Source organism: Talpa occidentalis, unplaced genomic scaffold (assembly GCF_014898055.3).
Source record: "Talpa occidentalis isolate TD23 unplaced genomic scaffold, MPIMG_talOcc4v2.1 talOcc4.7, whole genome shotgun sequence".
NCBI classification, from domain to species: domain Eukaryota; kingdom Metazoa; phylum Chordata; class Mammalia; order Eulipotyphla; family Talpidae; genus Talpa; species Talpa occidentalis.
Genome location: NW_023605083.1, coordinates 55485976 through 55558064, shown reverse-complemented (window position 1 = coordinate 55558064; position 72089 = coordinate 55485976). Strand labels below are relative to the sequence as shown.

General features: G+C 38.1%; 1 pseudogene; it reads left to right on the top strand.

Annotated features, from left to right (window-relative positions):
• The first annotated feature begins 36092 nt into the window (after positions 1–36092).
• On the top strand, positions 36093–36822 carry LOC119232346 (60S ribosomal protein L7-like; annotated as a pseudogene).
• The last annotated feature ends 35267 nt before the right edge of the window (positions 36823–72089 follow it).

The following is a 72089-nucleotide window of genomic DNA, read 5'->3' as shown; positions in this document are numbered from 1 at the left end:
TATTAAATTTGCGAGGTCTCAAAAGTTTCCTCACAGGAAGTTATTTCATAGAAATTTGATATCAATACCGCATTGTTCTGCATTTATCATTCCTAAGGAGAATTCTGAACTAGAAAATATTTGTTCCTTTGAAGGTAAACATAATATGCATTGAGATTTTCTTCCTTCATCTAGGAGCCTTTTGCCAGTAAATAGCCAGATGTGAGTCTCTCTTATTTTTTAATTCTCTTTTTCATTTTTATAGATTATTTTCAGGAAACTTTTCTGCTTTCATGTTTGTAATACTGCTTCTGTTTCCATTTCCCTGTCTAGTCTTTCCTTGTGTTATTCTTTCCTTTTTAAAGACAACTATAACTCTGATTAACAATCAGTTCTCTAATATGTGGCATGTTGTGTGTGTGTGTGCGTGTGCACACATCTTTTTTAGCCTCAGCCTTTGAATCAAGACATGTTCTTTTTTCCTTTCCCTGGTTCTGCCGTAATTTTTTCATTAGCTTCATGTTTTTGTGGCGGATGTTGAGGTGGTGGCTGCTCTTCATCATCAAATGAGAAGCAGTCTGTCCCGACACCACGTTTGTCAACACACTGGGCTTTTTATTTCTTTCGCTTGTTCTCTATTTGACTTTGGTCAAATCTCCTCTCTGAAATCTTAAATTAAAAGCAGGTTAATGTATCCAGAAGATAGATTTGGAATTAGAACACAGTTCTTTTGAGTCCTTTTTCCCTACGCTATACTATATAACATTGTGATTAATCAATAAGGCTGATATTTGCAAAGGCATAACTATATAACATGTCTAAGTGACATGAGTACATTTTTAAATAGAGATACATTATTTAAAATAGCAGTCTATAACTCCAATAACAGAGGATGATTCAATATAACACTAAATCCAAGGGCAATATAGTAAAATAAATTGTTACCAGGATTATATAAGCAAAGAGCTCAGCATAGCTTATCCAAAGAGCACTGTATATTCAAAGAAATTGAAAGAATTTTTTGATAGTCATAACAAAGGCTTGATAATTTCCCTTCCTTTCAGATTTTCTATTCTTCCTAAAAGAGCTTGTGGAGTTGTGTAACTGCAAAATTAAATGCAGCATGAAGAGTGATTTTCCATTTTATGCCATCCACTGATTAAGTGATCCAGTTTACAGCAATGTCAACAGTCATTAAGAAAAGTCAGAGATTAGATGCTGTATAAAAACAAACAGACTCGGCAAGTGAATAAATAGCTTTTAGAACTTGCTAATATTTAATAATAGAATTTTACAATAAAATTCAAACTAATTCACCTGTAATGTAATGATACTAGTAACACACCAAACTATGGCACTGCACTGCATTTCCTATATGCTGTCTATGGTCCTTCAGTAGCAGTTATCCATATTACTCATGCTTACAACTTTGACTCTTTGGGGGGCCATTGTCACAAAGAATCACCTTGAACTTTTCAACTATATGGAGAGAAGTTGGAAAGCTATCCATGTGATACCATATCCCTGCTCTCCAGAATCCAGCTAAATATTTAATAAGCAATAAATTGTCCAAATGCCAATTAGCATAATCTCACAGTCCCTTTAGAAGTTTAAATACAAGTTTTCTGTCATTTATTGTAGAAAGACAGCTGGATTTTTGCATATGATTTCATCACCTAACAACCTATCAATTTACTTCTCAATTCTAGGCAGAATATTTAGCTTAGGCTTTTTCAGTTTTAATAAAGACAAAATAATTCAAACAAATCCCCCCAAGATTATGTAAGTTAAAAATCCCTTGGAATCAGATCCATTGATTTTTAAATTGTTTGTTATTTTCAGTATGAGATATTGATTTAATAATGTTAAAGAAAATATAGACCACAAAAATTATGACAAATTATCAGTAATATACCTACCACTTTGAAATAATAATGGTTAATACAGATATTAATTCCATCTTCATCCAATAAATTTGTGCTGTGACTTTACCATATACCAAATACTACCCTACAGGCTATAAATACAGTCATGTGCAGGAAGCAATCCTTGCTCTCAGAGAGCTAACAGTCTCATAAAAAGAAAAAGAAAGCACTGAACAAGTAACTGTAAATTTGATCAATAGTTCCAAGGTAGTAGCTCTAGATATTTTGGGAGCATTCTATCAAAGATTTATTGATACATAGTCTATGATTTAGAAAAGTTTTCCCCCAAAGAACTGATGGTTTCTCCTCCCGGTAGAATATTAACTTCACACTGGCAGAAATCTGGCCACTATAATTTGGAGTATGCAAGTAGAAAAATTAGATGAGAGACAACTCTTGAAATAAGTGGGAAGGATGAGAGATAAACATGATAAGTAAATGGCAATTTAACAAATTTACATTTAATGGAGATTCACAGAAGTCTTTTTTGAAAACATCTACTTTCCCTGTAAATCAGAGGTATTTTTTTCAAAAGATTTATTTATACAAGCACTGGGGTACAGGCCAGAGGTGCAGGAGGGTGAGAGACTTCACCAGAGACAGAGTGGGGAGCAGAACAGGCAGATGGACCAAAAACATTGTTGAGGGGAGCAGCAGGTACCATGTGGGAATCTCCCTGGCTGGCCAGGAATAGAACAGGCACAGATTCCCGGCACTGCAGAAGCTGCGGACAGCATCACAGCACGGCGCTCAACCCGCTGCTCCACCAGGGAGCCCCTTAAATCAGAGGTATTTTAATTGGCTAAAAAATGGGAGGAAAGTATAAAACAGTCATGGGAGAGTAGAGTTTGAACTGCTGAGAAAACTGGGGTACAGAGACCAAGTGAGATTGATAACCAAAAATTTATAGAAACAGCTATTTGATCAGATTTTGGTTTCTTGCTAACAAGACTAGAAAGCTGAGTACAAACAAGGAAAAGCAGATACTGGCCACATCCAGGGTTGGGTTTTGCCAAATAGAGATATTAGAAGGACAAGGGGCAGGAGCACATCATGCCTTTAAAGATCATCTCTTCTGTGGCATGTATCAGGAGCTTGTTTCTCTGTGTTAACTCCATGCTACTCCACTGTGTAACAGACTTCTGCATTATTTTCACTTTTGAACTAGTATAAATAACACCATTATTAATATTTGCATACCAGCCTTTCCATGGGTAGATATATAGGAGTGGAACTGTTAGGAAAGCCTATTTTTAAAATGTTGAGAATCTGCTAAACTGCCTTCCCAAATGGTTATACTATTTCCATTCACATCAGTAATACACGAGGGCTGCATTTTCTCCAAATTCTTGTCAGCACTTGATGTTGATCCCATTCTAGTGGGTAATTAGTGATATCTCATTGTGGCTATAATTTGCACTTCTCTAATGACACTAAAAATATGTTTTGCGGACAATTCCCTATATTCTTTTCTTTGCCAGGATGGCTGCATTTTTAACTCAGTTCCTGTTCTGATATCCCATCAATTAACTCTTATTTCAAAAGTCAGTGTTTATCAGGGAGTCCCTTCCCTGACAGCCCGGACAACATTAAGTTTCCCTTAATTCTTAAAATGGAGGGAAGTTCCAAAATCTGGCAACCCAAGAAAGGACCTGGGACTATAGAAAATCTCAGCAGGCGTCATTTACTAACCACTTCTTTGTTGAGAAGGCATAGCCACCTTTCTGTGCCACATTGTACAGTCCCTGTATTCAGCATGACTGAGGGACTGCTTCCTCACATTATTCCCCATCATTTTTTTAATTGACCCCATCTTATTAGTGAGAAGTCAAGCTAAGCAAAACCCTGGTACCTGCTGACTTCCTATTTTGTCTGACCATTTTACTCTTTGAGCCCTATCAGAGCCACTTAGAAATGTTACTAATCTATCCTGGAAAACAGGACCTTCCAGAGGTCTGGCCCTCACTATAGATTCTTTCTTGATTCCTGAAAGTTATTCATCTTTACCAGGATTTCTACGTTCGGCACAGTGAGTCTTTTGACCTACAGACCCCGGTGATTTTCCAGCGAGTAAAAAAATTTTAAACCAACTTATATTCCATTAGCCCTGATTGCTTTCTCTAGTATTTATTTATATTTTAATATCTGCTGTTTTGTACTCTTATCATTTTCTTATCACCTTCACATTTCTGTAACACTTTTTGCATATTCCATGAAAACACTTCAAAATTGTCTTCTGCATATCTTATATAATTTTCTAAAATATATTTCTGCCTGTGTGCTCTAATTCTGATTTGAAAACTGAAATTTTATTTAATTTAACTCTAATCCAGTTATTTATTTCTGCATGTCATTCAAGTTCTTTTGTTCATCTCAATAGTCTGTCTCATATGTAGTTTCTGACCTTTCTTCATAGTGTTGATAAAATACTATAAATTTACTTAATCCCCAAAACAGATGTTATGAAAATACTTTCTAAATCCTATAGCTAATCTTTGTTTTCTCTGAATGTTAAAGTCTTTGCTGTGCATGCCATTTTTTAAAGAACCCCACAGTGGTTTTCTTTACCTGCTCACACAGGAATTAGAACCTAAGGTCTTAGGTTTTTCCTTACTGCCATCTGGTTGTTGTAGGAATTTCTTAAGCCTGAATGCTGCTTTATATAACTTTACATCACAGTTCAGTGAACCAATGGCAGTTGTAGCAAGGAAACTTCATGTGTCATTTCTTCCTTGTACTTAGTTACACAGCTGTGACAGAGATCAGCTTTCTCTTTGAACTTTATGCTTAGCCTGGCCTCTGCACCACTGACATGATTTGGCACTCACAGACCCCCTTCTAAACCTTCTGCTGGGTGCAAAAGCCCTGCTGTGCTGCCCATCTTTTGCTTGATTGAGCTACTACATGAATCCTGGGGCTGCTTTCAAGTGTTTTTGCTCCAAGACACCAAAAGGAATTCCAAGTGATTTGTTCCCTTTCAATATCCCCGCTCACCCTTTCATCGCCAAAAATAAAGTATGTAAGTGAATTTCTACCAGCTGCTATGTTCTCAGAAAGGGTAGTGGTGAGTCAATATTTCATTTTCCCTCACCTTTAATCATTTAACTCCCAAAAGCTGAAACAATTTGTTTATTCTTAATTTATCCAGTCCCCTAATCTTCATTGAAGGTTACTACTTACTCACCTTACCAATCAATCACAGACTCTCAGGGACCCTTTCACATCATGCCATCAAGGCTGACACACACCTATATCACACACACATGCACATACAGAAGCACACGCATACACACAAGCACACACACACACAAGCACACACACACATTCAAAACATACAGTTCCATTAAAGTCAAGAACATAATAAGCTAATATTATCACAATTATCATTGTTCAGGAAAGTTAATGCAATTAGACAGAAAAACAACACCAGTTGTATAAACATTTACAAAAATGAGGTCAAAATATTATTTGTAGGTAACAGGTAGGTCCACCTGACATATGCCAGAAAATCATCTAGTAAGTCAGTGGCAAAATTATAAGACTTGATAAAAGAGTTCATTGAGATCACAATTAATTATTGAGCAGAGTACATTTTAAAAACCAGATGAATATTTAGTTGTTCTTTAATTTGAGTGTGTTAATTAATATGAGTGTGTGTGTTCATGTGCACTTATGTTTTTATGTATATAAAGAGATAAAATAGCAACAGTGTGATTATCTTTTGGGGGAGAAGATACAAATACTTGCTTTTTCCTTATCTATATTTTCCAAATTTTCTACAGCGAACATGCATTGCTTTTATAACAGAAAAATGTCCTAAAATGAAGAAATAACATAATAAATGCTAAATGCCACTCCTTTCCCATAGTGAATATCTGGGAATATATTAAGAAAGCCATGCTTAAAATTATATTTCATATGAAAATGATTATTTTTTATGATAGTGACTTTAACAAAGATACCCAAAGAATAAAACCAGCCAAGCATAAGTAAAACCTAACCTAAAAAATGAAAACAAGAGCAAAGGACCAAAAATCTTTCACAAAGACCTTATTGGTTGGTATATGATGAGATTCAGGTTTTAATAATAGAAAACAATTTCAGTATAAAATGTGTATATTAATGTCAAGTTGAGGTGAAGTGCAAATAAGATTGGCCATTTCAAAGAGTTAACTTCTGTTTTCTAGATTCCCTTTCTCACTTTCCGTGAACAGTCTGGAAAAATGCCACATAGCCTGAGTGTTCAACAAATATTTATAAAGATGAGAACAAAACAACTTTTCAAAGGGCGTTCCGCTATTTCTAAGGACAGAAGTTAATATTAGGATACACACCTAGTGAAAAGTTCCCTAAGTATAGATTCCAATTTTAAGTTAGCAAAATTAGTCAGATTATACCAAGTGCTCTAGGCATTTATGCCGACTTTAACCAATTTAATCTCATAACATTTTAAGAGGTAAATATCTTTTCTCAGGTTAAACAGAAGGATATTTAGGTTCTTTAAAGTGAAGGGTTCTGCTCAAAATAAAGAACAAATAGGTAACATTGCCCAACCTAAAATATGAATAAATAGAGGGAATGGCTGGGGGCTGTGGCTGATACCAGATGAGATGTTTCATTCAATATTAGAAGTGGTATCTTGACTAAACAAGGCTCAAGAAGTATGCTAAATACAAGGGCCACAGTTTTTACAAAGTCAAGTTTTTTTCTTCATAGTGCTTACAGTCTAGCTGGAAGGGGGAAAAAAAGCACTAAATAGAAAATCCCTTAGAACTTTTTTTTTTTTAACTCTTATTTTTCATTGAGGTAAAACTGATTTACAACACTGTACATGGTTCAGAGTTACAGGAGAATTTATTTGAATAGTGAAAAGGACTCTAACAGAGAAGCATAGGTGAACAGATGTTGATTAGGTGAAAAGTGTAGGTATATTCCAGGTAGATGACCCAGAATATTTGAAGATTCTGAGACAGGAGTCCTGACAATTCAAGAGAATGAACAAGAGTTAGCAAGTGTGAGTGGCTAGTGACCAAACAGACAGTAGTAACAGAGGAGGCTAGGATAGGCAGGATGAGATCATTATGGAACCTGGAAGGCATATGAAGGATTATTTTTACCTTGATCAAAGGAGCAAAGTGAAGCCAAAGAGTGGCTTAAAATAAGGGAGCAGATGAAAGTCTGGAGGGGGAGGTCCCCTCTTTGTTCCCAGGATAATATAAATAGATAATCTAAATAATCTAAATAGGGACAAGGGACTCAGAGGATCCCCTGACTTGGGGTAAAAATAGAGCACGTCCTGGACATCAGAGACCAGCATCGAGACTATGGAGGAAATACAGCGATTCGACAAAATGTTGGTGGCAAGAGGTGCCTGGAGATAGTAGCCGGGGTGGAAACTCAACTCAAATCCATGCTCCTGTGATAGGCAGTCCCGGGAAGGACGGCTGCTTAGAGTGGACCTAACAGTGGGGAAATACATGCAAAAGTGCTGGGATTCTAATGCCCAAAAATAGATGACTGAATCAAGAAGACGTGGCATATATACACAATGGAATATTATTCAGCAATCAAAAAGATAAACTCATGTCATTCTCAGCAACATGGATGGAGCTAGAAGGAATTATGCTCAGTGAAATAAGCCAGAAGAAAAAAGAAAAATATCAGGCAGTTTCATTTATAACAGGAATATAGGGGAACCAAGTAAGACAGCAGTGTAAAAAAAAAATAATGACAGGGACCTCCCCTGGTGGCTCAGCGGTTGAGCGCTGGGTTGCGAGGCTGCCCGCAGCCTCTGCAGTGCCAGTTCGATCCCCGGCCACTGGCGAGGGTCCCCGGCCACTGGCGAGGGTTGTGTTTTGTAACAGTACAAAATACAACAAAGCAAAAACAGACAATTACAAATCAGAGACATACTGTAGGGGAGGAGGGGGGAGAGGGATCAGAGGAAGGGAGGGAGAAGAACAGGAGACTGTGGTGATGGTGCACGGATGCCTTGAGGAAGGAAATTCTGTGGGGACTCAATCTAAGGAGGTAGGGGGAAGCAATATTGTTTAAAAAAATAAATATATATATATTATTTTAAAAAGACGTGCGGGGATTAAATAGGTAGACAGGGCCCCCAGTGAGGAAGACAAAGCACAGAAGAGCACAACTCTTTCCCTCACCACCTCAGAGCTCAAGCTGATAGGGGGAAGGTGCGCTGAAGCCCCACACACAGACTGAAGAGACACAGGTCTGAAAGAGAGAGAGGAGGGCTGTCAGGACCACCCCAGAAACAAGGCCCTGCACACTGCCTTCACCAGTGACTAAAATCTCTATGCCTTCCCCCACCCCCAGAAGAGGCAGCTACAGATTAGTTCCCCCTGCCATACAGAGCCATCTACTGGAAAAGTGGAAGTTCTGCAGCTAAACTACTTGGACACGTAACAACCTAGAAAGCTAACAACCAGGAGATGGGAAAATACAGCACATGGCACTCTGAGTCTTCAGGGGAGTATTTCACCTCAGAGAACAAATCTCAGAAACCAGGCACAGAGACATGGCAGATCTTTTCTTTCTATCAGATACAGAATTGAAAATTGCCATAATAAAAAAAAATCAAAGAAATGGAAGAAAATACAGAAAAGCTGATCAAAGATGTACAAGAAAACTCAGAAAAGTAAATGAATGTCCTGAGAAGTAAAATTGTTCAATTCTTGTGTTCACCAATGTAGGTGTTTTCAAGCTCATTAATTCTCATTACTTCTGTTAGTCTGCTATTGACATCCTCATTTGTACATTCTAAATCAACTACAGTGTTTCTTAGTTTCATTATTTCAAATTGGACCTGCCACATATTTTCCTTATCTTTATCCTTATCTGTTGTTTTATATCCTTGTTTTTTGTTTGTTTTTAGTTCCATCAGCATTTCTAGAACTTTTGGACCTGAATTCACCTTCTGTTATGCTCCACAACTTTGCTGAGTCATGGCTCCTTTCAGGGTGTTTTGGGGTTTTTTGATTGGTTTTTTTGGTTTTCTGTCCTAGCATTTTTACAGTGTTCTTCTGTCTCCTCACTTGCAATTTTTAATGTTTTAATAAGTATAAATTTTCAACACCTGTTGAAGTAAGTGGGGGGACTGGGTACCTACAAAAAGGAGTAGGTATAAAAGAGGGTCAAGGCAGTGACCACCAAGGGATCAACTCCAGTAGATTCAAGAATCTGAATTTCCCATTGTGCTGTGGGTGCCAGAGACATGTGCCAGGGGTACACAGCAATCCCCTCCTCCAGGGGAGCTCCTCCATCACAGTGTCCCCAGGCTAGAATCTGTCTCTTCCTCAGTACAGAATCTTATCCTGGGGTAGCTCTCCCACTGTTCGTAGGTGCTTCAATTCTAGTTTGTTCAAGTGTTTCCGTGGGGGCAGGGAATTAGCAGGTGTTTTGGGTATCTCAGCTTGGGGCTCAATGGTAGTAGCCTCTTCTTTGGGAAACTCTAGGTATTCTGATCCCATTCAGACTCTAGCTGTTCTGTGTTAAGAGCCTTAGACTCAAACCAGCAGTCTTGCTCTGTGCCCCCATCTCTTCAGCCCTCCCAGCAGTGCACCCATCCTGGGTTCCTGCTCCTGCACCTCCAATCCAGTGCACAGCCAGGTCTAGGAACCCCAGTGTTTGTGTTTGCCCAAATCAATAACTGCAGGGGGTTCTGTGAAGCAGCTGGTCCTCCCTCTGTGGGTTACTCTGTCCTGTTATCACTCTAAACAAAGTTTACGTAAAGTTTTTCTTGTCCCTTGCCTCTGGACTGCTGCTCCTGTTGTGTGCTGTGATCATCCACTTTTCCCTCAGGTGCTTGTTGGTTTTGTTTTACAGTAGTTTTGTTGTATCTTGAGGAGGCAAGACCATGTCTTCACCCTGTCGCCATCTTGAAGGACTCCACGTTTAAATTTTATGTCAACTTCTGTTTAAAACATTTCAGTGACTCATATTACCTATTTGGACCCACCCACATTCCCTGATATGACCACACTTCTCCTTCCCTCCCCCCTCACACACACACACACACACACACACACTTTATAGCCTTCATTTGCAATTCTTGAAAATTTTCTATTTTCTCATGTTTCAGTACCTTTGCTTCTATGTACCTCTGTTACTCTCAGCCTCCTACTTTATACATGCAAAAGTTGATGTACCCTTTACAACCAAATTGACTTAAGGCTTATATTTTATAGATCTGTATTCCACTAAAATTCTCTGAAATTTTTGAGAGTGATAACTGTATCTAATTTGCTTTTGAATTCTCTCATAGCTATCACAGTTCGTGACACACTTCAAGTCCTTTGTAGAAGATTTTAATATGTTAATTAGCTGATGCAGGCACAATTATTTTATGATCAATGTTTCTGACTTTTCTCAGAGTACAATCAAGCTATGACACTACTAAAATCGCCCATCACTTAAGTTTTAATATCTTCAAATAGAAAAACATATATTACACAGAATTTTCATTTCTAATGCTCTGGATTTACTTGCCATAAATATACAAAACTGATTCTGGGGCCTCCTTGGTGGTGCAAGGGGTTAAGCACCACACTATGAAGCAATTCACAGCCTCTGCAGCATGAGTTCGATCCCCAGCCGGCCAGGAAGCAACCCACGTGGTGCAGCAGACCTCTCCTGACTCACCCGCTGCTCCCCTCAGCAGTGTATTTCAGTCAGTCTGCCTGTTCTGCTCCCCACTCTGTCTCTGGTGAATCCTCTCACTCCCCACACCTCTGGTCTATGCCCCAGCTATTGTATGCATAAATAAATAAATCTTTAAAAAAAAACTGATTCTGACCCAGTCATATAAGATAGTTTAATATTCTTAATACAGTGGCTTTAAGCAACTGCCACAGACTAATGAATAACTTGCTAAAAAAAATGACAAATAAAAGCCAAGAGCGAAATTGGGTTTTACTTGTCTCTGATATTGAGATTTACTTTGTAGGGTTTGCAACTGGGAGTGATAGATATGCTCTTGAAGCCACTCACGCATCATTATCAGACCAAATAATAATTTTCTAAAAGGAGGCGGTGATGGTTGGCCTCAATATAAACGAAAATATAGCAGTAGATTTCCAGCTTTTGAACACAATCTATCAATATCAAAAATAAGATGTATTGGAGATGATTCTAGATTTGGGATGAAACTCTAAGAGCCCTGCTTTCACTCTTATTAGTTATGTGGTCTTGGAAGCAAAACAAACCCTCTGAGCTTCAGTGACATCAATTTTATCTTCCACACAGTATTATTATGAGAATCAAATAAGCAACAAATAATAATGTGCTTTATAAACCATAACATGGTTATAAAATTTAAAGGAATGACCAAAAATGCCCATTGGCAAAGGTATAAAAAATGGAATTTAAGTTCAAAAGTGGCAGGATGGTTGTAGGGTAAATGAATTCATCGGGCTTTTTACCCCGTTAGCTTCTGTGGCCATCACCTGCGGCCTTGAGTGTGTTAATGCAGAAGGCACATGGGCATGGGGCACAAATGTCTGATTGTGGATACCTGGAATATGGATGTGAGCACATGTGCAAGTGTGCACACCTGAGCCTAAAGGAGGGAATAAAAGCAGCACCATGACTACAGAAGAGGCGAGACCAGAGATGACCGTGAGAGAATGCCAGAGGGAACCCAGAAAAAAGCATAGAGATTTGCAGGGGGTCTGGGAGGCTCAGTTGACTGCCTGCCTGCCTGCCTCCCAGTCCCCCTGCCTGGCACATGCCTGCCTCCTTGTCTTCCCAGTTCCCCAACGCCCTCCCTTGCTAACCTGCAGGCTTGCCACGAGAACGGTCATCTTTTAATGCAGGTTCAAAGTTTTCAAGGGGGTTTAAATTTTTATAAGACAGAGATACAGAAGTTTAAATGAGTATTTCTTTCCCATTTGAGACACTGTTACCAAATGTTCACCAAATTCCATTTTTGTCACACAGCACAGGTAGGTAGGAACAGTCACTGCCAGGCATTCTTATAAATAGCACAGCAGAGTGGCAACAAGCATGAGCTTAGATGATCAGAGTTGGGCTCCCCCGTTACTGCATGAACTTTGACAAGCTCTTCCCCTCACTGAGCCTTGGTCTTCTCATCTAAAAAATGGGACTCATCCGCTGTATTAGTTTCCTGTTATTGTAATAAATAACTGCAAATTTAGTGGCTTAAAAGAACATAAATTTGTTATAGTATAGCTCCAAAGTCAGAAGTCCAAAGTGGGTCTCACTGGCTAAAATCAAGAGGTTGGCAGAGTTAGGGATCCTTTTGGAAGCTTGAAAGGAGAATAAATTTCCTGGCATTCCGGATTTCAGTATCTTCTGACATTCTTTGGCTCATGCCCTCCTTACCTTCATCTTCAAAGCCAGTAGCATAATCTCCCTAAGCCTGCTTCTATCCTCACATATCTTTCTCTAATGACAGCAAACAGGTTTCAGATTTTATGGACCCATGAATTAGACTGGGCCTGCCCAGATAATCCAGTATGATCCCCCATCTCAAGGCCTTAATCTAATCCCTTCTGCAAAGTCCCTTTCACCATGTAAAGTAGCATATTCACAGGTTCTAGGGATTAGGACACCAACACCTTTGAGGGTCATTATTCAGTCTACCACAGTTTTCTTTGGAGGGTGACAGTAAACATGAGATATGTTAGCTGTATTTACAAACAGTGTCTGACATATAGAAAACATTCTACGTGTTAGCTACTGTTGTAACTATCATCACTATCATCATCATCATCATCACAGCGTCCAGTCCTATCTAAAGCACATAGGAAATAAAGATGTGGAAGGAGGGAGAGCAGGAGGCAAATGCAGCTCTGAAGTGAGCTACAATGAGTGTTCAATTTTCTCTTAGAAATAAGCAGGTGAGGCCCATTGCTATGCCCTCTCCAGTCACACATGAAGTTGGTAATTTTCTAGGCAGGAAAGGACATTGATTCTTCAGCCAGCCAGACATAAAAGATAATGTCGCACAAAATCAATTTTTAAGAGCCTAACCTCATTTTTTTTTTTACCACTACTATTTAACATGATCACGAGACTCTTCCTCAGGATAAAGTGGAAAGAAATAAGCATTTACTGAGTATCTACTATATTACCCTTCTACACTAGATATTTTAAAACTGTATTTCACAATCCCTGAGAATTAAACAGTGTTGTCCCAGTTTTTTTGTGTTTTTTGTTTTGTTTTGTTTTCACATTTTAAAAGGGCAGGTTTATTAGGAAAAGGAGAAAGAAAGAAAGGCGCCTGTATAGTCACAGGTGAGCCCGAGAGCTGCCTGCCCCCAGTTTTTAGATAAGGAAACTGAAGTTCAGAGAGATTAAGTAATTTGCTCACAGTCACTGTTTAGTAAGTGGCTCAACTGGGTTCCCAAGGCAGGCATGTCTGTTCTGTCCTGTCTATCTAACCCCCATATCCATGCTCTTTTCATGGCCCACTTTGCCTTACAGACCCAGAGTGCATGTGTTATAGATGCATCTTCCTGAGTTCTGCCAGAAAGAACAGCAAGTTAGGGGAAGTCAAAGCAGCTAAGAGTCACCTTAGCACCTGCAAAACAGGAGTTGGACCAAATGACCTCTGTCATCCCTCTGTCATCAGAGTTTCTTAATCTCCACATTATTGACATTTTGGTAAAGGTAACCCTTTGTTGGGAGGGACCATCCTGTGCATTGCACGATGTTTATCAATATCCATAGCCTCCCATATCCTGTAGATGCCAGGAATAACACTCCTGCCCTAGTCAGCACAGCCCACAATGTCTCCAGACATTGTCAAATATTCACTAGAGAACAAAAGCATCCCCAGCTGATGCACTGCTCTAGGGCAACATTCTGCAGTTCTGCAAGTTCCAATACAAGGAACATAATTATTAAATATAAATAACCTAGGTCAACATCACTTTGAAACCAATTAAGAACTGAACACCTAGTGAAAATTAGAAGCTTTGGTTCTGCTCTCCTGGCTTCTCTGAGGGACATTGAGCTGACTGGCCCAAAGCGATTTCATCCCCAATAGTGATTGATTCACACGGCAAAACTATGTTCTATTTATTTTTCTAGTCAAATTACCATTAGTTGAGAAGACTAACTAGAGAGTTACTATATACTTTTGGCTCAGAATTCTTTACTTTTTATAATGCTGTTTCACCACAAGTATTATTTTTATAAATGCTGACAAAAGTACCATCCAAAAATATGTATCACCTGTAATTTTTTTTTTTTTAAATATTAAATTTTATTTTTATATTCCCCCATACAATTGCAAACGCCCCATTCTGACCCCAATCCTTCCCCTCCCGCCCCCCACCCCCAAAAAGTGTCTCTGGTTCATAGTTTTTTGTTGATTTTGATTTTCACTTTCTTATATTCATTTTCCTGGTCCCTTATTTAAGTTTTCTAGATTCCTGCTATGAGTGAGACCATCCGGTATTTTTCTTTTTCTTTTTGGCTTATTTCGCTGAGCATGATCCCTTCCAGTGCCATCCATGTTGCTGCAAATTGCATGTGTTTATCTTTTTTGAATGCTGAGTAATATTCCATGGTATATATGTACCACATCTTCTTGATCCAGTCATCTATTTTTGGGCATTTGGGTTGTTTCCAAAGCTTAGCTATTGTAAACAGTGCTGCTATAAACATAGGAGTGCAGGTGCTCTTTGGAATTGATGTTTCTGTGTCCTTTGGGTAAATACCTAGGAGTGGAATTGCTGGATCATATGGAAGCTCTATGTTTAGTAGGTCCAGAAATCTCCACACAGCTCTCCATAGTGGTTGGACCAGTTTGCACTCCCACCAACAGTGCACAAGAGTTCCTTTTTCTCCACATCCTCGCCAACATTTGTTGTTGCTAGTTTTTTTAATATGTGCCATTCTCACTGGTGTGAGATGGTATCTCATGGTAGTTTTGATTTGCATTTCCCTGATTACAAGTGATGTTGAACATTTTTTCATATGTCTGTTGGCCATTTGCATTTCCTCTTCAGAGAAGTTTCTTTTTAGCTCTTCTGCCCATTTTTTGACTGGATTATTTTCTTTGTTGTTGCTGAGTCTCATCAGCTCTTTGCAGATTTTTGTGATCAGTCCTTTATCATTAGTGTTGGGTGCAAAAATGTTCTCCCAGTTGGTGGGGTTCCTCTTTGTTTTTGTTATTGTCTCTTTTGCTGTGCAGAAGCTCTTTAATTTGATGTAGTCCCAGCTGTTTATCTTTCTCTTCACTATCACTGCTTTGGGTGATGTGTCTGTAAAGATGTCTTTGATGTGCAAATCCCGTAGTGTTTCGCCTATATTTCCTTCTATGTATTTTATGGTTTCAGGTCTTATGTCTAGTTCTTTAATCCATTTTGAGTTGATTTTTGTGTATGGTGTGAGGTAGTGGTCAAGCTTCATTCTTTTGCATGTAGCGACCCAGTTTTCCCAGCACCATTTATTGAACAAACTTTCTTTGCTCCAATGCATAGTCTTCGCTCCTTTGTCAAAGATTAGTTGACCATAAATCTGTGGGTTTATTTCTGGATTTTCTATTCGATTCCATTGGTCTGTATGTCTGTTCTTGTTCCAATACCATGCAGTTTTGATGATTATGGCTTTGTAGTATAGTTTGAAGTCTGGGAGTGTGATGCCTCCTCACCTGTAATTTTAACAAAGGTCTGTAGTCACTTTGGCTTTCAGGGTCTGTCTTTTTTAATCTGTGAAAGCAGTGTTAGTTGTGGTTAACAGTGCAGCTTTGAGTTAAATTTTTCCCCTGTTGAATCTCTGTTCTGCCTACTAACCTTGAGCAAGTTAGGTAAACTTTCTGTGCCTCACTTTCCCTCATCTATAAAATGGGAACAATAGTACCCATAGAGTTTGTTAAGGATCAAATATATGAACAGGTGTAAAGAAACTTGGACAGTGCCTGGCACATAATACACTATCAATAATATTAACTACTATTCTATCTACACCAAATGTACTCTTCAAAAATACATATATATTTTTAACAAAAAAAAGCGATGATTTTGTAGTCTGGTCTCTTTACTAGTAACATTTATAAACTTCTCCATATCTCTAAATCTTTTGTCTACCACATGGTTCTTAATTGCAAGGATGTACCTCTACTAATATAAACAGTCCCCTATTCACTTGAAACAATTCCAGATTTTGGATATTATAGTTATAATTAGGCACACTAGAAAATATCTCTCATATCTTCAGGAAGAAGTCAAGTTTTGGGGATAAAAGGTATATTCACTTTAATCTTTTGGAACATTTTAGTTCCCAGGATTTATATCATTCAGAATTCTTTGGAATATTTTAACATTTAGCTAGTTACAAGAGGGGTCTAGAAGATTGTTTCTGAGCAAAGTTGAATAATGAACTTAAGTCAGAGTATTATGTTCAGTAACCCCTCTGAAAAGCAACATGAGATTGAAACAAAACTATACTCCCAATAAACATTTAAAAAAGAAAGATGTAGGTGATGAGAGCATCCAGTGAAAGTGACATGCTGGCAAACATAAGCTGGCTGCCAGGCCAGCATCTCCAAGCCCAGGCTGCCTGAGGGTTCGGGGCTCCGCTGATCCAGCTAACTCCACATACAAAAAGCATCATCTGGCCCAGAGAGGCAGGGATCCTCACCCTCAAACTGTGTTTAATTTGGGGGAAGTCAGAGCAGCTGCTCTGACACACATTTCACAGGCTTTCTCTCTCAATTTATTCCACTCATGGAGAATTCCTCTTGGCAAGGTGTTATGGTCCTTGTGTCAGCAAAACCTTGTATGATTTAGAAGTGTGTTCCTAAAATAGTGAAGGGGCTGAAATGTCTCAGAGGCAGAAAAATTATCTTAAAAGGATTCCCATGGGAGAAACCTTGCTAATGACATTGAATCAAAGGTAAAGAAGCAGCATGGCACAAGTGTCCAACCCATCAGCCCACCTTATGCCAGCCTGTTAATAACGGCCTTAAAATGAATCATTAATAAATAAGTAATCAGATATTTGTGAGGTCTTCAAGTTCACCTATTCTAGCTCAGTGGTGAGCTATTATTTGAATTTCATTCACATTTTTGTCCAGACAAGTAATCTTCAGTCTCTACTTGGACTTCTCCAGTACAAAAGATTTCTTTGTAACACCTTCAGAAAGCAATTTTGCAAAATATCCAATCTCTTTTAGAGCCTGATAATCCAATTCTTGACATCTATTCTAAAGAATTAAATCAAAAATTCACCATATTAATAGAAGGAAAGACAAAAATTACATGATCACATCAATAGATGCAGAGAAGGTATTTGACATTTAGTATTCATTTATGGTAAAAAAAAAATCTTAGTAAAGTGGGATTAGAATGAATACACCTCAAAATAATAAAAGGCTATGGGAAACTATCACTATTTGCAGATGACATGATGTGTGTGTGTGTGTGTGTGTGTGTGTGTGTGTGTGTATCCATGGATAGTCAGGCAAAACAAAATAAAAAATTCTTTATATGGCAATAGCAATTCTAAATTCATCTCTGGCTCCCAAGGTCTCCTCAGTGTACACATAATCACACACATACTTACACACACCATACACGTGTACACACCTGCTCATACAATACTCATACACACAACTCATACTGTACTCATTGTACAAGTACATACACTATTAAAATGTATCATGAGGCCTCCCCTGGCGGCGCAGGCAGTTGAGTGCCACACTGTTAAGCTGTCCGCAGCCTCTGCAGCCCCAGTTCAATCCTGGCTGGCCGGCGAGGGTCCCACATGGCGTGGAAGACCTCTCCTGTCGCGCCTGCTGCTCCCGTCAGCAGTGTGTTTCAGTTAGTCTGCCTGTTCTGTTCCCCACTCTGTCTCTGGGGAATCCTCTCACCCTCCCTTACATCTGGCCTGTACCCCAGTTGTTTAAAAAAATGTATCATGGACCTTCTGCATATCAATTACTGTGAACTTTTTATATATATTACCATATACTTTTTGTAAGTATGATGAAGTTGCTCTCACTATTCCCATTTTACAGACAGTGAAACTAACTCATGGGCTAAGTAACTCTGCAAGGTCACCAGGCGGGCCAGAAACATAGCCAACTTATAAACCACTGTAATACAACCGTGTGTAGCAGAAACTGTCACTTTTCTACAAAATCATTAATTCCCTGGCATAAAATTGTCATGTAGATAGGCTTAGCTAGAAGCCTCACAAATATCTCAGCATAGAAGAAACCCTCCCCACCCACAGTCCCCCAGCTGGCAGCCTGAGATTCCTTTGCTGGAGTATGTTCCATCCACAGGAAAAGGGAAATCTAAAGACTAAAATGGCAAATGCTTCCTAAGAGAAAAGTTCCTAAAACCTCTGTAGACTTGAGTTTTTTTTTTGGGTAACACATGACAAATGTGACAGGTTGCCTGGGCATCTGCTCATACTTGGCTTTAGCACTCCACAGCCAATTTCAAAGTTGTCATTTCTGGCCCACTGCAGCTTTAAATAGCACCTCCTAAGAGCCAGGCCAGTTTTTATAGCTTTTGCTTTCTATTAAGAGCAAATGAAGATGCACAAATAAATGTCACAAAGTAAATGCTTTTATACATTTGGTTTGTTTAAACTGTTTTGAGGACACTGAGAATGAAGACACATGATTCATAATCAAGTCTTCTAGAATAATGATGCCATATCCCAAATCACCCAAAATATCAATTGCTACCAAAAACAAGATGCTGGAATAGAAATGCACATGCTGCATTAATGCCAGAGCCAAAAAGTGAGAGAAAAAAAGAAAATTTCAAAACACTAATGTTTATTAAGCACCTTCTGTTTACCAAGAGTTTTGGAGACCCAATCTCATTTAATTCGCACAATGACTATAAATAGCCCAATTTTACTGGTGGTGACACAGAACCTTTGAGAGGTTAAGTAACATGTCCAAGGTCACCCTGCTGAGCACAACGACGCTGGGACCCTGCTGAGCGCAACGACGCTGGGACTCTCTGACCATGACAAGAATCCCCTTTACCTTACATCTGCCCGAAGAGGGTAGGCTCAAGGGAGTCAGGCAAGAGGGAGCCCTGCATTATCTGAGCCAGAAAGCATTAAAGCTGACAATAAAAGACAGACAGGTGCAGCTGACTTAGTTGCAGTCATCACCATCTCAACAGGAGTACCTCACAAGAGTGGTGACAGTAATGTCTTGTAATTACATAGGACCCTTTTTGGGGAAGTTTGGAGCTCTTTATGGACACATTTGCATTGGTTTTCCCAACAGCTCTGGAATGGAAAAGATAACACAGTTACCTTCCTTTTACAGAGAGGCAAACTAATGCATTTGCCCAACATCATGGAGGGTCCCAGAGGCCTAAACAGACAACTTCCCTGGGATTCTCATCTAGACTGCAACCACATTGGCTAGAGGAAAACATTTTCAACACCCTGGACCCATCGGCCTGGGGTCAGAGATCCATGGGTGAAACCCAGTTAGCCAGCTTTGGTATGCTCAGTGAAATTGCTGGTTCAAGTTGCCCATAAGACTAGAAACATGTAACAGGAAGGGTCTCTGTACCTTTATCCCTCTATGTATTCATCCCAGTAGAGAGGGAATTTTTATTTCACTAAACCACACACTAGCATTACTAAAAAATAATAATCGGTCTTGACCAGAGGAAGGTTTATTTGTCAAACAGATCTCCCTAAGCCAGGGATGGGTACTAGAATTAGCAATTCTAGCCTTGACTACAAGTTGCTCAGGATAAAGAAAGTAAGACCCCAGGGGAAACATTAGGATAGAGAAAAAGAAAAGAGAGGGAGACCCTGCAGAGAAGGACCCTCAAACAGGACATCCACAGTGTGATTCATGCTCCAGGTCAACCTATGCACAGTATAGTTTCGCACAAGCTCGGTATACCCTTGGTGTCTGCAACTGACTTCTGGTATGACTGTTTTTTGGGAGAGTTGTAGGTGTACATTCTTCCAGATATTTTGGACCCCATCAATAACAAGTATACATAAGATTCAGAATGTGCCTCCTACAGCACAATCCTACAGAGCATAAATGCAGTAGAACTCTATTGGTCTTAAAAGTGAGTCTAATTCCAATTATCAAAGTTAACAAAAGGGTCCTACACATAGCTACATAAAACTCTTCACAGTTAAACAGTCTTCAAGGCACAAGGCTTACCACTTGAGGTATACAATGCCAGCTTCCTCTGCTACCATCTTGAACCAATCCCTGAGATATTCTCACCTCCTAGGGAAGCACTCCAGTGATACTCTCCCCTCCCTGAGGCAAATTTTACCACTATGAAATTTTTGAAAGTTAACATCTGATTTTCAGAAATGCTTCAATCTCAAATGTAAATTTAATGAAAATACTGTGTAATTTCATTTTGCTTATTGCTGCTAGATTTAAAGCATAAAATCAGGGGTTTGGGATTCAAAAAATGGGTTTTGCTACCCCACCCTTTCACAACTCCTGATGAATAAAAGTTAAATGAATATTAAAAAGAAAGGAATAAAGGAACAATGTGAATTAGGAGAAACCATGAGAGAAGATTCAAGAAAATTCGGTTACACAGGCAATAAATGAAGACAAAATAAAGGACAGGAGCACAATCTGACCTGAAAGAAAAGGGACCAGAATGCAGGAAGGAGAGTCACAAACAGTCTCCCCACCGGAGCTCAGACTTGCAACTCTCGGGAACAAGAGTTGGCCATGGAGTAGGCACTCAGAGGCGAATTCTCAGTCTCCTAGGCAATCACAATTCTAACTATAAATACATATATCATTAATAAAACATTAGAAAATCAAATCTGTCAGGATATTTAAAGAATAATACACCATGGCAAAGTAGGATTTATTCCAGGAATGAATACAATTACAGGCCAATATTAGAAAATCTATAATTCATCACATTAATAGATCAAAAGAGAAAAGCCATCTGATGGCTGTAGTAAGTGTTTTCTAAAGCAATTGATAAACTTTTCAATCTGTGACCTAGAATTAGAAGAATATTTCTTAAATGAGATGGAATATAGTAAATAAAATTAATTGGCACATAATACTTACATGTAAAACATTGACATTATATTAACATAAAGAATTAGATAAACAAATTATCATAACTAATATTTTTACATCCTCTGAGAATTCTAGCCAACTAAATAAAAGCACTGGCAATAAAAACATGTATTAATATTAGGAAAGAGGAAGAAATCTTATCTTTATTTGCATATAATAAAATACCTAGTTGAAAAAAGTTGAAGGTAATCCACTGAAATAAATATTGGAACTAAAAATAGAACTAAAACACAAATACATATGTGTATGTATATATGTATTTTTATATATATTTTTGAATGATAAATTCTCTTTTTTAAAGACTTATTTTAATTTATGTATGCATATAAGAACTGGGGTATAGGCCAGAGGTGCTGAGGGTGAGAGGATTCACCAGAGACAGAGTAGGGAGCAGTATAGGCAGAGCTACTGAAATATACCGCTAAGGGGAGCAGCAGGTCAGACAGGAGAGGTCTGTTGTGTCATGTGTGTTATCTCCCTGACTGGGGATTGAACTCATGCTGCAGTGGCTGGCGACAGCTTGACAGTGCTGAGATTTTAATCCCTGCGCCACTAGGGAGGCCACCAAATGATAAATTTTCCATATGCCAGTTATAACCATTTGTCCTCTACCTAGAATCTATTCATGGTGGGAATACCCAAAGAAAAATTTGGATAAAAGAAATCTGGACACATGAACATTCCAGAAAATGTAAAGGTATCAAAAGAATACCAGGTTTCTATCTTTTAATTTCCCAAACTCAAATGACAGGGTTGAGAAATATTTCAAGGACGAATACAGTTGGTATATATAAATTGTAAAAAGCAGCATGCACTTCCTTTTTTGTCAAAATATTCTAAAGTTCACAAAAATTTAAGACTTTTTCACAGTGTCCAATCTGTTAAGAATACGCCATATCTAATCTTGAACTTACAGAAATCATGCCAAAGTCATGTTCTAGACCCCCAGTCATAAACTGCCTTCTGGTACCCTCACCAGCCTTTCACAGCTTCCTCTCCTAGTCTCCTTTACAATTTATTAATGTATAGCAATGGTTATCTTCATGTCTCCCTAGCCCTCTGGGGGTTATTTTTCAAACCCTGGTCTCCCACCAATCCATGAACAATGAAAACTTTGTCTTACTACTTTAAGAATTGAAATACATAAATCTTTAAAAAAAAAATGGAAATACTGCTATCCACTAAGGGTCTGCTCTGTGCATTTATTCATTCATACATTCATCCAACAAATGTCCGTGCAGTGCCAATTAGACAGCATTGCTGGTGGCATAATGATGCGTGAGTTGGAAATCATCCTTACAGAGATTACATTCTAGTGAGAAAATCAAACAAGTTGAAAAGTAATTACAATACAGTCAGTAAATGTGTGCTAGGAGAAGCACAGATGCTAATAGAATAGAAAGTAGAGTCATCCAAACAGATTGAGGAGGGAGATGCAGAGAGGCCTGAAGGATTAGTAAGAGTTGAAAGGCGAAGTTCAGGTGGGAATGGGGAGAGGAAAGAGTGTGCCTTATTTTACTTAATTCTGGCATGAAAAACAGCCACACCGTCAATTAACATTCTTGGACTCAATAGGCAAGTTTCGAAGTGTTAAAAACATTTCAGCTGGTACAGATACTATTGCACGCAGTGTTTTATAGTTCCTTGGAGATCCCTGACAGCTCTCTAAATAATCCTTTTGGAACTAACAGAAGTTTCAAGTAGATACAATGAATTCTGGGCAGTGTGTTTTTAAGAACCTCTTTATCCTCTGGGGCTGAAACCTCTTTCAAGGACTGTTTAAGCAATCCTGGTTGTGAAATGACAACCCCATGGTTACCAAGGATGAGAAACGCATATGAATTAAATGCCGGTTTGGTCTTCAGTAAATGTTTGAACCCTGCTGTGTCAGACAGCAAAACCCCAAGGACAAAGATGAATTTTATGATGTAGGTTTTTCCCATCAAGGCTCATGACTAAGTTTTTCAGGTTCAAATCAGGATCAGATGCCATGGTCAGTATTTAAAGTATGCATCCTAGAAAAGAGACCTTACCGATTGGGAAAATCTTACCATCTTTTGTCCATGAGAATCTGATTGTTATAAGGCAATAAATGTTGCTAATCTCCTAAGGACCAGCACTTCCACCCAACTGTAGCTGCTCCTCAGCTACTACAAATGCACTTTATTAATTTATTGCTACCAGTCTCTTCAACATTCTTTAAATTTTAAATAGGAAAAATGTCTATTAATAGAAAGTTGTAACTATGATGCCTTCCCAATCTTAAATATTTATATGTATTTTGTTACATCCTGGGAGAGGACAAACTCCAACACTCATATAAATTCTAGTAAAATTAGTTTCAAAGCTAATTTTTTATTACACAAAATTTATTGATTGTTTAAAATGTGACATAATTTTTGACCTCCACTAATAAGCAACTTTGGTAAATACCATAACAAGAAAAACATAATTGAGACAGGGCTACAGGGAAGATATAGCCTCCAAAGAGTGGTGCCAGTGGAGAACATGTCGCTATAGGTTCTTCATCCATGCACAATTGCAAGACCACTCAGGCTCAGGGGACAACAACAATGGGTTTATTAAGCCAACAGAGGAAAACAGAGGGTCTCTAAAGCCACAAGTGGCTGACTATCACACCCCAGATTGTGTCCACAGTGTCCAGAAGTTCTAAACAAAAGCCACTCATCCAAGGTGGCACCATCCTGCCAATGAGGGCCTGAAACTTGTGGCATGCTCGCAAGCAGCAGGACAGGATCTAACTCACAGCAGTGGGAGGCACTCATAGGCAGAGCCCCTGAGATGATGCCGCAGCAGCCACAATATGAACGTCAGGATGGACAGCCCCAGAGGCTGGACTAGATAGCAGCAGAGGCAGCAGCACTGGGAGGTGATGCCACCAAATGATTAACAGCTCTCAGAGGTGACCTGGACATGGAATACCTGTCACCCATCAACAGTGCTGAATAGGATGGCCAGTAGTGTCAGTCACTACCAGTCATGAGCATTATATCTCTTTGTAAGTTGTTGGCCCAAACCAACAATAAATGGCTCTTTGAGACACCAGGCCCAAAATATGGAAAATATGAATCATGGTTTTAACTGAATCTGCTCAAGTCATCTACACTTATAACTTCAGTATCCCTGCCTGGGAAGAGATAAGGCCTACCTCCATCATAGTGAAATTAGGAAAGAGGTGTTTGGAAGAGGAGAGTTCTTTGGAAAGGACATATGAAGACTCTCATTACATATTATTAGTCCCATTACTAAACTATTTAGGAAAATTCAATTGGGTATTGGGACTCTGCTATAGAAGATCCATCTGTTTTCTTAATCAAAGGATAATTTTCAAAGGAAAATTACTTTATTCCCACATAATCCTTTCAAGTCCTTCTGTCCTGTTAGATGTCAGATCTCGGCAGCTTTAGGGGTTCTACATAACTCTTTAGAAGCCACTGATGACATGAAGAATTCTTAAAGCATACCCTATTAAAAATATGCTTATGCAGTAGATCACAATCCCACAGAACTGAAAAATTTTTTAACATATGAGGGGGTAAAAAATTTTATACTTTGTAACTGCCTGCCAACTATTTCCTTTTTCCACTCTTATATTGCTATGGCAACAAGAGATATCTAGCAGTTAATAAATAAGTGAAAACAATAGCACCAGGCAGTTATTTATTTCACTGATTGATAGAGCTTTAGCCCATTGGATGTGTTGGCAACACTGGGTACCTCTTGTCTGCTTCAATAAATCCCAAACACTTCTAGCATGCCAGCATGTTAGGGACATGAAGCCACTTCCTGTCACATTCATTTTTCATACCTTTTTCTACTGCCTCAGATAAGGAGACTTTAGGAAAAAAGCATCAGGAAAAGAAGATATTTACCTTGTTCAAATGCTATCAATATATAAAATTATTGGTCAAGCAATGGCAAAGCCATCAACTCTTCTCAATCCATGCTAAATTTTAACCTAGAAAAATTATTTTTCCTAGAAAAATATAAAAACAGAAATCAAATACTTGGAAACACTCAATTTAATTCAAATATAGCAGTGGACAAATACCCTGAAAAGCTTAGAGTTCACATTTTAAAAGCTTTCCAAGAGCAGGAAGAGGCAGGATTCAATTTGACCAAAAAGCAAACTCTTTAAAATTGATTCAGTGTTAGAAGAGAGGATTTTGTCTCTGTAGGGCAAATCTTTCAACCACTCTTTAAACTTCTAGTTTAAGGGAAAACTCTAAGATAGGAGTTTAATGTCAGACTATCTGGTCATAAATATAGTAAGAAAATGAAACATGGTAGGATTTTTCCAGTGTACTAGAAAAATATGAGTAAGAACTAAACTAGTTTTTGACCAATTTCCTTGTTAATTGCTCCATTCTGGGGGAAAATATATATATATATATATATATATATGTGTGTGTGTGAAATTTATTAAATAAGTAACTGATTTTAAGGCTATAGATTCTTCGTTCTCTTATTTTATGTGCACTGATAAGGAATTTGAGTTTATGAGCCGTCTTTACTCATTAATAGGGCAATGAATTTTTTCCCTTTAACTACAGATTAAGGCATTTTTATCAGCACACAGCAAAAGGAATCTTCCTATATCCAGAAATCACAAAGCAGAAGGCTGACAGGCTTGGCTCCAATGTTCCTGAGCAAGGAGATTTCCAGACAGTGTTAAACAACTATGCTGAGTTCATGTCATGCCTGTCTACTCCAGTAACATCCTGAAAATTCACAAAATACCAAATGCTGGGGACTGCAACACATGTGCCAAGAATTTGAAGGCAACTAAATGAATGCGAGCAATCTTCAAAGGCATGAGTATTTCAGTACATCCTACCCTATCGTTTTGGCTAGGAAAGCCTCTCATCAAAGACTCTGTGCTGTACTTTGAGCATCAGTTGGTTATAAATAGACTACCAGTGAATAGAATATGGCAGTAAGAGTGAAGCTCCTGATCAGTGGTGAGATATGATGAAGCAGTTGCTGTATTCCATTGAGTTCATGTGCTAGAAAGTGAACTAGGAGAGTCTATTCTGGGAGAAGTACCCTGGCAAGAGCAAAAACATATGTCGCACATGGAGTATTAAAACAAAATTATGAATTTTATTAATTTTTCTTTATAAATTTTTATAAACAAAATACATATTTTATAAAATATAAACATATTTTTAAAATCCTGCTAATAACACCAAAGAAATAAGAGAATTAGAAAAATCACCCTTTATGTAAACCCTAATGAACAACAGATCTGGGCCACAATTGCCAATGGAAGCTAAACCCATTAAGTGATAAGTTGGCGCTGAACTTTATTAATAGACTGTCTGACTTAAATCACCTGAACCCACTAATCAACCTAAAAATACCATAAAAAGTAGAACAACCAGTCATTCTGTGCTTCACCACCTGTGAATTATTCTTGCCAAGACAACTGAATCTAGATGAGCCTCGAGATCAAGTTACCCAGATATAAGAAACATAAAATTAAGAGTGTTACATGACACTATAAGAATGCAATCAGCCAACTTCAAAATGAGAAAGAAAACTCTACAGGAAAAATATCTCTATTTCTTTACATAATATATAGCATGAAAAGTACATTAGGTGGACTGTTAGAGATCAAAAGAGACTTCAGAAAGGCAGCAAACAAATGCAATATGTGGACCTTATTTGGGTCCTAATTCAAACAAACAACTTCTTTTTAAAAAGAAAAGAAGATTTGGGGGGGGCAAATGTGAAAATTTTCAAAGGTATTGTTTAATCAGATTATGTAGAATCTTTGTTAAAATGTATTAGTGTTTTAAGTTCCTGTCTTAAGAGCTGTTTCTTTAATAAATAAGGATGAGAAGGCCAGATGCAGATAGACAGACCTGATCTTCAACTATTTTGAAACTGGACATTTTGTGGTGAACTCAGTGTAGTATATACACATATTGAGTCTCAGGGATGCCCACCTGAAACTTACATAGTGTACATAGTGTTATAAAGCAACGGTATTTTAATTTAAATGTTAAATTTTACAATAAAAGCAAGTTAAACTGGGCTCAGCACAGCTCAATGTAGACAAAACTAGTGCCACTTTCCTCAGAAATGTCCTATTACCTAAACTTGAAAACCTCTAAATGAGCTGATGTTGGACTGTTGTATTTTGCCATAATTGTCCTTGTGAGAGCCATTGGTCAAGATCACTTACATATGGGTTTTCTCCAAAAGGAGTAGATATTCCAACTGCCAATTGTTCTGAGAAAGAATATATCGTGGGGCAGGCGGGTGGGCGGAGCAACATGGCGGCGAGGAGACGCTGCGAGTAAGATCTCCCATTAAAAAAAGTTAATAGGGAGGAAAAGCGGCAGGTCCCAGTGAGAACTGGGACACGGAAGATAAACGGACGACTCCAGCAAACTGCCCGAAGAAGAAAGTTGCCATAAAAGAGGACGAGAAGGGAGGGAAGCGCAGAACCCTGCTCCCCTCCCCCGCCCACAGAGGCGGCACTCTCCGACCGGCAGAGAAGAGGGAAACAACAAACCAAAACGGCCAACAAGAAAAACGGACACAGCAAGCGGGACTGTGAGTGGAAAGGAACTATTGTAGCCACCACACCCCGTGAACGGGAGCTGAGGCGAACCCTGCAGGATCTGCCGCCGCGGAGGTGAGCTCCAGGCGCCATTAAAGAGAGCCCGGCCCCCCAGGAGGAGACCAGCACCAGCACACAGCCCCGGGCCGCCCGGCTGCTTGAAACTGACAGATGACTCCTGGAAGAACCAGAGGAACAGAGAAGCCCACCCAAGATGCCGGCCAGTCCAACAACACAGTGTCCCAACGCATACGGCAAATTAGAAAACAGACAGTAGGGAGGAGAAGAACCACACGCAACCTAGCAACTCTCCAGAGAAAAAGCACACCACAAAAAGAAAGCCAGCCCCCAGATTGCAAAGACAATAACTTGGAAGAATTTCTGAGCCTTCCAGAAAGAGAATTTAAAATTGCCGTGATTAAAAAACTGACAGAAGTCATAAAGGAAAATAATGATAAGGGAAAAAATAATCAACGATCAGAAGAATGCAATTGAGTCCTAGAGAGGAAAACAATGGTCAGAAGAAAGAAATTGAGTCCCTAAAGAGGGAAGTAAAAGAAATGCAGGAGATCAAGAATAATGGAAGAACTAAAGAATTCTGGGAAAAGCAATGAAAGCAGAATAGATGAAATGGAAGAACGAATAAGTAATCTTGAAGACACAGAAATAAAAAGAACCAAAACAGAAAAGGAAAGAGAAGTACGAAGGAAAAAGAACGAAGAAAGACTTCGGGAACTATCTGACTCCATGAGGAAAGGAAATATAAGAGTTATAGGAATACCAGAAGGAGAGGAGAGAGATGTAGGAACAGAGAAAATATTCAAAGAGATAATTGAAGAGAACTTCCCAAATGTGAAGAAGGAGCTGAAAATTGATATACAAGAAGCAAGAAGAACACCAAACTTCCACGACGAAAGGAAAAATACAGCAAGACACATAATAGTAAAGCTCCCAAGAATCCAGGACAAGGAAAAAATAATGAAGCTGGCAAGAGGGAAGAAACAGATAACATTCAAAGGAAAACCAATCAGGCTGACATCAGACTTCTCCGAAGAAACACTACGGGCAAGGAGAGAGTGGAGGGACATAGTTAACAGACTCCAAGAAAACAGATGCCAACCAAGAATACTCTATCCCGCAAAGCTCTCCTTCCTCTTTGAAGAAAGAATATGGACCTTCCCAGACAAACAGAAACTCCGGAATTTCATTGCAACTAAACCCCCACTCCAAAAAATACTACAAGGAGTCCTAAAGCCAGAACCTCAGAGGACGAATAACAATGAAAGAAGGCCAAAAAAAAAAAAAAGTTATTAAAAGAATAAAAAATAAAATCAAAGGAAGACAAACACAATGGCAAATACAGATGTTAACATATCAATATTAACTCTAAATGTAAATGGACTAAACTCTTCAATAAAAAGACACAGAGTGGCAGCCTGGATTAAGAAACAAAACCCAACTTTTGCTGTCTCCAGGAAACACATTTAGCTACAAAAGATAAAAATAGGCTCAAAGTTAAAGGATGGAAAACAATCCTACAAGCAAATGGACCAAAAAAGAAAGCAGGAACAGCTATACTTATATCAGATAAAACAGATTTCAAACTCAAAAAGATAAAAAGAGACCCCAATGGTCACTACATTATGATCAAGGGGACAATACTTCAAGAAGAAATAACACTCATTAACATATACTCACCAAACGAAGGAGCACCAAAATATATCAGACAACTGTTGTCCTCTCTGAAAACAGACATCAGAGAAAACACATACGTAGTGGGAGACTTCAACACACCACTATCAACAATGGATAGATCAACAAGACAAAAAATAAGTAAAGAAACCAAAGCTCTAAATAAGGACCTAGAGCAATTAGGCTTAACAGACATCTATAGAACACTAAACCCCAAAAAAACGGAGTACACATTTTTCTCAAGCGCACATGGATCATTCTCCAGGATCGATCACATACTGGGGCACAAGACAAACATCAACAGATACACCAAGATTGAAATCATATCAACCATCTTTTCTGACCATGAAGGCATCAAACTAGAAATAAACCATAAAAAGAAGGCAAGGAACTTTCCTACCTCATGGAGATTAAAAACCACACTACTGGAAGACCATTGGACTAATGAGGAGATCAAAGAAGAAATTAAAAAATTTTTTGAATTGAACGACAAGGAGGACACTAATATCCTAAATGTATGGGATGCAGCAAAAGCAGTAATAAGAGGAAAATATATAGCAATAGAAGCTCACATCAAGAAACAAGAAAGAACGCAAAGAAACAACCTCATCTCGAAGCTCAAAGATCTAGAAAAAGAACAACAAAAAACCCCAAAACCAGTAGAAGAAAAGAATAATAAAAACCAAAGCAGAAATAAATGAAATTGAAACTAAAAAAACAATCCAAAAGATCAATGAAACCAAGAGCTGGTTTTTTGAAAAAATCAATAAAATAGACAAACCCCTAGCCAGGCTCACAAAGGAAAAAAGGGAGAAAGCACAAATAAACAGGATCATCAATGAAAGAGGAGAAATCACAACGGACACAGCAGAAATCAAAAGAATAATCAGTAACTACTATGAACAGTTATATGGAAACAAGTTTAACAATCTAGAGGAGATGGACAAATTCCTACAACTCTACAATCACCCAAAGCTAGATAAAGAAGAAATAGAACACCTAAACAGACCAATTACAATAGCGAAATTGAAATGGTAATAAAAAACCTCCCCAAAAACAAAAGCCCAGGACCTGATGGATTTACAAATGAATTCTACCAAACATTCAGAGACGAATTAGTGCCTATCCTTCACAAACTCTTCCAAAAAATTGAGAAGGAAGGGACAATACCAAACACGTTTTATGAAGCCAACATTACACTAATACCAAAACCGAACAAGGACAACACAAAAAAGGAAAACTACAGGCCAATCTCCCTAATGAACACTGATGCAAAAATCCTCAATAAAATTTTAGCTATCAGAATCCAACAATGTATCCATAAGATAATTCACCACGACCAAGTTGGATTCATTCCAGGGGCACAAGGATGGTTTAACATCCGAAAATCAATCAACGTTATCCAACACATCAACAAAAGAAATATAAAACCATATGATAATATCAATAGATGCTGAGAAAGCTTTCGACAAAGTGCAACACCCATTCATGATAAAAGCCCTTGAAATTCTGGGATACAAGGAACATACCTCAACATCATAAAGGCCATCTATGACAAGCCAACAGCCAGTATCATTCTCAATGGTGAAAAGCTGAAAGCAATTCCATTAAGATCTGGAACCAGACAAGGATGTCCACTCTCACCATTGCTTTTCAATATAATACTGGAAGTCCTAGCCAGGGCAATAAGACAAGAGAAAGACATCCAAGGAATCCAAATAGGAAAAGAAGAAGTCAAACTATCACTATTTGCAGACGATATGATATTATACATAGAGAACCCCAAAAACTCCACAGAAAAGCTAATTCAACTCATCAATCAGTTCAGTAAAGTGGCAGGATACAAAATCAACACGCAAAAGTCAGTAGCCTTCCTATACACAAACAATAAATCTGAAGAAGAAGAAATCAAAAAGACCATCCCTTTTGTTATGAAACAAAAAAAATCAAATATTTGGAATAAATCTAACAAAAGAGGTAAAGGACCTATACAAAGAAAACTATAAAACACTGTTAAAAGAAATAGAAGAAGACACAAAGAAATGGAGAGACATCCCCTGCTCATGGATTGGAAGAATAAACATTATTAAAATGGCCATCCTACCAAAAGCAATATACAGATTCAATGCTATTCCAATCAAAATTTCAATGTCATTCTTCAAAGAAATAGAACAATTATTGATGAAATTCATATGGAATCACCAAAAACCCCGAATAGCCAAGCTCTCCTGAAAAAAAAAGAAGGGAATGGAGGCATCACACTCCCAGACTTCAAACTATACTACAAAGCCATAATCATCAAAACTGCATGGTATTGGAACAAGAACAGACATACAGACCAATGGAATCGAATAGAAAATCCAGAAATAAACCCACAGATTTATGGTCAACTAATCTTTGACAAAGGAGCAAAGAATATGCATTGGAGCAAAGAAAGTTTGTTCAATAAATGGTGCTGGGAAAACTGGGTCGCTACATGCAAAAGAATGAAGCTTGACCACCACCTCACACCATACACAAAAATCAACTCAAAATGGATTAAAGAACTAGACATAAGACCTGAAACCATAAAATATATAGAAGGAAATATAGGGGAAACACTACGTGATATGCACATCAAAGACATCTTTACAGACACATCACCCAAAGCAGTGATAGTGAAGGCAAAGATAAACAGCTGGGACTACATCAAATTAAAGAGCTTTTGCACAGCAAAAGAGACAATAACAAAAACAAAGAGAAACCCCACCAACTGGGAGAACATTTTTGCACCCAACACTAATGATAAAGGACTGATCACAAAAATCTGCAAAGAGCTGATGAGACTCAACAACAACAAAGAAAATAATCCAGTCAAAAAATGGGCAGAAGAGCTTAAAAGAAACATCTCTGAAGAGGAAATGCAAATGGCCAACAGGCATATGAAAAAATGTTCAACATCACTTCTCATCAGGGAAATGCAAATCAAAACTACCATGAGATACCATCTTACACCAGTGAGAATGGCACATATTAAAAAAACTAGCAACAACAAATGTTGGCGAGGGTGTGGAGAAAAAGGAACTCTTCTGCACTGTTGGTGGGAGTGCAAACTGGTCCAACCACTGTGGAAAGCTGTATGGAGATTTCTGGACCTACTAAACATAGAGCTTCCATATGATCCAGCAATTCCACTCCTAGGTATTTACCCAAAGGACACAGAAACATCAATTCCAAAGAACACCTGCACCCCTATGTTTATAGCAGCACTGTTTACAATAGCTAAGTTTTGGAAACAACCCAAATGCCCAAAAATAGATGACTGGATCAAGAAGATGTGGTACATATATACCATGGAATATTACTCAGCATTCAAAAAAGATAAACACATGCAATTTGCAGCAACATGGATGGCGCTGGAAGGGATCATGCTCAGCGAAATAAGCCAAAAAGAAAAAGAAAAATACCGGATGGTCTCACTCATAGCAGGAATCTAGAAAACTTAAATAAGGGACCAGGAAAATGAATAACTATAAGAAAGTGAAAATCAAAATCAACAAAAAACTATGAACCAGAGACACTTTTAGGGGGGCAGGGGGGGAGGGGAGGGATTGGGGTCAGAATGGGGGGGCTGCAATTGTATGGGGAATATAACAATAAAATTTATTAAAAAAAAAAAAAATAAAACAGAAAAAAAAAAAAAAAAAAAAAAAAAAAAAAAAAAAAAAAAAAAAAAAAGAATATATCGTGGGGCAGAAAATGAGGATTGACCAGAGGAAGAAATAAATTCTTTTCTCTCTCTAGAAACTGGATCTGGTCTACAAAGTGTCACCAGCCTTGAGCATACCACACAGGACCAATCATCATGGATCCAGGCATATAGGACCTAAGAAGGTCCTAATCTAGAGTGATTTTTAGTTACACTTCATTCTGTATACTGTCCCTCCACCACCACTATTTCTGAATCTTCATTAGAGCTTTGTCAATGTTGCCATCTGGCCTCAGTCATTTCACAGGGACACACTCCAGGAAAGTCCTATGCCTATATTCATGCAAAGAAGTAAAAGAAAAGTCGCCACTAAAAAATCTTATGGTGACTCAAAATGAAGTGAGTAAAGGTTCATGCATAGAGCAACACACAAGCCAAGATTGAAACATTCAGATTTCCAAATGACCTAGTATAGATGGTACACTAGAAGCCAGAATGTAAGTATAAAGGCTTTGTAATATAGGGTATTAAGGCAAATATAGCCTCATAAACTGACGGGCACAAAACCAGATAAAATTATAAAAGGAAATTTTAATTTTAGTTTGCATTTTAAAGAAACAAAGCAAAAATAAGCACATTCAATTGCAAAGAAAAGCGTGCTGCCGTTGAAGCGCTAACAAAAAAAAGCTACAAAAAATTTAATTAGCTGGATTTGTGCATGTGTGTGTGTGTACATACATGTGCACAGGCTTCTGGGTGTTACAGAATCACATCAACCTTCAATACCCACATCTTTGACACCAAGGAAATGAAAAAGAATTCTTTAGACATTAAAATTTGTATCATATTCTGTTTTTGCTGGTAGCCAACTGCTCTGAATATGATCTTTTAATTCAATGTGGAGAAATATAGTGTCCATTAGTTGATGCCTTCAGGCTTCAGTACACATTAACTTATGATAAATAAAAAGCTAAATATTAAGCTCTTCCTAAAAAGACAATGGTGTGGGTACAAGTGACCAAGTGGAATGACCCCAGCACAGATTAGACACTACTTTGACTGTTCAGTCTATATTGTGAGGTTTCCTCTGCATTAGATTCCTCAGCCCCATCTCTAAGATATCAGATGACAATTATTTACTTGATAGATATAAACCTAAAATTGGTAGGTGGAACTCTACTTCTTTCAGTACATAACTCCTCACACACCTACCCTGGCCAGGAGGGAATCCTAAGCCTCTGTCCCTAGTTCATTCCAAGATCTCTACTCTTAGCAACACAGACTCAGACAATGATAAATTATCTTTTATCCTGGGCCTCCCTGGTGGCACAGGTGGTTGAGCGCCACACTGAAGCTGTCCGCAGCCTCTGCAGCCCAGTTCGATGCTGGCTGGAGAGAATCCCACATGGTCAAGCAGACTTCTGTCTCGCCTGCTGCTCCCCTCAGCAGTGTATTTCGTCAGTCTGCCTGTTTTGTTCCCCGCTCTGTCTCTGGTGAACCCTCTCACCCTCCCGCGCATCTGACCTGTACCCCGGTTCTTGTATAAATAAATAAATCTTTAAAAAAAATTATCTTTTATCCTATTACCTTCCAATTAATCTCCAATACGCTTTGTCATGACTCAAATACCTCTACCAAGTGATTGCATCCCTGTTAATTCTATGAAGACCTAACTCTGTGACATTACCACTATATAGATTTAAATAAATCATCAGTTGAGCCTTTACAAAAATGTATCATCCTCTTCTCTATGCCTAACACCATGTTAGATCCTATCTCCAATTCCGAAAATATACCAATTTTAGGATTATAATTTAGTCGATTAATGTAATTCCTTTAATTCTATTTACCACCACATGTTATTATGTTCTAAGAAATTTTCTAAGTGTTACTACACAGATTAACTCATTTAATATAATCAAGTAATATTTATTGATTGTCTACTGTATCCCTATGTATTAAACAATATAAAAAGAACAGAAAAGTATAAATTTCTAAACATCAAGATCTTGAAATGTAGTCAAGAAGACTTAAACACACACACATTTACATATTTATTTACTTAATAGGTATTAATTGCATGACACCTCACAGAGACAAGACCTTTCAGTCTAGTGGGAGAGATAGAAATCAGGACTGTATGACTCACCCATGGTTCTCTAACAGGACAAACACAGGATGGTCACCTAAACCAGCTGGGCACCGGATTAGATTATATGCATAACAAAAGAATCATTCTGCAAATAAATATTTCAGTTGGCACACCAAGGCATGGTGGCAGGCAGCACAGAAGCCAGTGTTGAAAAAAATGTATGGATGAAAAATCTATGGATAAAAACCATAGGAAGGGAGCAAAAGCACCCTCTAGTCTCATTCTTACCTGCAAGTTGGGTAAACTATCAGAACAGTAGATATGCAAACTTTAAAATATTTTATAATATTTAATGATGCAATAATGCTTTTGACCACTTAAGAAAATGTATGACAATGAAAACTTGACTAATGGAAGCTTAAAAATAACCTGATGGTATTGAGAGAAAAGAACAAATATACTTTCTCCCCCTGTCACCTGAAAAAAAATTTCTTGAAATAAAGAATCTTACCAGTTTATTTCCTTTCTAATCCCCTAACATAAGTTATCTTTAATATGTTTTTAGGACTTGATGGTTCTTTAAGTGCCAGTATTTCATGAATAAAAATACTGTAAATGCAGTTTTGTATACTTATGGGCAGCATTAAGTAATTTACATAATAATAATGCCATAATACAGATTCTCTCCCACTGAGGAAGAGCTATGTTAGAATATAGAGCAACGGTTTTATAATTTGTGTTTTCCCAGTAAATCTGATAGATTCCAACAGTTTAACCTAGCATAATATGCGGATTTTCTTTTTTTAATCAATCAGCCTATGATTGCACTGAATAGATTACTAATGCAGTTTGTTAAATGAGCCCTTTGAAGAAAACTGGTGGTTTTTAATGCCACTAACCAAATAGTAAATATGATAAATATCACTAGCATTAAAGCCTTAAGTATGATTGTGGGACAGGAAAAACAAAAGTTCATCAAAGATTGAGCTAGTGGAGAAAGGATGGCTCTCAATCTTTAATTAAATATCATTTGTTGCTCACTTTTCCCAGCTGGAACTAAGGAGGGTGCAGAGGAGAAGAAAAAGAAGGTTTCTACTGTGACAGAAACCATTTAGAAAAAGGGAAGGGATTTCCAAGCTGACGATCAGGCATGTGAGAAAAAAAGTTTGCCCAAAAGATGCTTCAAAAGGCAAGGAGGAACCTTCTCTATGAAAGAGCTAAGCACTATCACAAGGATTACAGGCAGATATACAGAACTGAGATTCGAATGACTAGGGTGGCAAGAAAAGCTGGAAACTTCTATGCACCTGCAGAGCCTAAATGTGCATTTGTCATCAGGACCAGAGGTATCAGAGGCCAAAGGCCTAAAGGTGTTTCAGCATCTTTGCCTTCACCAGATCTTCAATAGCACCTTTGTTAAGCTCAACAAAGCTTCAGTTAACATGCTGAGGACTGTGGAACCATATATTGTACCACGGTATCCAAACCTTAAGTCAGTAAAGTGAATTGATCTACAAGTATGGTTATGGCAAAAATCAAAAATAAGTGAATTGCCCTAACAGATAACACATTGATTACACCCTCTCTTGGTAAATATGTCATCATCTATATGGAGGATCTGATTCATGAACGCTATACTGTTGGAAAACACTTCAAAGAGGGAAATAGCTTCCTCTGGCCCTTCAAATAATCTTCTCCAGGAGGTGGAATGAAGAAGAAAACCACCCATTTTGTAAAAGGTGGAGATGCTGACAGGAGGGAAGACTGGTCAACAGGCTTATTAAAAGGATGAACTAAGGTGTCTACCATGATAGTTTCTGTAATCTGGTCTGTTTCAATTTGAAACAGTAATGTTTTCAAATTGAAAAAAAAATCATTTGTTAATATTACAGAAGAAGAAATGGAAAGTTAACAAGGAAATAAATGAATGCTTAGTGCAATGATGTGCCAAATTTACTAAGAGTGCTAAGGGAGCCGAAAACTCATCTACATTAAGGAAATTATCATAGTTCATATGTGAAGTTATTTCTATAAAATTCAAATATTCCTATTTAACTTTTAAGTACTAGAAAGCCTCATTTTATAGCTGCATGACATTCCTTATTATCAAAATGGTTGCCAAAATATAAAGAAAAATTAAAGAGGAAATAAAGATTACTAGGATTTCCACTTATGACAACATACATAGTGGATGAGAATGGATGGACAGCTCTCAATGTTGAGACAAATCACAAAATATTTTTAATGGAATTCAATGCAAAACTGAGCAAATAATAGAGTAAGATAAACCCAGACCCCAAAATGAAGTAAAAACAGGGATCCATGCAGGTAAACCAGCTCAAAACTGTCTTTTTTACCCATGACTACTTACTAGAGACCTTAAGACCTAGAGACATTAATGGCTGAATGAATTTCAATGGAGACATCATTCCTAGGATCTACTCAATATTTGCTTTGTTGTAATGGTCTGTGTCTAAACTCATGATATCTCTGAGGATGTACATTACAAAGCTGTTTAGAAGAGTGAAAAAAATATATAAAAGGATTCAACTTATTTATGAACACAAGACTGGCTAAATAAATGAGATGGAATAATGGAATATTATACAAATCTTTATATATTGTGATAACAGAAAGATGTCAATATTGATAAATGACTATTATCTTGGGAATTGAATAAAACATGATAAAACCTGGTAGGTGTGATGTGATATCAACATGCTTATTTTAAAAATAAAAACAAGTAAATATACCTACAATATAAAACACCATATTATCTGAATAACTACTGTAACATATTTTTGTCATTGCAGCTGCACCATCAGAAGATACACCTACATAAAACTTAAATTCTAAAACACATTTCTGACAATATAATTATCCACAGTTGTATATATTTTAGAGCTCATTATGTTTGATGGCAACTAAGTCAAAAAAAATATTCAAATTCTCCCTTCATATCACCATGTGCAAATTAAGCATAAATGTAATGAATTTACATGTCACTAAGTTCTGCATAGAAATGGTGTTTAAGTTTTGATCATTACTCATTCAAATGGTTTCGCTGCTTCTTTAGTCAGTATACCTCCTTGAATTATACACTACATAGCTAGCACCCACAAAGTGAAAAGTGAAATGTCTAGAATCTAATCAAAGAGCATCATACCTACAAAAAAAAAAACCCCAGGAATTTATTATAATTTATAAATGAGAAAAATCTACCAGAAATAACACAAATGTCGGCATTAGAAGATAAGAGCATTAATAAAAGTTATAACTGTAATCCATAAATTTAAAAAAACCACCCAGAGACACAGAAGGTGTTAAGACCCAAATTTAATTTCTAAAGATTATAACTATAAAATAGCATAAAAAGGAAAACTACTGATAGGATTAATGACAGAAAAGAAATTGCAAAAGAAAGAATTTCAAAACTTGAAGACACAGCAACAGAAACTATAGTTTCTGACCAAAAAAATGAACGAAACAGAAATTTTTTAATAACATAGTGTAAATAAGCTATAGGACCAGTGGTTTAATAAAATATGTGTTTTCAGGGGCCCTAAAAAAGAGAGATAAAAAGGGAGGAAATATTTGTAACACCTGTTGCTGAAATTTTTCCAAGTTAAATGAAAACTATTAGCCCACAGATAGAAGAAACTCAATGAATTCTAAATAAAAGAAATAAGAATAAAATTACAAGGCACATCATAATAAAAAAAACCATAAATCCTAGGAGTAACCAGTGGGAAAAAAATTGACACATTATATGTACAAAAAGAAACTACGAAGGTATACTCTTGAAGACAATGGACATACTCATTTTCTTGATTGTAGCTACTGTTTCGCAATGTGTATGTGTGTGTGTGTGTGTGTGTGTGTAATCTTATCAAACTGTAACATAAAATGTATGCAGTTTGTTATAGGTCTGTTACATATCAATAAAGCTGTTTTTAAAAATGCAGATCAAAGACGTAAGCATAGGTTTTGATCTTGGTCTAGATCTCAAGATCTTTTTTGTTGCTGTTCTGTTTTGTTTACTTTTGCCTCTAAGTACAACCCCAAATAATACAGCCATCTCTGTAGCATGGTATTATATGAAGAGAATTAGGTTAGAAAACAGAACCAAATTTTAATTTTAACACTAAATGTATGTGTGACACTAAGCACATTATTTAAACCTTGGACTCTGCTTTTTCGTCCAAAAGCTGAGGAGGTGGCACTGAATAATCTATTAAATTTCTTCAGCATCTATGATTTCCTATGAATCAGACTTAGAGTAACACAGAAAGATTTCTCCCATCAAAACTGATTTCCGAGCAGCAGCAGGACTTGCATCTGGGCACAATTAAATTACTCATCATTTAAATGGATACAGGGAACCAACAAAAGCAGAAAGAAAATTCGGCACTCCACAAGTTTCCATCTGTTGTACATTCGAAGGTTATCAGGAAAGAGAAAGTACTGACCTGTACGTTTGATATTAACGCAGAGAAGTCGGTAACAATAACAACAAGGCTATACCCTGTCCTAGGTGAGACATGGACACCTTCCCATATGAGGCCCATTTTGAGTCACAAATGAGGGCTTTGGACTAAATGGTCTGTGAAAGCCCCTCCTACTTGCTCCAACAATCTGTGATTTGCATTTTTATTGCAGAATGAAAATTAAAATGGAAACAGATGAACATTTTTCACACCCAGTTCCAGTTTCATGTGAAATATTTCTGCACAAAAATGTTTAATTGCTTTGTAGAAGTCACAAAGATGATTCAATGCCTCTTCTCCCTCCAAACGTGTATAACTATTAACTATGCTCGTACAATATAGAAAACATGATGTTTTTTGCACAATTTGGAAATGAACATAGACAAAACTCTCCAAAATAGCTGCCACTGGTATCTAAGTCAGCAGGTGCTTCTGAATCTTGCTATGCTCATTTTCTCTTTTTGCCTTGGTCCTTAAGAATATTTATATCTTTTTAAAGTGTATTTAAACAAAAAGCTGAAGCAATTGTTTTGAAATAATCTTTCTGAGGTAGTTAATTGCATTTTTTGGTGGGTAGTGTCATTCCTGCCTACCATTCTTCTTCCACTTGCCTGCCTTTAGTTTAAACATACTCCAGCCTATTTTTGAAGCTAGGAGTAACTGGATGACACAACTTCTGGGACATAAAGTCAGACAGTGATTTCTGGAACTTTTGCTTATCCTGATGATATATCTACATCCCCCTTCACCTATTGCAACCCACCCATAGCACCCTCTTCCTCCCCTGAACACAGGGGTTAAGTCTGGGCCTGCAGCAGCTGCTACAGAGAAACCATGAACTTGAGTTAAGTTGCCACAGGCAGTTGAGGGAAAAGATAGAAAAAGTTGGGTTCCTCATGACATAATTGCATCAAAAGCATAAATAAACAAACACCTATGTGTTAACCAACTTGTTTAGTAGTTACAGCTTGTTGATACAAGGAATCTAAGGAAAAGGAATTCCCCTGAAGGAATTGTCTTTCAATTTGAGAAGATGCATGTTATTTGCAAAACAAATGAAATTGATGCTTGATTGTTTCTTCATATTAAAAACACCAACATTATTTAACAGGGCTAATAATATAGTTTTGGTTTCCATCAACATTCTGAGGAGGAAATATTAGCATAATATCATCATGTAAGATAAACAACATATGAATATATTGCCTATATGTGTCATAATGCAGTTTTTATTACTGCCATAGCCTCTTTCCTATTACCAAAACCATAGCCAAATACTTATCATAAGCATGTTATATGCCTCAAAAGTCATAGACATTTCATTCACATATTTAATAGTTGAAAGACCCACTATGTGTCACATTGCTATCATTTCACATTTTCTCAACTGATAAGTCCTAGGACTTGTTGATCCTTCTCATCCAACGTGCTTCATATTATAAGTATCTGTATTTTTTATATCTAGGAGGGAGTAAATAGTGAAGATTTGTTATGTTATTTCAGCTAGATCAGGGATCAGCAAACCTATTCTTCAAAGAGCTAGACAGTAAATATTTTAGGCCTGAAGGTCTCTATTGTAAGTGCTCAGCCTTTCACTATAGCATGAAAACAGACTTAAACAATATGAAAATTAATTAATGTGTTTTTAATTAATGTGTTAGTGTTTCATTAAAACTTTATTTATAATCATGTGTCACGAAATAGTCTTTATTCCAATTTTTCTCAACCATATAAAAATGTAAAAACTATTCTTAGCTTGTGGGCCATACAAAAACAGGCAGCAAATCAGATTTGGCCTGCAAATGACAACTAAATGCAACCTGATTTTTTGCCCTTAATGCTTCGGTCACCTGATTATGCCTTACAAAAAAAATAGACGGGAACTTCCAAAACCTGCTAAATTTTCCTGTGTAGTTCCTTCTAAAAAAGTATTCAACAGAATCTTCAATATGTACTGCTTTACAAATAAGTAATTGTAGATTCCTTAGTTCCTGCTTTCATTTATATTAGGGAAATCAGCGTTGTTGCATAGCAATAGGCAGCATTACCATGAATGCATTATGATCTGAAAGCACATTCCCACTGACAACTGATAATCCCCATGGAAGCTGCCTCCACAGCAGAGGAGTACCCCATTCATATCTGAGCTCATCCCTGTTATCTTCCCCAAGAGATCACCCCATCATGCACTGTTTTTCTCATGTCACATAGCACATGTGCAGGGTAATAAAGGAACGAACGCCTTCCCTGGCTGGCGCATGATTTCAAGTGACTTCCCTGAGTTTAGTCTGGCAACTGAGTTCACAGTTTCCTCTTTCATGTAGAAGTTAATGGGACATGAGCTTGCTAAATATAATGATAATAGCATTGAACAAAAAATCACATCAGCATTACTAGTGTAAATAACAGTATTATTTACAGGTTGTAAAAAAAAATGATGGTCATTTTTATCATTGAGGGCTCAAAAACATAACACTAAAGAATGACAGTCATTTTTGACAATTACTGTTTTTACTAAGATCATCTCCCATACATATTTGACATTAATAAATCATATGAATTGTCTTTTTATGATCAGATATTCTGATTCCTTCATAGTATGTGCGAGAAGCAGAAGACAGCACATTGTGAAGCCTTAGGCAGCTGCGGCCCACCCACCTTTGTCCCATTTATTCTAAGTTATTATCATTTCCACTGCTGCAGCCCCTCTCTAGGACTGGAGTTCTGCCCACAATTCCATTATTTTTGGCTAGAGTCCTATTAAATGAAGGTGACTTTGATTTCCAGGCTCAATAAAAAGAACGTGAGGAAAGCCAGGCGGTGTGGAGAGTAAATGATTTACTGAAAGCATCCACTATTAGTAAGGTATATGCTAAGCTCTTCATATATTTAACATGTTACTGTATTATTCCTTCAACTCTTCAACATTACCATAAATGAGGTGCTATTATCATCATCTTAAAGATTAAAGGAAAAAAATTGAGGTATAAGAAGTTTAGAAATCTCTCAACTTTACACTACTGGTAAGAGATGGTGTTCTTTCAATCTCACTACACTGCTGTCTGGATTATAGTGTTTTCTGACCTCATCCCCAAGAGTTTGAATTTATATTCAATTTCTCCATAAGGAATGGGATGACTTTCCAAAACAGTCACTTGGTAGTAGATACTCTGCATCGATTTTATTTTTTTAAATATTTATTTATTTATGCATACAAAAACTGAGGTATAGGCCAGAGGTGTGAGATGGTGAGAAGATTCACCAGATTCAGAGTGGGGAGCAGAAAAGGCAGATCCACTGAAATACACTGCTGAGGGGAGCAGTGGGCGAGACAGGAGAGGTCTGCTGTGCCATGTGAGTTATCTCCCTGGCCAGGGATCAAACTAATATTGCAATGGTTGGCAATCAGTTGATAGCACTGTCATTAACCCTTGCACCACCAGGAGGTCCCTCTGCATTGACTTTAAATTACTTGCTACTATGCCCAACTTTTCCTTCCAGAGTTATCTTGAGACAATTGTGTTTGTGCAGCCTAGGTGCTTACTCCAAGCCTCACTGCTATCACTGGACAACTTCTCTCCAGTCCCTATCCTGTGCCTGAGGGAACAGATCCCACTCTTTTCCTAACAGCACAGTATTTTTGGACATGTGGTATGTCCAAACCACATCTACTCAAGTCACATATCCCACTGTAAATCTTCAAATGTCTAATCCTACCAATGAAAAGGTAGGATATTGCCCCACCTTAAATAATATTTCAATAATATATTACTACTAAACAATATGCTACTAAATATGAATTTTTCTATGAAATGAAACATTGCAATGATTTTTTTTTTATTTTTTCAATAATAGTTTCAAGTGCTAGGACCTGGAAGGTATAATGGTATGTGTCAAGAGATACAATGAATTTTCATTTTGTATTTAAATTACTAGATCCTAGTCCAACACAAAAGTTTGAATGAATTAGCTAGTGAATTAATAGCTAGCACATATGTAAAATAGTCCCGATTTATGTTGTATAAAGAGGGCATATGCAGCTAGAACCCAGTTTAGACCTAAGTCAAATACTGAAAGAGCTGAAGTTGTCTTTGATGTCACCTCACCTCTTCTGTGGCACCTCTCTCTAGATACCCTACCACTATCATGTGCCACCCAGCTCTCCCCACAGAGTCTATAAAACTCTAGACCCTTCCTATTCCCCATCTTGGTCCTTATTACAATTTTGTGTCCAGGATCTCATTTTCTCATTCATATTCTCTATTTTTAACCAAAATAAAAAAGCTATGTTATTTTCTTTTTTTTAAAGATTTGTTTATTTATTTATGCAAGAACCAGGGTACAGGCCAGATGCGTGAGAGGGTGACAGGATTCACCAGAGACAGAGCAAGGAACAGAACAGCAGACTGATGAAATACACTGCTGAGGGGAGCAGCGGGTGAGACGGGAGGGGTCTGCTGTGCCATGTGGGACCCTCGCCGGCCAGCTGGGATCGAACTAGTGCTGCAGAGGCTGTGGACAGCTTCACAGTGCTACGCTCAACCACCTGCGCCACCAGGGGAGGCCCAAAAAGCTATGTTATATTCTAAGTATAAGTGATATCTTCCCTCAAAGGTAAATTATCAGTTTGGCTCCCAAGACAGGAAGAAGAGGTCACTGGTCCAAACAAGGAGAGTCAAGGTAAAGGATTTCAGATGACCAGAGATTCAGCTTGGCATATTGCCAAAGGATATGGCAGGTACAGATGGCAACAATCCACTACCCAGGGATTCAGATGGCACCTAATTGACAGGAGAAAATAACCAGGCAGGTGGCTAACAGCTTAGGCCCAGCTATCTAAAGTTAGATCAAGCACAGGGACAGAAAACCAATAACAGTAAATATGAAATATAAGGAATTCATGGAATCTTAATAGTTCTACCTGAGGAGCCTAAATTACTGGACTATTTCCCTTTCCAACTTCATCAAAGTTTTGTTCAGATGTGGCTGATCATAAACTGAGAATGAAAGGGAAATGATACACTCAGAAGAAGAGAAACTGGACAGAGGTTCAAGGACAGATTAATAAGACCACTGACCAAGTGTCATGAACAAATTTTGATTATTCTCTTTCTTCAAGATTTCTCATATAGGGAGAATTATAATGATTGAGTCCATTCTAAATGCAATGCTGAAGGCCACTCCAGAGCAGGGAGAAAAAACTCACAGAGATTAACTCGACCTGGGAGCAGAAAATCAGACAAGAAATTAAGAACAGTCAAGAGAGGTTTTACAAAGGAGCTAACATTTGAACTTTATTTTGGTGCATAAATAGAATAGTATAGTATAAGAAGGCATTCCAAACAGGAACCACAGCATGAACAAAGGCAAGAAGGCTTGAAAACACACATATATGCTTGAGGAATTGTGGGTTATCTAGCATGACTAGCCCACAGGCAACCGTGCAGAAAATAGTAAAAACAAAGCTAGATACGTATCTCTATACATACACATGTGCATATATTATGTATACATAAACACATGTATACATAAACATATATAAACACACATGTATATGTGTATATATTGGTATACGTGTGTGTATAAATGTGCATATATATACCTACATGTGTATTTTGTCCCTGTGATTAAGCTGTATCAAACTGCAAATGTCTTTTACTATGACTCTTAGAGAATTGAACATGACCTTAAGGAAAACCATTCAAAGATTTTAATCAAGCAGAAAGGCAATAACCAGCTTTGTAAAATTGGTGATAAAAAGTCAGAGACTAGAAGAAGAGAATCACAGTATATTGATGCTAGTCAGACTCATCAAAGTTCAGTTAGGATAATCCATGCAAGAGATGAGGGACTAGAGCAAGGCAGTGGTCACAGGGATGGAGACGTATAGGAGGCCACAGGAGTCTTTAAGGGGTAGAATCAACACAACTCAATGACCGATTTGACAAAGAATAAGAGATGTTCCTAACTTACGCAATTGAGGATGGATGACACAGGAATGCCATTAACAAAGACAAAGAAATAAAGGAAGATTTGGGGGGCAAGATATAAATTGGATTTAAATTTGAAAAAACAAAACCATGGAACCAGTGGGAGGCTGCGCTATAGTCAAGAATCAGTGTATCAGTAATATTTGAATACTTAGGAATGCACACAATAACCCCAAGAAAGTATCGAAGAGAAGGGAAGGATGGAAGAGACAAAACCTAGGGAAACTAAATTTGTGTAAACCTGAAAAGCTTGTCATGACTACAAAAGTAACTGTGCAGGTATTTCAGCCAAATGGATGTTACCCAACAGCGTGAGTCTTTTATTTGAAATAGGTAAGGGAGAGGAAGACAGATCCTGATTACGGGAGAAGTACTAAAAAGTTGCAAAGTTTTTCTGTATTGAAATATACCTATGCTGATAGCCAGCTACTCTATTTAAGTCTTCTTGGAAGAATAAGGAAGTAAGAATGGTCTGTGGGGGGCCTCCCTGGTGGCGCAAGAGGTTAAGACGCGGCACTATATGAAGCTATCCACATCCACAGCAGCACCAGTTCAATCCCTGGCCGGGGAAGTGACCCACATGGCTCAGCAGACCTCTCCTGACTTGCCCACCGCTCCCCTCAGCAGTATATTTCAGTACATCTACCTGTTCTGCTCCCCACTCTGTCTCTGGTGAATCTCTCACCCCCCACACCTCTGGCCTGTACCCCAGTTATTGTATGCATAAATAAATAAATCTTTTAAAAAAGAAAAAGAGTGGTCTGTGGGATCCTTTCCTGTCTTTGAATCTGGAGAGCTATAATGCTCTCCTCTCAGAAACATGTTTAATTGGTAACTTATATGTTGTCTACAAAATAGAGGTCTTCCTACAGCCTGCTGCTAGGCTAGCAATTACACCACCACCATATAAAATGTATCTGAAGGGCCTCCCTGGTGGCACAAGGGTTAAGTCTCAGAGCCAGAGCTATCAAGTTACAGTCAGCCACTGCAGCAATGAGTTTGATCCCCAGCCAGGGAGCTGACCCACATGGCGCAGCAGACCTCTTTTCTCTTGCCCACTGCTCCCCTCAACACTGTATTTCAGTAGGTCTGCCTGTTCTGCTCCCCACTCTGTCTCTGATGAATCCTCTCACCCGCCTTTCCCACTCACCTCTAGCGTGCACCCCAATTCTTCTGTGCATAAATTAATAAAATAAATCTTTAAAAAAATAAATGCAACTGAGTTCATGATAACCAAATCCACCACTGAAGTGATGCAGTAAGCCCAAATGACAGCTTTTTGAAAACATTGATCCTATTGTGGCCAAAATACCCCATGTAAATTCTTTATATGCATCCTTATTTTCTGGTACCAAACAATTTAGATGTAATTTTTCAGGTCGTTCAGCAGCACATAATGAATGGCCTCTTCTATTATACTGCTCAGAAAAAGTCCAAGTTAATTAACCTAATTGTGGTAATTCTTTACCCAGTATATATGTAGCAAATCATTGTGTGGTATAGTTTGAGTATATACAATTTTATCTGTCAGTTATAGCTCAACAAAACTGGGGAAAAAACAAACATACAATTTATTACATGATCAGAAACCTGTGTTCTTCTAACTGGGATAGCAAATGTATCTAAGAGAGCGGTGTGAGGATTATTTATTTGTGGAAGTTTTTTCACAAGCTTTCAATTACTATATTCATTAGTTGTTATTAGTAGTATAATACCTGTGGAGTTTAAGATATAGTAAATGATATATACAATTAAATGATAGTGATTTTTATCTCATCTTTACTATGATTCATAAAAATTAGTAAATAATTAAGACATTAACTCAAAGAAATATGTGACATTTTAACAGACAAATTTGTATTCTGATAAGCTAATTGGAAAATAGTCATAAAATTATTCAAAGCATATTCAATGTAGCACCTACATAAATATAAACAGAATCACTTGCCCTTTCTTTATGCATAATGAAATATAGTAAACTAGTCTGCCAACAAGAGGCTAAACGGATGTGTTTCATCTAATCAATAACTTGAATGGTAAGACTATTGAACATCAGTGAATCAAAGAGATGTCAATTTCATTTTACATTCTTGGCAAGATACTATACGGACATTATTTTAGGGGGAAAAAATTGTTCCAAGATGATTAATCACAGCTATATAAATTGCAGAAAAACACTGCTGTTCCAGATACAAGGTTTAATAAAGAATCAGCTCCTCCTGAGGGAATACATTCTAGTTTCCACATTTCTCTGCAATAGTTTACACTTTGCTTGAGAAAAGCCTGGGGTGAAGAAAAAGATATGACTTAATGGTTGATCATTTTAGCAGCAAAACCCTTTAACTCAGAGGAGAATGTTAATGAAATTGGTTGAAGTAACCAAAGCAAATGCAGACTACCACATTTCACAGGAATATACAAGGTTGTAATGGGTAAAAAATATGTTGACAATGAATTCAACCCTGCATTTGATGGCATCAGGAAATGCAATTTCCTAAGAGACTATTTCTGTTCAAGAAATATGAATATCTACAGACAGGGACTATGTCTGAAAATACAGAAAGACAGAGACAAAGAAAGTCATGTAGATCTAATTCTACTGCTCAAAGTACTAAATGTCTTCAGGAATTTCCAATTATTCTCTTCTACAGAGGTCCTGGAATGACAGTATATGCTAAGTGGGATGGCCATTAACAAGAAAATGTGGGCCCAGGTCAAGAATCAATCCCAGGTATCTTCTTATATGATCACAAGGTAATTTTTAAAGCACAAATACCTGGATTTGGTGTTAGAACAACTGAGTTTATTTCCAATAGCTGAAAACCTATTACTATATATTTACCCCTAAACACTTAAAAGGAAACAGAAAACCATATTTCTCAAGGAAAGCAGACTTGGCTTGCCTCCACCATAGATCAAATTAAGCGGGGGCCATGAGGCAAATGAGCCCAGATTTGGGACAACAAATTCTGTTGATAGATTTGGCTCCATTAGACTTGGGTACAAACTACATCCAAATAATGGGATTTGGTTCCCTGTGAAAAAAAAAATTATGGAGCTTAAATAAAAAGAAAAAAACCACCTTCTCATTACAATCAACTGCTAAAAGATTCTGCAAGGAAAATGCTCTCAAATGAATTAGTTGTATAACTGTTAGTTTCATTAAAATGATTTAATAGTTCTCCAAATGTCATGGCATTAGCATTTTACACAAAGCTATAAAACAGTAGCAAAAAAAAAAAAATCAACTGTCTTTAAAAAAAGTCAGCACTTTTGGACGATGTTTATGAGACTACATGGTCACTTTGTGATATGAAATGGCAGCATCACTAAGATAAATATTTCATGCTGGCCAGTTATATTTGGGGCAGGAGGCCATTAAAGGAATGAAGCTGCCGAATTCATCTTTCCTTTGGCTGGGCTTCAACAACACACTGAGCACTGGCTACCTCATCTTAACAAGTCTCTGTGGAGAAGGACAGCTTTTTGGAATATTTCCTTAAGAAATTATTTAATTACATATTTTTACAATGTTTAAGTTGTTCTTTTCAGGGCAAGCTAAAAACATACCAACTGGCAGGTGATAGTCATACTTTAAATGGCAAAACCTTAATAAATGATTTCCAGAAAGACAAAGGGCACACCTGCAGATGCTGACTATCTTGAAAATCCATCCCCAATCCACTTGTCTCTAAATAAACATAAGAAACTTTCCATTCTCAATAGAGTGTAAGTGATGTTCATGTTTTTGTTTGCTGTTTTTTTCCAAAACTATCCCTTAAACAAAATTTTTATAAAAATAAGCAACATACTTAGGCAAAACAGTAATCTACAAAGTTGAAACTGCTAAGGATTAATTGTAACAAGTGCCTAGTGATATAGTTAGCACACAGAACCTTGAAATCTAAGTGCAGAACTGACGCTGCCAGAAGAGAAAGGGGCAGGGGGGTGGGGTGAACAAAGTGGGGGGAGGTGTCTCAATGGACTGTGGGGGAATATTATTGGTGTTTTAGTGGTGAGCATAGTGTGATAACATATATTTGTAGAGGTGTGAACCTACACCCTTAAAACATATATAGTACTGTAAATCAATGTTACTTCAATAAACATCTTTTAAATTAATTTTAAAAAGGGATTAAATTGTCATAAATTTTAGTTTAAATGGATGAGTTAAATGGCTAATAGACTGTTTTTTTATGTTAGATATACCTATTTATTTTCTTTTTCTTTTTTTTTTCATTTTTGCACAATGTATGCATTATCATTTTGGTTATATTCCCCATACAATTGCACCCCCCCCTTATTTTGACCCTATTCCTTTCTATCCCCTTCCCTCTCCTCCCCACCCCCCACCCTGTGGTGTGTCTCTGGTTTATAGTTGCTTGTTGATTTTGACTTTTACTTTGTATTAGTCTTTGTCCTGGTCCCTTATTTAGGTTTTCTAAATTCCTGCTATGAATGAGACCATCCGGTATTTTTCTTTTTCTTTCTGACTTATTTCGCTTAGCATGATCCCTTGGTTAATAGACTGTTAATAGTCCTACAGGAGCTGAAACCACCTAAGAGAATGGTTAGCAAAAGCAAATGGCTCACAGATAAGTCTTTTCTGCATTATTGGCCTTATTCACACATTACCTACGCTATTCTCTGACTCACATATTCAGTAATGTGATGCAAAGGAGACAATATAATATGGTGAGAGAACAATGAATTTGGACTATTAACATCTGGGTTAAAATTCTGACTTGATGTGGGAAAATTACTTAGTTCATCTCTAAAACTAGGAGCCTGGACTGGATGAGGTCCAAGATTGTGGACTGGCTGGTGTAGGCAAGGACAGTACCTTGTCACCATGTGATGGAGCAACTGTCAAGAGAAGTCAGAAGATAGAGGAAAGCTTCAGTGTGGTCTCCCATATCTATTTAATTGAATCGATGTGGAAGTCTTGTTACTATAGAATGGACACAGACTTTTGTGGCCCCCATATGATCTCACTCCAATAATAAGCTAATTTCATATAGTCTTAAATTTCTAAATGGTGTATGAGCCTTATCACTTTTAAAATTCTATATTCTGATTATAATTATTAACTCCCACCAATATCTCTGCTCCTGTATTATTAAAATCTCCTCAACTTTAAAGGCAGGTGAACTGAAGCAGGAAATTAAGAGGTAGTGATCAGTGTCAAAACCTGGAGGAGTATTCATGAGATTGGGTACTGACTACAGGCCCTGTACCTGTAGTTCAAATATTACCAAATGCTTTGATCAGAAGTTCCATAATATTGAATGTACTATTATATGATGACATACGAGCATTATATGAGTACAAATGTACTATTATATGAGTACATCTACATCAAAAATACAAGTACTGAGTACAAATGTTGTAGATGTCTAAATGTCTGACGTAGCCTTTGGGATTTAGAAAATAGAAGATAACTTAATCTCTGACCTGAAAAAGTCTGTATAGCACTTTATTGTCTGTATAGCACTATTTACAATAGTTAGAATATTAGAAGCAACTTAAATGCCCATCAGTAGATTAGATCATGAAGATGTGGTATGTCTACAAAATGGAATACTATTTAATTATAAGGAAAGATGAAATGTTGCTATTTATAGCAAAATGGAGTCTGAGGGAATTAGGTGACATGAAGCAAGTCTGAATGCCAACAAAGACAAACACTGGACATTTACATAGCAAACAATTCGACAAAGTAAAGTATTTATAAAAAACGAGCAATCATTAATAAACAAAGTGAGGTTTCTGAGGTTAAGAGGGAGGAGGCAAGGATAAAAGGTCCAAGGGAATATAAAGGGTGGAAGGGGGTGGGAACTCTGATTAGAGAAGAGAAAAATGAAATTATCAGCAAAGCATGTACAATATCCTCAAAGTTTGGTTTAAGAATCACTCAGAAAATTTGTTAAAGATACAGATTCCTGAGCTCCACACCTACTTTCACGGATTCTAAGACATTACATCTGGGGTGGGTTTAGTAATCTGCATTTTTAGCAGTACCCACTAATACACGTAGTTAGAACACACAGTTGGAAACTCCAGTGGACAAGACTTCAGCTCAGGAGTTTAACAGTCTGGGTTTGACTCCCAGCTTGACCACTGCCCAGAATGTGTCCCTGATTAAGTCACTAGTTCACTGGACTTCAGTGTTCTCATTTATAAAATGAAAATAATAACAGTAATTCCATGTTAGGTAGTTTTAACATTTATACCCAGTAAGCTCTTAGTAAAAGTTGTTGTTCTACTAGAAAACTTAAATAAGGGACCAGGAAAATGAATAATTATAAGAAAGTGAAAATCAAAATCAACAAAAAACTATGAACCAGAGACACACTGGGGGGGGGAGGGGAGGGGAGGGATTGGGGTCAAAATAAGGGGGTTGCAATTGTATGGGGAATATAAAAATAAAATTTATTTTTAAAAAAAAGTTGTTGTTCTTGTTTTTGCTATAATTAATTAATATTATTTAAACACAAGAAACTGACCAAATGCTAACTGGTCTGACATTGTTCCTAGAATGAATAACAAGAGTTTGGATAAAGGTAGAGAAAGCTTTAAGGAGAAAGAAAACATTTGGCTAAACCTTAAAATAAAAAGATCTGTATTATCAGAAAGAAGAAATTCTGGGAGGAAATACACTAAGGAAATCACCAAGGAAGATGAGAATGAGCAGTGTGGGACCTGGTGGAGGGAACAGCCCCTAAAGGAGAGCAGGGTTGGGAGTAGTGGGACATGCACAGTCAGGAGATGGAGGCGCAGCAAACTGGACGACCCTAGCAGTATTTGAAACACCTGCTTTAAAAGGCTACTACATTAGAGGTAGGTCCCATGTTAAGAAACAGGATCTACAGAGGCCAATTTATAGTAACTCTTCTTTATACAAAAATAACCCCTTTATTTACAAAATAATTTATCACACAGAACCTTAATTCATTGCTGCGTTAACTGGCTGAAGAAACATTTCAATTTATTAGAGATAAATAATTCAATCTTTCAATAAAGCTTTTCTGAAATGAAGGGATTATCTTATTTACTTCAGGAACCTCGGGCATGAGGCCAGGAACTTGCTAGTAGCTCTAAACAAATGGTTGCTAGACCGAAGAGTTACAGATATATATCATTATTACAGGAAATGGATGTCCATGAAAAAAAAGTTTTTTTCCTTTGAGAGAACCCAGATCCATTTATTGTTCATACTCCCAGGCGAAGCCACTGTTTTGCAAGATGCAACCAAATTCATTGCTTTTGTTTATACTGAGTGTCCATAACTATGAAAGCAGCCATAAATTAAATTAAATATTGTTCACGTCAATAGTCAAGCTGGATAATTCAATTGAAAATATGCTGAACTCTCATTTGACTTTATAGATATCTGAGTAACTTCATTAAATTCATAATTTAGTGGATGATAAGAACAGCACAGTGTATTGGGAAACTAAAAGCCTGTCTTATTTCTCTTCTCAGGCCTGTGTGTACATGGATCCTCAGAGAGTCACTAAAAGTTGCAACTTAATCCCCCAGGAAACATGCATATCAAACATCTCTATGCCCCCAAAACGGAAGTATCCCCAATTGTGTCTCAGAGCCCATGAACTTCTCTGACTGTGGATATTTCAACTTCTCTTTCTTTATCTTGGGAAAATAACATTGAAGGATCCCATATATGGGATCATTTACTTTTTCTTTGACTCCTCAAGTAAAGTCCTGAAAACTAAGTGGTGATTAAAAAGGTAGTGAAACAAATGGGTCAGAAGTTCGTGGGGATATCCACACTTCACTTTCATAGAGATTACCCATGTCCTGTACACGGGGCAGTTGTGCTGATCACCTATAAGGACTAAGTGTAGATCATGAACTGTGTCACTGAGGAATCAGTGCCAAGGCAAGGGTAAATGTCTGTATTAATTATTAAGATAACCATTACATAGACTTGCCTTAAAAGAACCACAGCAGGAAAAATAGGAAATTATCTAAAATGATACTTTTCTATAACTATGACCACAAAGTCATGACAACAAGGAAAACACTGCACTGATATAATCTGTAATCTTGGATGAGCTAGAAAACGTGTCTTTACTCCTACTGCCATCCACTTACTGTTTTTGTGACCCTGGGAATAAAATGACTAACTTAAGCTTCACGTCACTAATTTGACTCCAGTTAAAGCCCCGAGGGGAGCTATCAGCATGTCTCGTCCAACTGCCTCCAAGGGAACAACAGAGAAATAGTTGGCCTATTAAAAACAATGGACGCATTCACTCTGTACCTTCCTGATGGGTCCCCGTGCTTCTGTGTACAACTGCCCGGCTCTTTCAGCCCCTTGACTACTTTCTATACGTGTGTTTACAACCAATTCAAACCAATATTGGGGAAACAATAAAGTCCATTGAAATAGAAGCAATTTTTATGGTCACACCTGCTAACGTCTATCTTTATGCATACGTGTAACTAATAGTGTTCGGTATCAGTAACTCAAAGTCCCAGCAACACAGAATTTAGTGGTAAGAGCTCTGGGTACTGTCTTGGAGTGAGCCAATCTGGGTTTACATTTCAGCTGATATACCAGATAGTTGTGTGCCCTCAGCACATCATTCAATCTTTCTGAGTCTCTAACTATAAACAAAGAAAATAAAACTTAACTCATGAAGACACTGACATGAGTCTATACACAACATATACTCAACTAGTGTTAGTTCATTTACAAACATTGCTCAAAAATATGTTAAAATAACTACAACTTTGATGGCACAGGAGTTAAAGAATCGAAATAAAAAATAGACAATGATAGGTTCAAAATCACTGGGTTTAGTTTTATACAAATTCATTTTCTCCATAAATTCCAATTCATGGAGAATTTATTGACTCCCACAAAAATATTCCCCAATAGGGAAAAACTGCATTTATATGAGGTAGCTAAAATAACCAAACTCCACGGAATACTACTCAGTCATTTAAAAAAAAAGATGAAAACTTGCCATTTTCAACAACATGGATGGACTGTAAGGAGATTATGCTAAATGAAGTAAATTAGGAGAAAGACAAATACCATGTGATTTCACGCATTTGTGGAATATCAAGAAAATAGCAAAGGAACAAGCTAATCTAAAACAAAAACAAACGCTTAGACTCTGACAACAGAATCATGGTTACCAGGGGTAAGGCGGGGGAGGGACAAGAGGGGACTAATTGGTTGGTGGTAGATGGTGGCACAACATTTGGTAGTGGGTGTGTTGTGATATATATATAGTTGCTGGGGTGAGAAACTGTGGGCCTGAAACCTACACAGCAGTATAAATTAATGTTACCTCAATAAAATAATTAATTAAAATAATCAAACCCATAGAAGTAGAATGGTGTTGCAGAGGCTGAGGGGGGTGGGAAAATGGGCAATTTTTCAATGGGTATAGTTTAGTTATGCAAGATGAATATGCCCTACAGATCTGTTATACAACATAGTCCCTACAGTTAACAATGGAGCATTGTGCACCTAAAACATTTGTTAATAGGTCAGATAACATGTTCAGTGTTAATAGGGAAAAATATGTGACATCTTCACACAAGAGCAATGAGGCATTTCACACTATTACGCAGAGGGAACTAGATGGAAGGCAGGGTCGATCATTCCCCCAACTTGTCTCATGTTGGACATATTTACCTAAGTGGAAGAGAGCTCAGTAGACCCCACTGAGAAGGACAAATAATTGAGGGAGGTGACAGTGATCTGTGGGGGCACCGAGCATCACATTTACTTCCCTCCTGAGCATTAAGGAAAACCTGAATGTTAGAAGCCTTATCAAGCAAGGACTCCCGTAACCACTGCTCTACTTTCCATCTCTTCTAGGTACCTCAGTATGGACTCATACTGTTACAGGGTGGGGAGAGGGGTACCCCAGGCCCTGCAAACCTGCCTGCTCTAAATAGGAACCACCATCCACTGCATCAACACAAAACATTTGAGACTTTAATGAAAAGGAACTTTAATACAATTAGTAAACAATACAGGAAAGGCAAAGAATCTAGTTTCTAAATCAAGCACCCAATGTTACCCGTCCCCTCGTGGGTAAAAGTCCACCCAAATGGGATTGGCCCAGAGCAAGGCCCCAAAACCTGCCCCAAGTCTAAAGCATCCTCCAGTGGGGACCCACAGAAAAGGATCAGAAACAACCAGACAAGTCTGGAAGGAAAAGAGCAAAATCAAAATCAAGACAAAACCACCATTGTCACCTCCCCACGGGACTCACCCACATCTGTGTCACCCAGTCCAAGACCAAAAGGCAAGCGCAGTCTCTTCACGTGTCTCTCGGCTCCATGTGCCTCCTCCAGGTCTCCTTCTGGCTCCATCCTGCTTCCTTCCTTCCTCGTCTCCTCTGCAGCTTCTACTCTCTTGCTCAGCTCCACCCTCCTTTTGGGTGGGGAAGAAAACCTGGAACCTCCCCCCTTCCTGGGGACCACGCTGTTAGAATACCACATGTCCTTCGAAATCTGACTTATTTCACTTAGCATAATGCTTCCAGGCTCATCTATGTTACAGAATGTACCAGAGTTTCTTTCCTTCTCTAGGTTAATATTCTGATATATACATACCATTTTTTATCCATTCATACATTGATGGAAGTAGGATTTTTTTTTAATGTAGCACTTTTTTCTTACATCATTAATTTCTGGACAATATGTGGTTTCTCCCCTCAGGTATGGTCACCATAGATCTCCTACCACCAAAGCACCCATAATCCATCACCATATTCCCTTCCCCCCACTGTTTCCTCCCTTCCCTGCTCCTTTGCCTCCCCCTCCCCTACTGGAAACCTTGTATCTATGGGCAGTTTTCATGGTTTGTCTTTGTCTAACCCTTTGCTTTTTCTAGAGTCCACATATAAGTGATACCATCTGATATTATTTTCCTTCTGACTTAACTTCATTTAGGATCAACCCTTCCACAATCCAAATGGCATGAGTTTATCTTTTTTGATCACTGAGTAATATTCCAGTGTGTGTGTGTGTATCACATCTTCTTGATCCTTTCATCTGTTTGGGAGCACTTGGGTTGTTTCCATGGCTTGGCCTTTGTAAATAGTGCTGCAATAAAAACAGAGTTGCAGGTTTCCTTTTGAATTAATGTTTTGTGTCCTTTGACTACATTCCTAGGAGTGGAATAGCAGGGTCATAAAGCAGATCCATTTCTAGAGTTTTGAGGAATCTCCACAGTCCCCTAACTTTGCTCTTTTATCTTTCAAATCAAACAAGCCAAAAGGTACAAGACAGTAGTTCCCAGTATTTCCTACACATTGGAATCACCAGATCAGCTCTTCAAAAGCACGGCCTCCCAGGCTCACCCCATATCAATTACAGCAGAATCTGTAGGGGTGCAGCCTGGACTGAGAGCCTCTGTGTAAAGTCACAATTAGTAAGGGACCATAAACTTGCATGTGTCTGCATCAGATAGAAAAAGACTCCCACCTCTGCTTGTAGCCTGTCTTAGGACCATCATTCCAGGGAGTAAAAGGCCTGAGGGAATCTACAGAAAATGAAAGTGTTCACAGATGATTCATGAGCATCAAGATGAAAAAGAAAGCAAGGCAGGCAACTCCAAGAACACCACTTCAGTCAAGATTCAAATCAGTGATTCCAGGCTAACATGGAAATTAGCTAAATCCTTCACTGGTTTCATTTCTTCCATTCAGTTTTTTATTTCTGATGCTTTTGACTTTTGCTTTCTCTAGAGGTGATCCCTGTGGATTGTGCCAAACAAGTTTATTCTGATTGATTCACTGCTATTAAGATACTTTCTACGATTACCAAGTCTCAATGGAAATATTCAGAGAGCTCCCAATCTGTTCAGAGATGGCAAACCAATAAAATGTTGGAATACATTATCTGCAGGTTGCTATAACATTACAATTAAAATACAGTCTTCCCACAAGGGGTGATAAGAATGGAAGCCCTGAACAGCCCAGGGTATTACTGAACTTGATCTCAGTCAGGTGCCAACACTGGCTAACCTGAGCATTTTTTTTTTCACTTCTCAAAGTAATGCTCAGTCTTGCTCATTTAAAGGGTGAAATATAAGTAACAGGTCCTAGTCTGAGTTCTGTGCTGTCCTTGAGCAGGTGGAAAGGAAAGGGAACAATCAATTGTCAGATACTGTATAAACCTCCCACTTGAAAAGAGAAGCTGCTATGAGAAGCTCTGACCAAACCTAGACCACCTGCATGGTATGGTTTTCCCTTGAGGTGACACCAGATGAGGTATCTGTTCTGAGTTGAATGGTGTCTGTGGTTCAGCATCAGCACTATGAAGCTGTCCACAGCCACTGCAGCACGAGTTCGATCCCCGGCCAGGGAGGTGACCCACATGGCACAGCAGACCTCTCCTGTCTCCCCGCGGCTCCCCTCAGCAGTGTATTTCAGTCAACCTGCCTGTTCTGTTCCCCACTCTGTCTCTGATAAATCCTCTCACCCCCCAAACCTCTGTCCTGTACCCCAGTCCTTGTATGCATGAATAAATAAATCTTTAAAAAAATATGTTGAAATCCGAACCCCCAGTAATTGTGAATGCAACCTTATTTGGGAATTTGCAGATGATGAAATTAACATGAGTTCATTATGATGGACATTTAATTCAATATAACTGGTGTCCTTATCAAAAGAGGAAATGTAGACACAGAGACAGGCATTTACAGAAGGAAGATGACGTGAAGACACAAAGAGAACACCATCTACAGCAAAGGAATGACTGAGGCTCCCAAAGCTGTAAGAGCAGTACAGAACAGATTCTCCCTCACAGCCCTCAGAACAGCCAACCCCAGGGAGGCCTTGATCTCTTACTCCCAGTCTCCAGAACTGTGAGACAATAAACTTCTGTTGTTAAAACCACCAAGTCTGTTGTACTTTGTTATAATAGACCCAGGAAACTAATATGGCATCTAAAGAAAGTACTCGTTTAAAACATGGTGGACCGCTCAAAACCAGACCACAGAACTAGGCCTCCCTGGTGTTGTAAGGGGTTAGCACTGCACTATGAAGCTATCCGAAGCCCCTGCAGCAGGACTTCAATCCCCGGCCCACCAGGCAGCAACCCACATGGTGAAGCAGACCTCTCCTGTCTCACCTGCTACTCCCCTCAGCAGTGTATTTTGGTTAGTCTGCCTGTTCTGTTCCCCACTCTGTCTCTGGTGAATTCTCTCACCCCCACCCCCTCATCTCGGGCCTGTGCCCCAGCTCTTCTATGCATAAATAAATAAATCTTTAAAAAAAAAAAAGAGTAGGCCAGGTTTGATGCTAAGGCAGGGAGGCTCTGTGCAGATCTGACTGGAGAAATTTAAAGAGGTGGCAGAAACAGAACCAGGAACAATCTCAAATCCAAAGAGATTAGGTTCATTTCATGAACACAGATTTAGCACCCACTACAGGCCAGGATGTGGCAGGTGCTGAGGATATAAAGTAAACTCTGCCCGCCACGGGAGTTATATGTCAGTATGTGTCCATGCTGTTGTCCAGAAAAGGCGTCAGGAGAGTAGCAAGCTGCTTTGCTCCAGCAGCAAAGGGCTGAGAGATGCTCCCAGAGCAATCTGGGGATATGGAAACTAGGCTATCTAAGGTCAATCATGAAGGATGAGAAATTGGCAGGATGGAGCCAAAGATGTTTATATTTTCATAAAGAATCTGGAGGTGGGGGCTCTGTTGATACTGTGGAGAGGATACCTAACAGGATGTGAGTTTTTTGTTTTTTTTTTGAAAAAATGAAGGAGGCATAACCTTCACGCATGCACACTCAACCACCACAAGTTTGGCACCTCCACAGCTGTAGAGCACCCACAGAAATAACAAGCAGAAGTAGTAGCCACATTCCAGAGCAGAGGGAACTGGGACTAATGGGAGTAACTGACCCTAGTTCTTGGGGACATGACAGCAGAAGAGAAATAATACAGCACATCCCAAATGGAAATCAGCTGTATTTGTTCATGATCCATGTGAAACACCCACACCACTGCCACCTTCAAGAACTACCAGGAAAACACACAAGACTGTGCATGGACTCCTGACAGCAAGTGGGAGCAGAGCCAGAGAAACCGGAGTAAAAATAAAAATCATTAAGATCTCATAGGGTTGCCCTAAGAAATGAAACAAAGAAAGACTGAATAAAATAATTGTACAAGGCAACTGGGATATACCGCCTCCACCCTATCTTATGAATATTTGGTCCACTATGCATTTGCATTTACTTTATCATCTTGCACTAATTTGTCATCATTATCACTTACCAATATTCACTCTTAAAAGCAATCTATTTTGGGAAAGACGGCTCCATGCCATAAATGAGGCTGATTTAATGACTCCGAGAGCAGCAATCTAATGGGGATCACGGAGGCTGTGAGTGTGAGCAGAAACTGGCAAACACAGACCCACGGCCCTTGTGCTGCAGCGCTCTGCTAATTAGGTCTAAGGGAGGAACTGGAGGTATTCTCCCTCTGTTCTCTTAATGATATTAATGCCTTCATGAGGTTAATGAAACCCTTAACAGGAGCCAACTGTGAATGGCTTCGTGTATAATATAAAACTTACCTATCCTGAGTCTTATGCAAATAGTAGGACTTATTATTCTTAGTTTTGTTTCTTCTTGAGTATAATATGGGCGCTAGGGAGTCTTTCTTTTTTTCTTTTTTTGGGACCAGAATCAGACACCACAAAGGACCTGAACTGACTCAAATTCCAAGATTGCTAGGTAGACACCAGCTAGGGGTGATTAAGGAGATAGCGCTGGTTTGGTCTTATCCTTTATGGTCTCTACTGCCCCCTGCTGGTCTAGAGCCAGAGCGAGAGGCGCATAGCCACAGCACCCCCTTGAGAGAGAAAAGCACCAGAATAAAAGTCTGAACAGCTATTATGCATTATCATTTACTATGTGCCTTCTAATTTAATACTGACAACATTCCCATGAGGTAGGTCTTGTTACTTCCATTTCAGAGAACAGAATCCCAGGTTCAAGTAGTAAGCCAGGTTAACTAAGGAAATAGGGCTTATGAGTGGCAGATCCAGAACAAGGTATAAATGTGTCTTACTCGTTACACCCCCACTGATAGACGTGGTATAATGAAGAGTACATGTACTTTAAAACCAGATAGACATGGGTCGTGATTTCAGTTCCCCAAATTGAGAGCTTTATCACCTTGATTAAGTTATTAAATCTATTTAAATTCTCAAAGCTTTAGCTATAGAATGTGAGCCATCACAGTAATGTCGTGAGGGTTAATAATAAAGTAGGTAAAATACAGGGGCTGGAATACAGTGGCTGATCAATATAGTGGGTGCTATTTGGAGCCAGAGGCAGCAGCTGGTAAAAGATCTATCTTACTGAGCATGATCCCTTCCAGCTCCATCCATGTTGCTGCAAATTGCATGAGTTTATCTTTTTTTGATAGCTGAGTAATATTCCATTGGATATATGTACCACATCTTCTTGATCCAGTCATCTATTTTTGGGCACTTGGGTTGTTTTCCAAAGCTTAGCTATTGTAAACAGTGCCACTATAAACATAGGCGTGCAATGAAATAAGCCAGAAAGAAAAAGAAAATACTGGATGGTCTCACTCATAGCAGGAATTTAGAAAACCTAAATAAGGGAGCATGAAAAAGACTAATTATAATAAATCAAAAATCAAAACCAACAAGCAACTATAAACCAGAGACACACTAATGGAGAGAGGGGGAGAAGGGAATAGGATCAAAACAAGGGTGGTGGAAATTGTAAGGGGACTATAACCAAGATGAAAATGCATACATTGTGCAAAAATGAAAAATGATGTTAATAATATATGTAATTTAAAAATTTTTTAAAAAAAGATCTATCTCCCTAGGGCTCAACAGTTGCTTCATTCAAAACACTCGAATCCTCTAATAACGATATACACATCTGAGTAATTCCTTACCCTAACAAACCAAATTTAATCTTCACAAACGTGTACCTATATAATTGTGGTATAAAATACCACAATTAATGAGGAAACACAATATGCCCCAGCATATACTAAACACATAAAATACATAGCTGAATTTCATCTTTATAACAACCCGTTAGGCTGGTATTCTATTCTGCATTGTCAGAAAGGTTAAGAAACTTTTCCAGAATTACACTATACTGGGTAGCAAAGCTAAGACCGGAACACCAGGCTGACTGATAACAAAACTCATTTCTCTCAACCACCAGGCTATTTTTCTAAAATAGGCAGATCAAGTATTACATTTTTGCTCTACACATGAGGATATTCTGACTTATATAAGGCTAAGCAACTAGTTCAAACACTCACAGGATCTATTTGGCAAAATTAGGACTGAGTAGTGACAGAGGGAGGGACAACCACAACCCCGAGTTCCTTACAGAGTATCATCCACTTATAAATACAGGTAAAGCTTATAAATCCATTAATTTACATGTTTTATTTCCCTTTAAGTTTCTTTTCAAAGCTTTGATTCTAAATTCCAAATCTAACGTAGATGAAGTTAAAGTCCTAAGACTGTAATAATTTTTTACTAAGATAAATAGAAAGCAATATTGGCCAAGAAGGTTCCAGGCATGCTAGGTTTTCAATGTGACAGCAGGAGAAGAACTTTGTGCAACTAATCATTGTCCAAAAGCATTAACATCCAAAGATAAATTAATAAAAAAGGGAAAACCCAATTATTCATTGAAAGTGGAATGAGGTAAAGAAAATAATATTATCTCTTGCAAATCTGGCCCAGTACTTTCACTATAAATTAAAATCTATGATAAATCACAAATAAATCGGATGGACATCTGCAGCAGAAATTAAATTATCAAAGAAAACTACACATTTGGGGAATTTCATGAATATGAACACAGAAACCACTAAGCAGGCCTGCTGTCCTTGCAGATTTTCTAATGAATTCATTTATTTTATATTCTTTTTTTAAATATACCTTTTAAAAAAACTAATGCCTTCCACTTATTAGCTCCGCTGGAATATTAAAGATTTTCTAAGTACTGGACTGTAAGAACACATATCTTTATACCCTTTTGTCTAGGTGAATAAACTCCTTTCTTCTGGAACATAAAGCTAGGAATGGTGTTTTTATTTTCAGAAATATTTAAGGGGTAAAACCAACCCAGGCAGCATGGAGAGGGAAATCAATAAATTAGGTACCAGAGCTAAGATTTCATTGTACAGTGACTGTGATCTGGGAGAGAAGAGTGGCAGGGATCCACTGACCCCCTACATGGTCTCAAACTATCACTGGAGTTGAGACTGAATTCCATAGTAGGACACTCCAAGCACACCTGAAAAGATCTTCTGCCTCCGCACACTGAAGTCAAACCCTGGAAGCCAGGGATATCTTTCTATAGCACCTTCCTGACCTGTACTTTATAAAATGGAGTTAGTACTGTTTTCTAATTGCAGAGCATTATATAAATGTTAATGGGTATTACCAACATCTGAAATAAATGCAGTAGAACTTAAGATGGAAATGTGCCTTATAAAGTTTAAGGTGAACTATGAAGAAGATTAAACTTGTATTCAGAAGATCTGAACAAGTTCTTTCCCTATCCCCAGTAGGATGAGTTGGTGTGGATCAAGTGTTCACAATGCTAGCTGAATACTGGAATCCCTGAGAAGCTTCAAGTGCTGATAACCCAGCATACAAGAACTGGGGTACAGGATCATTAAACCCAGCATCACACCAAGATATTTTCATTTCACTGGGGCAAAGGGAGGAAGAAAGGAGCAGTTAAGGTAATTGTTAAAACGTTAGAACCTTAAATACTATTCTCACTCTGAAATTCTATCAAACTGTGTCAAAGGAGGTCCTACCATTCAAAGTGAAGGGTGGTAAAAGCTGTTTCCTCTGCATCTTCAGACCCCAAAACCTGGAACAAGGTTTGAAAAGCACCTCCAGTCTATAACACTCTTCTTTTTAAATCAGTTTTTAAGCTTGAGTGTATTAAATTCTCCCTGATAAAGCAGAGGACAATTTCAAACTTCTATTTCAGAATTTCACACTATCAAATCATTTAGATGTGAAATACCAGCACCTCCCAAATAAATGGAAAACCAATATAAAATGATAAGAAAACCTATTCACAGCTAACAAAGGATTGTTCTTATCAGTAGATAAGTGTGTGTGTGTGCATGTGCGTGTGCATGTGTGTATATATAAAACCATAGTCTAATGCATAGTGGAATATTTTCCAAAATACTCTAGCATGGTAGGTGAGCAGACTCTTCACTCATTTTTTTTTGTCTCTCTTCCCTTAGCCTGAACCTGACGATGTTTGTTTCTCTGCATGCTTGTGTTTGTTTTTAAAGCTAACATTTATTGAGCACGTCCTATGAGCCAGGCATTTTGCCAAGGACTTTACAAATAAATTAGTATTTATCCCTATTTTATTAATGAGGAAACTGCAGAGTAGAAAAATAACTCCTTCAGAGCTAGGAAGAAGTGCTAGAATTTGAATCCAAGTTCATGCCTCGTAAATCCACGGGCTTCCCCATTCCCCTATGTTGTACCAATATTCCTTCCCACTCTCTTTAGATCTTGTCTCCCACCCACACCCCCAAACCCCGTCCCCTGCCCACGAAGCAGGATTCCATTTTGAGCCACGCACCCCACCCCCACTCCATCCCCCAGATCACCAAATCCTACTCTGGGGGGACCCCTCAGACTGCTGGCAGTAGGCCGTCCTCTGCTGTTTAGCCTGCTGTTTAAGAACAGAGGGCCTCCTTATACCAGGGAACCTCACCCTGAGATGAATCTGTCCCTCTTAAACCAATAAACTGTATCCCCTAATCATAACAACACTCCTGTTCTTTAGATCAATCCAGAAAAGAGGGAGGGGCTGTGGGGAAGCAAGAGACATCGACCTGTTCTCACGATTATGTCCACATTCAAGCTACAGGATCATTAAAGAGATTCTGAAATTAGTGTCTATCCCTCCGGCTAGATGTTATTTTTCTGTATTCGCATCGTTCACATTGAACTGACACTTTAACATTTATAGCTATTGTCCTCTTTAAAATGGGTGATTGTGCGAAAGAACGTCTCCTGTCTCGAACATTATAACGACGCTGAACTTGCTGCTAAGAGCACAGGCCAGGATGCTTGCTTTCTTTCCCCAGAAATTATAAAACATTTAGGGGACCCCTGGGGCAAGCTGATCATAAAATATTCAGCAACATCTGCGCCATATTATTTACGGACAGACTAGACACAGAAAATATGGCGCCTGGATCGCAGGCTGCCCTGCATCACGTGGGCCATTCGCTTGAGGCTGGCAGGCGCTGTTTCCAGGCACTGCCTCCACTCACCTCTTTCTCACGCAGTCTCTCCCCCGGGCACCTCACAGGCAGGGGGCTGCCAGTACAAGCTTACCAATAGGTTTATACTCAGAGTGTCTGGAAGGAACACAATTTCTGACAAAGGTGGCCTGGTCCAGTGGGGGAAAGGGCTGTGTCCCTCGCCCCAGGAACTCACACAGCTGATGCCCGCGCGGCAAGGCCCCCACCTGAGCAGCGAACTGCCTTCAGGATGGAGAGGGCGCCCCTCCCGCCTGGCATTCTGCGCCTGCACCCTCAGAAGCGTTGGCGTCCAGGGCCCAGAAAGCGACAGAATCCCCTGGAAAGGGTAACAGGCTAGAAGCCGAACTTCATGAATTCTGTCAGGCAGGCAGCCAAAAAAAAATGCACAATCATGACTTTCTCTGTGCCAGGCGCAGTGCTAGGCTCTGGGTTCAATTCCTGCCTTCCTGATCCCTAATAGTGCAATGATCCTCACTCAGTGTGTGGGGAGTGGGGGTGAAATGTGACATGGAGACCTGTGATGAATTACACACCCTTTCCTTAAGACGCAACCTATGAAGCTAGCCGCAGCCACTGAAGCACAAGTTCGATTCCCAACCAGCTAGGGAGCTACCCACACTGCGCAGCAGACTTCTCCTGACCCGCCCCGCTGCTCCCCTCAGCAGTGTATTTCAGTCAGTCCGCCCATTCTCTTCCCAATTCTGTCTCTGGTGAATCCTCTCACCCACCCCACCCCCCACCCCCCGCAACCCTCTGGCCTGTACCCCAGCTCTTGTATGCATAAATAAATAAATCTTTAAAAAAAAGAAATTACACACCCTTTCTAACGCAGAATTTTGGTAAACAATCGCCCTCTCCACCCCACTATCTGGGCACTCCCAAATGTATCTTTATTCAGGATGGGGGCTCAAGTACTGGATTAGGTAGCAGCCCTCCTGCGGCCTATGACCATGCCGGTGTTTCTTTTCATCAACTTTCTCCCTTTGCAAAGCAGTAGAGGCAGCTCTCCTCCCAAGGCTGCCTGCCTTTGACTATGCAGGTTTCTTAAGCCTGCCCCTTTTAGGATCAGCTCCTTCTGCCCACTTGTGTCTGTGCAAGCATCCTTGCCTTCCCTTTTTATAATGAACCTACCCTTCTGAATATTTTTTTAAACTACTGAATTAGATCATTTTCGAGAAGGACCAAACATTTACCCAGTTGACCCAGGATAATTCCAGTTTACACCTATCATCTTACTTTATTAACAGCAGCTTTTTTCATCCTCAAGTGTCCCAGTCTGAATGCAAAGTACATGGTCACCCGATATAAGGTCCCCTACAGATTCAAGGTGACTATCACACACCCAGGTTGATACATAATATAAAAAAGAAAAAATTGGGAACATGCCCAAGACAGGGTAAAAGTTCAGCTAAGAACCAAACAGAACAGGAGGCTTTGGAATTAAGTTTAGGATTGAAATTGGACCGATCACAGCTTGAAAAACTTTCCACCAATCAGAACAGCATTGACTGAAAACCTCAGGCAGCTTCCATTTTTCCTCCTGATTATCTGTGCCAAGATTTCTTCTCATGGCTTTCATCTGTTTTGATAACTGAGTAGTATTCCATTGAGTGTTTATTCCACAATTTTTTAACTGGTCATCTGTCAACAGTTGGTTCCTTGTCTTGGCTCTGCTGCTATGAACACAGGAGTTCCTAAACCTCTTCATATAAGTTTTTTCATATTCTTTGGCTAACTACCTAGTGGTGGTATTGCTGGATCATATGCTATTTCCATTTTTATTTTTTAGCAAGCTGCATACCATTATCCATTGAGACCGCCCCAAATTATATCCCCACCAACAGTGGAGTGGGTGAGTGTTCCTTTTTCTCCACATCCTTGCCAACATTTGTCATTTCCAGTTTTGTTTTGTTTTTTTCCTTTCTTTCTTTCTTAATATGGGTCGTTCTGGCAGGTGTGAGGTGATCTCTCATTGTGTATTTGCATTTCCCTCATGATAAGTGAGATTGAACATTTTTTCATGTCCTGTAGGACATCTGTGTATCTTCTTACAAAAGCATTTTAGTTTGACCATAGTTTCATTGGTTTCTTTTTGCTTTTGTTTCCTTTGCCTTTGGAGATGTGTCCCCAAATACATCTTTGCAGTTGATGTCCAGGAGTATATCACCTATGTTTTCCTTCATAATTTTTATGGTTTCAGATCTTATATCCAAGTCTTTAATCCTTTTTTTAATCAAGTTTTGTACATGGAGTTAGGTAATGATCTAATTTCATTTTCAGCATGTGAGTTCAGCCATGTATGGAAGATGTTTCCTTTCTCCAATGTATGGTCTCAGCCCCTTTGTCAGAGATTAACTGTCCATATTTGTGTGCATTTATTTCAGGCTTTCTATTCTCTTCCTTTGCTAACTCCTATCAATAGTTCTAATCTTTCTAATAAACTACCTGTGTGACCTTAAATAAGTCGTTTGAGTCTGGGTTTTCTTGACTATAAAATGAGAGGGTTTGGCTCTTATCCCTTCTGAATATACATGTATTTGCTTTAAGATTTGCATTTTATGAATCATGAATTTTTATAAACATCTCAAGATTTTCCCCTTTGGCAGCAGCAGTGGGAATTGCATCAACACGAACAGGCCAAGAGTGAAGGCAACTACTTAGAGACATGCTGTATGTGGGTTTTGTTTATGTGGTAGCAAATCCTCAGTGCCATCCATGCAGTTTGTCAGCTTTGTGGATCACCCCCAGAAATCATGGCCAGAGCCAATATTAGATGGGGCTTCAGCTACTCTGCCAACTTTTTGGCATAGTGGAACACTGAGGAAGAGGGGGAATGAACATTCTCAAGTAGGAGCAAAGAGAGTAAAAACATAGTCTGAGGATGAGCAAGCTATTCCTGCGGATTAAGGAAGAACAGGCTGGAGAAGTCAACAGAGATATCTCAGCATTTAGTATGAGACTATGTATCTTATGGGAAATGACAATTGCTACAAACAGTAAGGGAAGGAACAGAGACTGTGAACTAGAGGAAAATAGATTATAAGGAGATGGGTAGGTATATGTAATTGACTTCCTGCATCTATAGTTCAGGCTCAATTCACTTGACAACAGTCCACATACTTTCAGAAAGAACAATAAATGTATGAACACAAGATCAATTCTGATTCTTTGGGAGCCACAGTGAACAATGGAACCCCTATCTTCGGTAGACAGATTTTGGATACTAGACATCATAATTTCTATATAAGGAACACATTTTTTTAAACTTACTTCATTGGATGTCCTATACGCTGAATAATCTTTTTCATATCATACTCCCATGAGCACTAGTTTTCCAGTTAGATATTTATCTTTTCTACCCTAAATAAATCTCAATTTAATAAGGAATTAATTAACTGATATAGTGAAAAAGCAAGTGGGATGATCATTAGCAGCTGACTGATGACTCCAGCTCTTATTAATAATGTAAATCAATATAGGTTGGGCCAACCTTAATTCCCTTGAAATCCTGGGTTCATAAAATAGAAACTTTGATCAATCAGTCTACCCTCTTGAGGAATTATCATCAACAATTCTACTTTCTTGTTCTTACAAAAGAAAGGAGGAGCAATTTATCAATTGCTGGAACTGGGATTAAAATGCACAGCTCATCCATATCTTTGAATTTTTTTTAAAGATTTATTTTTTATTTATACAATAGCTGGGGGTACAGGCCAGAGACGTGGAAGGGTGAGAGGATTCACCAGAGACAGAGTGGGGAGCAGAACAGGCAGACAGACAGAAGTCACTGTTGAGGGGAGCAGGCGAGACAGGAGGGGTCTGCTATACCATGTGGGAATCTCCCTGGCCAGCCAAGAATCAAACCCACGCTAGAGTCTGCAGACAGCTTCACAGCGCTGTGCTCAACCCACTGCGCCATCCAGAGGTCCCACCACATCTTTGAATTTTGAGAACTAAATGAGACTCCAAAAACTGAAAAGATATGAATTTGGGTTGAATATTATTAAATATTCCTGCTACTAAGCAGGGAGTAAGTTTGAAAAAGGTATGAAAGTGACAATTATTGAAGAAAATAGAAACATCACATGTTTATGTTCCACTAAGGTACATATTTGGGTTTACATTTCTTTTTCTTTTTGATCTTAAATGGGGTATGTTATACATTAGTCTCTAACTTGCTTTCTTCACATAATAATGTACCACTGGAATGCCTCCAAGTCAATATATGTAAATCTGATTCACTCTTTTAAATTTTTGCATAACAGTTTGTAGTTAGGATTATTATAAATTATCCATCTGTTCCCCTATTAATGTTCATTCAGATTGTTTCCAACTCGGTTTATGTTTTTACCCCCTACAAAAAAAAAAACATTAAATTAACATCCTTCATTTATCCTTAAGTACTTGTGCTTTTGTTCCATGGAAAAAATTACCAGAAGGAAAGGAATTGCAAGATCAAATGATACAATGTATTTTAAACCTGCATAGATATTGCCAGATGTTTTCCAAAAAAGTTCTTGCAATTCAAATTCCAATTGCAATATGTGACTACCCATTTTCCATTTTCATCGATACTGTTTCCAAAGTTCCCATTTTTAGGACACTAATGGTTTAAGTTTTATTTACCTAATTACTAGTGAAATAAAGTATCTTTTCATGTATTTAATGGTCATTTGCATTCTCGTAAATTATTTGTTAATTTATATTTTGTTTTTTTTTTCTATTAGGTCATTTATCTTGTTCTTGTCCATTTATAGTAAATCATCATTTATTAAGGCTGTTCAATTTTATTATAGGTGTTGAAATATGTTTCCTTTTGTCTTCTATCTTTTGCTTTCATTTATGTTGTGTATAAACATCCTGTGTGAAATCATTCAAAAAATCAATACATCAGTCTCTTATTGCAACTTGGTTTTTTTGTCTAGCTTACAAAGTTCTCCCCACCCAAGGTTATGAAAATATTCTCCTAAATATTTTTATTTTATATTTCTACATGGGAATCTTTAATATATTTATATTGAGGTAAAATTCACACACAGGTAAAAGCACAGATCTTAAGGGTATAATTCAGTGAACTTTAACAAAAGCATACACCTATATAAAGAAAAAACATTGCAATATAAAATATTTCCATCACTCCAAAGAGTTTTCATACAGCCCTTCCATCAATTCACAGACCTCACTGACAATCCCAGTTCTGATTTCTATCACATACATATGTTCTGCCTATTACTGAACTTCATTTTAATGGAATCATACAGAGAACTCTTTTAGTCTACCTTCTTTCACTCAGTGGAATGTTTTATGAGATTTTCATTCAATATAATGTTTTTTTAAATGTATTTATTTTTTAATTTTATTTTTTAATTTAAATTTTATTTTTATATTCCCCATACAATTACAACCCCCTTATTTTTGCCCCAAGCCCTCCTTTCCCCGCCCCCCGACCCCTCATAGAGTGTCTCTTGTTCATATTTGTTTGTTGATTTTGATATTTTCTTTCGTATAGTTATTCTTTTTCCTGGTCCCTTATTTAAGTTTTCTAGATTCCTGCTATGAGTGAGACCATCCGGTATTTTTCTTTTTCTTTCTGGCTTATTTTGCTGAGCATGATCCCTTCCAGCGCCATCCATGTTGCTGCAAATTGCATGTGTTTATCTTTTTTGTCATTCAATATAATGTTAAGGAGATTTTTCGCATGTGATTGCTAAGCTATATTCCATTGTGTGAATATATAGGAGTTTGCAGAACCATTCTTCTGTTGAATGATATTGAGCTAATTTTGGCTTGGAGCTCTTATGAATAAATCTTCCAAAAACATTCACATACACATCTCTTTATGAACAGGTTGGGTAGATTCTCCTCAGGGAAGTACCTAGAAGTACAGTTGAAAAGCCTTAAGGTAGATAAAGATTTGAACTTTTTAAGAAACTGCCAAACCCTTTCCCAAAATGACTGAATCATTGAATAGTTCCATGAGAAGGTCCTATTGCCTCACAGACTCATCAACATTTTGTGCAGGCTTTTCAATTTTAGTCATGTTACCTTTTGATCACCATCTGCACATCCAACCCTCTTAGAGACCACCAAGCACCATTCTCTTTGTAGAAAAACTGGAAAACACAGGTTACAAAAACAATGCGTCGTTCATGCAACTGTCTTTTATTTTTATTTATGGTATTACTGAGATGGAGGATATTTTCCTCTTTATGTACTAAATTTTCCCATCTTATATTTTATGGTTTCTGCCTATGGTGACATATTTAGATTTCCACACTTTTCACACTGTATTCACTTCACTTCTTTATTCTATATCCAGTTTTCTCCAGTTCTTTTTTAGTAAGTATATCTCTAATTTGGGTGGAATTCATTTAAAATGTAGTATGAGGTAAATTTTCCCAAATTGTTTACTGGACTATCTAGCATGATTTATGATACAGTCATTCTTTTTCTACCTTTTTTTTTTAGGAAAATATAATTTTTGAGGTAACATGGGTTTATAATACTGTATGTTTTAGGAGTACAGCTTTACACCTCAACAAAGGTTTATATTACACCACACCAAAGGTCTTGTTACCATCCAGCTCCATCCAATTGACCCCTTCTATTGGTTCTACTCTACCCCTAACCCTTTCCCTCCTTTAGCCACCATTCTGTTTTCAGACTCTAAAGGTTGGTTTGTTTTGTTTGTTCACTTGCTTTGTTTCTTTATTTTCCACATGTTGAAGTCATGTGGTGTTTCTTTCTGGCTTATGTCACTTAGCATAATCCCCTCAAGATCTATTCATGTGGTCACACATGGCAAGACTTTTTCATAATAGCTAAGTAGTATTCCATTGTGTAGGTATTTTTCCCACCAATTTGAAATGTAACAATTATCACATGAGCCTCTTTTTCAAAACCTCTCCTTCTATCACTATGGCTATCATTAGCACTATTCCCCCTACATTTTTATTTTTAATACTTTAATATTTTATTGGGGAACAGTCTTCGAAATGATCACTTTTGTCAATATTTTCTTAACTTTAGAAAATACATCATTTGCTCTAACTGCTCATTCAAGAATGTGGTACATCTGTACATGTTTCCCTTTCATGATCTTCTTTAAACAAATATAAAGTAAAACATTCTCATGTTAAAGCCAACTAAAATTACATATTTTATATTGGGAGGAACTTATTTTCATGTAATAATATATATTGTGTGTTTATTTTCCTTGCAGATAAAAAACTGCATTTATCTAGCACCAGTGTCTAA